This window comes from Notolabrus celidotus, chromosome 14 (assembly GCF_009762535.1).
Source record: "Notolabrus celidotus isolate fNotCel1 chromosome 14, fNotCel1.pri, whole genome shotgun sequence".
Taxonomy (NCBI): domain Eukaryota; kingdom Metazoa; phylum Chordata; class Actinopteri; order Labriformes; family Labridae; genus Notolabrus; species Notolabrus celidotus.
Genome location: NC_048285.1, coordinates 17,225,428 through 17,297,516, shown reverse-complemented (window position 1 = coordinate 17,297,516; position 72,089 = coordinate 17,225,428). Strand labels below are relative to the sequence as shown.

Genomic DNA, 72,089 nt, shown 5'->3' with positions numbered 1-72,089 from the left:
ATACTCTCTGTAAATATACATGTAGATATACAATGCAACAATTCTCAAGCAGAATTCCATATTTCTATTTTTTGTTTTATTTAACTTCTATTTTATAATGTAAAACTACCTCTGCAACTCACCACTGCACTTTATCATATTATTTTAGCCTGTACATATTAGTCAAGCTATTTGTTGTTTCTTTGTATTTATAGCTAAGGTTATTGTTATTATATTTTCATTTTATTTTTTATTGTAGTTCTTATTCTTATTCCTATTCTTATGCCTTGTACAAAGAGAGCACAGTTTACCAAAGTCAAATTCCTTGTGTGTTCAAGCATACTTGGCGAATAAAGCTGATTCTGAGATGTGGTTACAGCAGTTGCACAGGGTTCCTTTGGCCTTTGGTGATGGGGCCCAATGTGATATTTCTTCATGGGGCCCAAAATCCCTGGCTGCGTCCCTGAATACAAATAAACAAAATCTCTTCAAATAAACAAGCTCAAGCTTACGTGTGTTCCTAGTTTGGGATTTACATGTTTTTTTTAAGGAAGATCAGCATGTCAACATTCTCAGGCAGAAACTGAGATCTCTGCACATTCACAATGTCCCCTGCGGTTGAAAAAACCCTTTCACTAGGGACAGAGGGGGCTGGTATGATGAGGTAGGCTTTTGCTAGAGGGAAAGCAGTGGGTACATCTTAGCATTCTTCTTCCACCACTTGAGTGGACAGATATTTGAGGGAAATGGATTTTTCACTTTTGTACTTATCCATTTCTGCCTGAATCCCACCCATGTGATTGGACTGTGCTGCTCCTGCTGGTTTAGTGAAAGTCGAGATAGTGTTCAATCATATCTAGACTGCTATTCCAGCGCGTTGCAAAATCCATAACACTTGATGTGCAGTGCAAGCCCGACCTTCCTCACCGCAACGGCCATATTCCCTGCATTGTCTGTAACAACAGCAATTCTATGTTTAGCCTTTTCCAGCTCCCATTCTCCTTTTCATTTTTGAACACAGGGAAGCCATAATGCTGCCACACCTCCGATTTGAAACTGGCCGGTACATCCAAGATTTCAAAATCCCTTGCGACCACCGCCATGTCTCTCGTTCCGTCTGAACCAATACCTGACAGTGACGTACAACGTCAAACACGTAATGACGTATGACGTCGAACAAGTGAAATCAAAGGTAGATTACGCCCTCTGCTGTTTAAAAAGGGCATCGCGATTCATATTTCATCTCAGTTGATTTGAATTGTCACACATTTGTATTGATTTTTAATTGTGTCACTACACACCGTTACATCCCTAGAATACAATCTTATTGTAACAGGCATCTCATTAACAAAATCAGTGCAAAGAACAAGACCAGTTTGAAATTCAATACCATTATGTTTAGTCCAAGTTGTGACAGACATATCAAGTTGAAAATGCTCTGAAATCAAGTCTCCATTTTGAAACATCAGCCAGAACTTTGAATTTTACAGGCCCACACTCAATACCGTTAGCCTATAATGACTCCCAATGATAGGCAACAGCTATTTAGGGTTTTTTCGCAAAGGATTTAGTTATGTTCCTCATAGGGCATACACCAAACATGTACCAAAGGCCCATTTAGGCATATACACTCATGGTAGTGGATCATGAAGTGGTGTTTTGGTTTTAAATTATTTTGGGGATATAGATCTTTAAATAACTTGCGATACTCTTGAATGAGATGTTTTAAAAATACAGTTATGCCATCTGTAATACAAGGGGAAATACAATATTGACATTATGCAACAAAAGTAATAACAACTGCCAGTGTCTGTCACCTTCTGGGACAACATCACCAAAGATTAAAAGGAGATTCCGAATCAGGCATAATGTTTGACTTGCATTAAGTCCTAAACCACCTCCAGTACAAAGCATGTTTATGTGTGCCGATTCTTTATATCCATGAATCCATAGTCAAATGCATAGACTCTTTGGAGTATGCTTTTGTTTGAAATGAAGCTCCAGTTCATATATTCAAACGACAATCTCATTCCATATTGTGCTACACCTTCTAAAATATTGTGCATAATATCAAAGACAAAGTTGTCAGACACATTAAAGTATGACAAGGAATTGAGTATACTGTTGCGTTTGAGGCGTTTCCCTTGGATTCTCAATTTGGTGCGTAACATCACACATGGATCATTTTCGCTAAACACTGTGAGCAGTTGCTTTGACAATGAGACACATTCTGCAGCAGCGATTTGCAGAGAAGGATTCAACGAAACCAAGAATTGAGTTCAAACCTAAATTGTCACCTGTTACTTGTGCGATGGTTCCATAGAGCGATTGCTCAGCAAATGACACTTTCATTCCACTCTGCTCTGGTATTTTTATGTCCTCTACAAAATGAGCAAGTATCCGATCAATGCCATATTTTTATTGCATTTTGGGAGTGAAACAAAGAAATGAGATGGATATTCATTAAGGATGAGTTTAGACATGGTGATAAGTTGCGAAGTGTAAAATATAAACATCCAAGCTTAGGGATGCCTTGTTTTGACCCTAGGGGATTTGATGTTTCAAAATCATTATAATTAACTTGAACTTGCAATGCATTTTCAGATTCTGAAAACAATGGGTGATTTTTGTAATATTTTCCATCACAGAAATCTTTGTACTAGTTGCTGAGAACAGCAGATTTCTTAATTTGACAACACACTTCTTCATTCTTAAATATGAATTATAGTGTCTTTAACAAGGTATATAGATGTGTGATTTACTGGTACCTGCTCATATACTCCAGTAGTTGTATTTCTCTTTGTGTCATATCTCACTCCTAAATTAATTTCTACTGGTTGAACAACACCCCATTTCTCAGAAAAAATATTTTTCCATTTGGTGTTTGTATTTAAATCACTAAAGGGATTGAACGTATTGCTGAAGACTTCTTCTACTGGGATTATCAGTGGGCACTACATTTAACACTTGTTTTTTTCAGATCTGCATGAACTTCATTGACATACTCCTCCATGCTTTCAACAACAGACAACACAACATCGTTGGCTACACCAATGCTCTGTAACTTTACTATAATTGAAGCACACATATCTTTTTCCTGGTCTTCTGATGTATGAGATGTGGAAGGCTGATTTAAGACATCCAAGTCCATGTCAGAGTCATCTCTTTGTGAGTCTTGGCCAGGACTCCCTTGAAAAAGAGACTTTGTATCTCAATGGGACTATTCCTGGTAAAATAAAGGTTAAATTAAAAAAAATGGCAGCATAGGACCGCTGTACTGGGATGTCATCCTTCAGGGTTATGCTCATATGAAGGCTTGGAACACACCCTATATCATTTTCGTCCCTGGAGAATGCATTTGACTCCTCGAAGAGCATTTTCTTCAATGTCACCTGCTGTTCATCACTCAAATGGCTTAGGTCAACAGTGTGTCCAATCTGTTTGAAAGAATTTACAGAGGATGAGATCACAGTCCATGCCAACCAATGTGGAGAGAGGTAATCTATTTTTTACAATAAGTATTACTTTAGAAAATTAATGTCTCCCCTTAAAATAAATTATTGTTTCCACAGACCTTTGAATGTGGATCCACGGCTGCAGCAGATGAGCACAGCGCAAGTACACCTGCTCAAACCCCAGTATTCAAACCTAAAAGGTAAGATTTTATTCTAATGACACTTGCATTAGTTAATATCAGATACATTTTTAATCATTTATTTCTGTTGTTCTCTTCTCAAAGTATGGAAGATGTATTAGGCCTCCTTCAAAACCAAGTTGACACCACGACAGAATTTAAATTGTGTGTGGACAGACGGCCTCCTTCCCAAGAGTGGCATCATTCAGTGGAAAAGGAAAAAATCTGCATCTCCTGTCAGTGCTCTTGAGGTGGTGTATATTGGAGAGGTAGGCATTGATACAGGAGCGCTGAGAAGAGTTTTTAACCAGTATGTTTGGTATTTAACTGTTTTGTTTTGATATAGAACACCCAAACGAATTTCCTTAAATTGTAATCTGCTTTTATGTTTGAGATATGATTTCAGGTTTTGAAAACAGATTCTTTAAAGGAAGACAGTGGAAAAAATCCCAAGTACTCTTTGACGGACCTTGATAATGAAAATTTCAGGTTGATATCACACTGTTTTTTTTTTTTAATTTTGTTTACACATTAGAGCCTTTATGTAGGTCTTAAAGAGAATTCCTATCTTCCACACAGAACTGTTGGTGAAATAATGGCAGTCAGCCTTGCTCAAGGTGGTCCACCACCTGCTTTCATGAGGGAGTGGTGCTACAACTTCCCAGTCTCTAATGTTATTAGCAGATGGCATCTTGAGCTGTGGATACACAAGCCAGCTCAAACTGGACAACAAAGACAGAATGATTTACTGTGTTTTAAAACAGTGACTACTACTACTACTTGAGTATGTATTTTCTTTGTAATAAATGTCAACTTTCCAACCAGTTTTTCTCTTGTGTTTTTTTTTTTTTTCTCAAGAGCAATTGTCTTACATTCTACAACAAGACTGATGCCAATGCTGCAGCAAATTATAAAGGGCTTGGAACTGTTTGGCCTGCTGGACCAGATGTCTGGAAACACAGAAGCTTGCTGCTCCCTGTTTGTTCCTGGAAAGATCATCAAAGTATTAATTCTAACAGCCACATATTTTATTCTTGCATTGTCCATCTGTTCAGTTGTGCATTTTTTTCCTGCGTTTCATTAGTCTGAGTTCAAAATTCTAAACTAAATCTGCACTCTTTTTGTGGCCTGATGCTGATTTCATCATGATAAACTGCCAACCACATTTTATTGAAAAAGGGACATCTAAGAAGAGAATTCAGAGGAAGATAATCAACTTTCTCCAAGATTTCTTATAGGAGATGGCAATGTCAGGTACATTACACACTCTACAGTATCAATACTTGATCCACCATTTAGATTTTTTGATGATATTTATTGACTAAGCCGAAATAACAGGTTATTTCTTTAAATACATTTGTTTAGCTTTTTTCCCTACTTTGGTTATCTGAAACATATTATTACAGATGAGGAGACAAACAATGCAGCTGGTGAGGTGGCACCTCTGTCAGTCCATCATGTGCTCCAGTGGATGACAGGTCAATCCCACATCCCCATCCTCCCTGATGAGAAAAAAAAAACTTTGACCACAAATGCTCAGAGCGGGTAGGCTATCACTCAGTTTGTTACCCAACTGTGATTGCATGCACTCAGACTGTGACTTTTCCAGTACAGCATCTCAGCACTTTCACTGATTTTAGAAGAATCATGAGTGAAGCCATAAGATATGGTGGGTGATTCCACAGAGTTTAACACAGCTCTTTGCTTGTTCTTCAGTAAACTTGGTGCTTATTTAAAACAGCAGTCAGTTCACATGTTCACATTTAAATGTCACTGTTGGTTTAACAAAAAGTGCAAGACTCGTATGTACAAGTCATGGCAGTGGGACTCAGAATGTTCAAGAGGGTTAACAGTTCTTTGAAGTTGTTGCAGGGCTTCACCCTCAAGTGGGCACAAGATTTCAGGGACCACAATTGTACCGTTAAGGCCTGGTCTACTAAGATCTGAAATAACCAGTGCTATATTGCGCGTGCAAACTAAAACATTGCACATGCTATTTCTGGGCGTGTTGCGGGTCATCTACTATGATTGCGTGCACAAATGATAACAAGTGCAAAAGTGGAACGGATTTTGCGTGTTCTAGCAGCGGTCCCCATGGATAGTTTTAGAGAGCAGAGTGACCGTAAACGAAAAATAAAGTTTGAAGCCATGGAGTTGGAGGTTTTAGTGAGGACGCAAATAAACACATCGGTGAATTTCAGCATTAGAAATGCGATTTTGGGAGGCCATATGTGAAAAGGTGAATGCTGTGAGAAAAAACAGAAGATCTGCCGATGAAATAAAAAGAAGATGGCAAGATATCCACAGAAGAAAAAAGTAAAAACTTTCCCTTAGTAAAATCTCTAATATTGGACACATTTAAGTAGTTCAAAAGTCTGCCACTCCTGCTCTAGCTACTAAATTGGGAAGTCAATTGCAGTTTGAAACAACCAGGGCCAGAAAAGTTAGGCGTCACTTTGATGAAGACAGTCGCCTCACTGACGCAGAGGGCAACTTTCGGGTGAGCGTTTTTAATGCCTGTCTTGATATCATCATCCAGCAACTGTCCCAAAGATTCACCAGCTTAAATGGAACTGTGAACATGTTCGAGGCACTTCACCCCAACACACTGCTGCAAGCACGAGATGAGGAGTTACACCAAGCTGCCTGGCGGCTTAGTGAGCACTTCAGTCGGGACATCGCCCTCAGCTTCGCTGGCCAGCTGCTTTATTTTATTTTATTTTTTTATTACAAGAAAATGCAGTGTTGCAAGGAGTTTCTCCATAGGAGATTTCGCATGGCTCCTTTTTGTGACTGGTTCCAAATCAGCCCTTAGGTCATCCAGTAGCTAAAAGATGGCATTGCTGGATATACGATATGTCTCTACTATTTTTATTTCTGACAGTCCAAATATGTTGACACGCGCACAGAGGATTCTTTCTCTCCGTCGTCTATCATTGCATTTATGCCTCCTTCTCGCCACAGTGACCGCAGCCATTTGTGCGTAACACTCTGCCAGTTTGCACCTGACTTTCCAACGTGCTAAATATAGACGCAAAAACAATGCGCGCTATCTGTTTCAGGTTTGATAAATCACATTGCCTGTGCTAAATTATTACATTTGCATCTCCTCCTCCCAGTATTTTGCTAATTCTGATAATCTGCATGTATTCTGCATATTCACAAAGGCAAACATGCTAAATGGATAGCGAGTGCTATTTAGCTCATTTGACAGACGCAATCCTCGGTGCTCCCGGTTAGTATGTCAGCTTTGCTCGTGTTTTTATAAACGCAAATCTTTAGTAGATCAGGCCCTTAGATGCTAAAGTATTACTACATATCAGAACAAAGATCTAATTTCTAGGTGTGAAAGCATCTGCAGAAATCACTTTTGTGTACTTTGGGCTACACTCATTACAGAAGACAGGCGTCTCAAGTATCCCATGAGGTAGCACAGTACAAAGAGGTGAGAGAATCATGATCCAAGTGATCCTGCCATCTGTTTCACTGGGATTGATTTCTGCAGCATTTGGCTGACTGCTAGTCTACATTTCAATGACCTGCATTCACTCCCTGCATCTTGGTTTATGTCTCAATACCCACACACACACACACACACACACACACACACACACACACACACACACACACATACACACACACACACACACACACACACAGTTTCTTGTATTTATATTCTTTTGAAGACCCTGTATTAACTATACATGCATGTGCTCCCACATACAGAGCTCCCTAAATTCCCATTACTTTTGTACAAGTCAACACTGCACAGGCCTGGCATTTAGAAATCCATAAACTTTCGCATTAATCCTCCTCGTCAACAGCCTCATGACAACAAGGAAAAATTACATTTAATGTATAGACATATTTTCTCCTCCACAAATTCTGTGTGGATCTATGTTTAATGACAGATGCTTGGTATCTGTTAAACAAGAGTTATTATTAATATAAGATCAAGCTGCAGATAGGCTTGACACAGCATGGACTGAGTCACATTTAATAATGATGGTTGAATTAAAGCCAGAATAAGTAGTTAATGCTGATGCAAAGGTTACTGCTCTTCCACACTTGGACAAAAATATTTTGACCAAATAATATAAAGTGTTCAGGGCATAACATCACTGTAATTCCACTTAGACATCGTAATGCTGCTCATGAACTGTACCAGGGCATGGTGCTGTCTCTTTAAGTCAAGGTGTGTATATGTCAATATGTAAGAGCTAGAGCGCTGCAGCAATATAAGTGTTCATTTTCACGCATGTATTAGATTACCTGTTACTAACCTGCATCTAAACTGACATCTTTAATTAGCTGATGATACCCTCATATAACTTTGTAGCTGGGTATGAAAATGCTATTGCTAGAGATAATACAGCTACAACATACTATGTTCTTATACAAACAGAGCTTTTCAATGTTTGATTACTCAGTGATGTACAGCAGTATGTGCACAGAATACATGCCAACAGCCTGAAATGGTCGGGTATAATTTACATGGTTGTATTAACATCTTAAATGGTTTTATCATTAGAGAAAAGATTGCACAGGACTTAAGGCACTTTTACAATTAAATAAAGATTTTATCACTAAAAGGCCACAAAGATGCAATACAATTGCTCATTTTGTCATCCTCTCTTTATTATAATAACAGCTGTGTAGTTGTGTGCACAAAAAAAATATCTGCTCTGTAATACATCAGTGCTTTCTTCATCAAAACAACAAACTAATAATTATTGATGTAAAAAACAGGCTATCAGTTCCAGTAATGGAACAAGCAATACAAAATAAAGGTTTAGATTTTTCCAATTTCTTAAAGTCATATATTTCTGTCTTAATTACTGAGCTATATGATTATGCCAATTATTAGTAGGGAGACCAGGGACAGTTGTAACATTTCACTCCTTGTATTTGAGATTAAGCCATGCATTTTCTGTTTGTGTTGCACAGGCATTTTCTAGGCTGTTTATTAGCAGACACTTGAAGCTAGTTTGTATAGTAGTTTGAACACACTGGGTTAAAAGAGCTCAAAGATATACAGAGAAATGTCAAAAATGTCACAACTGTCCCCGGTCTCCCCTACCATTGCATTTATGCCATTTATTTTAACCTCACTAAAATCAAGGATCTGATTGAACATAGACAACAAGGGTGCATGCCTCTCATCTGGTTCAGAGAGATGAGTCCTTTTTTTCTGCGCTCTGTTCTCCTTCTCCTTCCTGCGCTGTGCGCCTGCATCACTTCTCGTGCACGCTGCTTTGTTCCCACATCCAAGTAATGATCTTTATAACATAGATCTCAGTGAAACATGTGCTGACAGACTCTAAGAGTGTACTTTTCATTGTTTTCACTCCATGGTCTGTGCACGTGTTGTTTCGGTGATAAAAGTCTTTCACTGAAAATTTTTGGCCAAAAATGGGTTTGGGTTTTCAGCCGAAATTCTTCAGTGGATGAATTTTTGTTGCATCCCTATTAATAATGATGGTCAAAGTCTTGCGAGAATGTGAAACTTGAAAAAAACATGCACCAGGAAATGTGTATGATAGTTTAACACTTTTGACTCATGCATAGATATGTTAGGTTATTGCACAGAGAAAATTATAAAACCACAATAGATACAGCTGGTGCCATTGAACTCCCAAACCAATGCTGCTTTTACACAAATCCTGGCTAAAAACAAAGACCCTCTCGTAAAATGCTTCACATTACTTGACCCCTGACAGGTAGACAAACCAGTTTATTAAACTGCGTCTCCATCCTATGATTTGCACCATCTACCCTTTTGTTTCACTGGGCTTGAGAAAAGAGCTCTTAGGTTGTGGAACTTTATTCTTTGATGTATCCATTCAAATGCAGCTGTGAACTCTAGCTAATAAAAGGAAACAGGACAACAGCAAAACTACGTAACAGCATCATAAAGTAAGTGAGAGGAGCATGAATGATGGAACACTCATTTCCTCGAACCGCCTTGGTCTAGCTGCTAGGTCTCTGATGAACTGGTTTCTGCCAGGTGGCATGGAAATCAGTTTGGGATGTTGGTACAGACTTGGATGGAAAATGCATGAATGCATGTCACTGACTATATAAATTAGTTGCATTGGAGCTGTAAAGTAGTTCTGTCAGAGAGAAAGATAAAGTATAGAACCAAAAGGTAGAGAAATGGACTACAGTAATGGCATAGTGCTGGCTGGTCTCACCCCAGGAGACATTCAGACTGATGCTATACATTTTGTAAAGTCTTAGCTAGACTTGGTAGCTGGTCTGTCTCACAAATAACTTTCTCGGGCAAAGAGACAAGCTATTGTATCACACTGCAGAAGTAAAGCTAGAGTACTGGTATTATACCAATAATATCCTACATCCCAACATCTATTACAACAAACCAGAGATAATTTTGTATGCAGTGTGCACTCGTTGTCAATGGCTCTATAGTATTGTCAGGCTACTAGATACCCAAAGTGCTAACTGTGAAGCATGACTGGGTCCTGTCAAAAGTTGCTTCTCCATCATTTCCCTCAAAACTTCAACAGAATCACAGTAGAAAACATGTAAACTGCAGGAACCAGCACAACCCCAGATGCCAAAACCCCTGAACATGAGACACCAGCCATACATCAACCCTTATCAGTCTCAGGGAACTCTTTACAACTTTGCCACATCCTCCAACAGCTTCAGTCCAAACTGCAGCCTTCAGAATCAGAATCAGAAATACTTCATTTATCCCAGGGGGGGATTCAGTCATTACAGTTGCTCAATACAGTTGCTCAATACACAATAAGTTTGATACCATCTAGAAAACAGCCACTCAATTCATAATAGTCCAATCTAATCCTACACATCCCCCCTGCTCCGGCCCCCTAAAATCCCCAGATCTGCCTTCCACTTCTCTCTTATATGATCTCTGGCAAAACACACAACAAGTAGCAGTGTAGGTGTGTCTGTGAGCATGTTAACATCTTTTTCTATCTGTGTGTAGGATGTGAGATAGCTTGGTGGACTGTAAGTATCAAACTGATGGGGGTAAGAGCCATGTCAGGAGCAGCAAGAGATATTCATGGGAAGTGCTGCAAGGGTGGGACTTGCCACTGAGATAAATCTGGCTTGCGTGAATAAGAGGCAGGGATGCAATTACAAAGAGACTGAGGGACAAAGAGATGGTAGTTTGTTTGCAACAGCATGGACAGAACCGCTCAGCGAGACGCAGAATGGAATTATTTACCACAGAGGAAAGAGACTGATTTTTATTATTTTATTTTGCGTCTCAATATGTCTCTTCTTCTTCTTCTTCAGTGTGTTGTTTTGGCCTTGTTTCATCCAAGACAAAAAAGTGAAAGCCTGGCTGAAACAAAAGACAGTGGCATTATTGATTTAACTGCATTAAATCTGAAGCTACTGGCCAAGAGATGTTCATGTAACATGTTAACTCCATGTATACCATCATTTAGGTTCTCTACATGTATCCCAAAGTGCATGATTTAATCTAATCATAGACCTTTCTGGAGTCCCTGAGCTCCATTGTTTCGTAGGTTCCTCTGGATCTCTGCTGTAGACGGCCTGATGCTGTGGACAGTCCGGACTCCAGTAGCAACAGCTACTACTACCCTCCTGAGACCTGGCAATTCATTTTTGTCCTCTGTGAAGGACATGCATTTTAGCCATCTAGGTTAAACACCATATATGCAGTCTGTAAAAACCCCACTGTCCTGTGAAGAGGACATCCTGGGGTTTTTAATGATGTCTCACTTGTGGAGGTGTGGCCAAAGAAGGTGAGGGATCATTTCTTTGCAGATATCGTGTTTCCCTTCAAATAATCAAATTGTTTCTTCAATGTAAGAGTCTTAACCTCAATTTAGTAAGATTTCACAAATGTACAGTCATTTTAACCCTTTCAAAACACAACTTTTATTCAGTGTCCTTTGAAGTGGACAGCAGGACTAAATACATCTGTGTTTAACCAATTTCCATACTCTAGGAAGTAGAGAGCTGAGTGAGGCTGAGAGGATTTTACATGCACACACACACTCACACATGTACACACACACAACAAACATACTGTACATGCACACACACACATGCCCATATATGCACAGATGTGCACACACTGACACATCAAATCAGTAAATAATTTGATTTAGGTGACTTTCAAGGGTTGAGTATGCATTTTAAAATTCCATGTTAATGTTCTGATGTGTTCCCACTATTCAAGTGTTTTAATGTTCATGAAATGACACGAAATCTTAACAGAAATACAGAAATCCATGAAATAATATAATTACATTCTGTGACTTATCAAGACCTAATGTCCACAACAAGGGACAGATGATAAAAATTAAATTAACAACATTATTGATTTTTTTTTTTTTCCTGTAATATGTTTCTTTCAACCCCAATACTTATAAAAAAAATCAAAACTATTTTTCTTCTGGGTCTCAGGAGGCTACTACCATTACTACTACTACTACTACTATCCATCTCATCACTATCAACTCTCTCTCACTCTTAATCTCCTCTATCCCTCTTTCCAACCCAACCCAACTTGGTCGAGGCAGATGGCTGATAAGACTGAGCCCTGCCTGTAATTGGGGTCTGGATCTTATCCTGTCTTGATGTTGGGTCTTTGTAATAATTTAACATGGAGCATGATCTAGACCTGCTAGGTTTGTAAAACCATCTTCATTGATAATTTATCATGCATTCATTTTTTTATCAGGTGTTTTTTTTTTTTTTTTTTAAAAGAGCTGATGTTTCTATTTGAAAAACTGACAAAAAATATGGGAGGAGAAGAAATGCATTTACATTTTTAATGTATTGAAAAATTGAATTCAAAATATATTTAAAGACATTTCACTTTCTCCATTAGCAGCTTGTCTTATCCTTTGCACACACAAGGAAAAACTTAACTGATTAATAGATTTTCTGTGAACTTTGGACCCAGTAGCAAGCTAAAATTAACAGAAAGATATTCACTTTCAGAGGCTCTTTGCTACTGATTAAAGGCTAGACCTCTATTGTACCACACAAGTCAGAAAAAACCTTTTATGACTGCACAATGGTGAAGAAACAGTTTGGAAGCACAAACTCTATAAATAGCTCCAGGATCTGAAACAAAACAATGTGTCTCTGTGTTTGCATATGAGAGAAAGAAAAACAGAGACCTGATGTCACATAGAGAAATGAGAGAAACAAGAGTCAGACAGAGAGTGAAGAGGGGATTCAAAGGCTAATGTATCACAGACATCTCTCCCGTCTTTGTTCCCCTGAGAAACTTTGGAGCTCACGGACATGCATCTGTGTTGATCGGCACAAAACGTACTGAATGAAACGAAAAGCTACTTTTAAGAGGTTCCTTGTCTCACTGCTGAAACCACTCAAATCTAAGAAAAATGCAAAAACAGGTTTCAGCACTAATCTGTCACCACAAAGAATGTAAGAGTGACTCATTCAGTTTCATAATGGAACAAAGGGCACTTGTCATTTATTATGTACAAAAAAATGTTCAATTTATATACGTGTTGGAAACTGGTAGAATATAAATTGTATTGTTGTTTCTTTGGACAGCAATGTTTACTAAACCAATCCAAATAAATGACAGAATTTGAATTTTGATGATGGCTCTTGGTAAAAAGATCTAAAGTTAGTGACTGTGAATAGTCAAAAAGTAATTCCCCTTGAAGAAAATATGTGTACCAAATTTAATGGTACTTCATCCTTTATTGAGACTAGGGGTGGGAATTGCAAGGTAATTGCAAGGGTGGTAACTGCAAGGTTTCTGCCTGTTAAAAGGACAAGGGTGTTGTCAGAGGGACATATTCAAACCTGACAAAAGAGACTGAGATGCCCATGGTGGATTAAGATGAGATAAGAGTCCTGTCAGTAAGAGGGGACTGGATTGTATCCTATCTTGATGTTTGGTCTCTGTTAATAATAATAATCTAACATAGAGTATGGTCAAGACCTTCTATGTCTGTAAAAGCGTTTTGAGATAACGTTTGTTGTGATTTGGTGCTCTGCAAATAAAGATTGATTCATTGATGAAACAGCAATCCTGTGATATTTGATAAATTGCAAGACAATAATACATTTAAACATCTGGGGCTTCACAGCGATGAGGTGGTTAGCACTGTTGTTAACAGCTAGACTCAAAGGTGGCTTTCTGTGCGTTCTCTCCACAAAAGGTACTCTAGCTTCCTCCCACAGTCAATAAACATTCTCACCAGGTTGCTTGGTCACTCTAAATTACCCATCGGTGAGTGTGTCCATAAATGGTTGTCTGTCTCTAAATGTTAGCCCTGTGATAGGCTGGCGACCTGTCCAGAGGGTACCCTGTCTTGTGCCCAATGGCAGCTGGGATAGGCTCCACCTGCAAGCCAAACAGGAAAAGTGGTAAAGACAATGGATGGACTGATTATGTGAAAGGGAACCACTGGAGAGTAGATCCTGGGATACCAAGCTCAGACAGTATGGGGAGGAAGATTTGTTGTTCACAGGAGTGAAGGCAGCTGACAGATCCAGCCTGAGGACTGACCAGCTCAAGCCGATCGCAGTGATTCTGTTACTGACAGAAGTGCTGTTTCAGTAGAGTGGCCTCACTTAAAGCAAGACTGATTTGGGTCAAATAGGTTGTTGTGCAGGAATTCAGAGACCTGATTAAAGTATTTTTGACAGGAAAGGCAGAGGTGAAACCATTCTTTAAGTTTTTAACCTGGGCTTGTTTAACAGTGTGTTGTTGTTTTTTGGCAGTAGGGTGACCTGTGCTTGTTTGAATGCTGCAGGGAAAACACCAGTTGTTAGCGAGGAGTTGATGATGTAAGTGGCTGCAGGAATGCTCTGCAGGAGGCTGAAGGTATTTGGTCTAGTGGACAGGATTTGGTCCAGGAGTCCAGCAATAGCCTGGGGACTCTTGGTCTGAGGCAAGAACAAGGTGATTGAAGTAAATGAGGATCTATTAGCTGGTGGCTGCAGGCTGAGTTGGTCAGAGAATTTTGCATAATATAAAGGTCAACCCTCAGTGCAATATACAGTATGTTGCTAATGGGAGTACTTCCAAAAACATCACAAGAGTTATGGGTTGAAAGTTGATGCTTACTGTTAATTTTGCATTATTGCATACATTACATAAAGTTTGGGAATTTCTTTGTGAATGCTGGCACTATAATACCCTACAGTCATTTAATATGAGCTCTGAGGGAACAGTATCATGTTGTAATGAGTAGCTTTTGTTTAGATTTGTGTTTGGTCTTCATTGCCTGTTTTATTTTGTAATTCATATGTTGTCTTATGTTCTTGTCTTCTACAGCCATTAGCAGTTTTAGTTTTCCTAGTTCTCTTCAGTTGTTGTTTCCTGTTTTGTTTTTTTGTAGTATTCTCCCGGTGTGTCCAGTCTAGTTTTACTTCCTGTGTTTTTCCCTTGATTGCTCCTGATTTGTTTCACCTGTGTCTTGTTGTCACACCTGTGTTTTATTGCCCCTTCTTCTAACAACTCCTCACAGCTTAATTTCACATATGCCCAATGTATGGTCAGTTTGCACTCTTGACAGGCATCACAAACACCTGCTCCTCCTATCTTTCCCCATGTGGCAGGTATAGATTCAGATCAAAGATGATGTTTGGCACATGATGTCATAGGTCATTCATATAAAATTTTACTCTGCACACTGCCCATGGTTGTGTCAAGCCCTGTGAAAGGGATACACAACTTAAATAAAACCCAACTGGAGTGTGATGGTTTGGTGTTCTGTCATTGTTTAGCCTTCAGCTGCTCATCCTATCATTCAAGAATTATAATCCTGTAATATTATGGGCACAATCCCAAAAATACTTACTACTCTCCGCTGGTTATCTTGTAAACCTAGTCCATCGTGTAATCAGTTCTAAAAATTAAGGATGAACTGAAATCAAAATAGTGATTAAGAAATCTCTGTCTGCATGCACTCGCTGTATCGGATCAGTACTTCTTCTGCTGCAATCTGCTAGCTTTATGACTCCATGGGTTGTCTCTTGTGAGCTATAAAAAATCTGGTGAATTTACCTCCAGGAGCTTTCCCCTCACATCACTGCTGACCTGAGAGGAGATCAACCAGAGTCTGATTAATGGGTCTCTAAGCTTCTTTTGGATGCAGCCCCATTCAGAAGGATGGGCTGAACAATAACTAATGGGTCATTCAGCAGACATCCTTTATTGCATCAATAACCTCAGTTATTGATTGATCAGCATTAAAGTTTTAAAGGAGAGACAGGCCTTGATTGTTGGTATGTGACATGTCTTTACTGCACATCTAAAATGTTCTGCTTGCACTTTCAGAAAAGGCTCCTTAGACATCAAGGTTAAGAGAGTGAAGATCAATACGCTCACTACCCCAATACTGTGTGGTAACATTGAGTTGCCATAGTAATTGGCACATACTGTACCAAGGCTACTGTAACTGACAGCATTAAGAAATGGAACTTTTATTGTGAGCAGAATAATATAGAAACTACTCTCATTTTTGGGGGTGGTTGTTTGGTGTATATCAATATCAATCAATCTTTATTGAAATCACAACAAACATAGTCTCAAGTTGCTTTTACAACATAGCAGGTCTAGACCGTACTCTGTTAACTTATTAACAAAGACCCAACATCAAGACAGGATAAGATCCAGTCCCCTCTTACTGACAGGACTCAGTCTTATCTATTTAGCTAGTTACAGATGCAAAGAAAAACGTCCTTTTAATAGGCAGAAACCTCGAGCAGAACCAGACTCATGTTAGACTGCCATCTGCCTTGACTGAGTTGGGGTTGGAAAGAGGGATAGAGAGAGAATGAGAGAGAGAGAGAGAGAGAGAGAGAGAGAGAGAGAGAGAGAGAGAGAGAGAGAGAGAGAGAGAGAGACAGAGACAGAGACAGGGACAGAGACAGAGACAGAGAGAGAGAGACAGACCACACACACACTACTGACCCCAGAGTCTCTGTTCTCTAACAGGCTGTGAAAATGGGAGGTTTGAAAAAAGGCCATGCCACAGGGACAAAGTGCGAACAGGCTGAGACCAGAAAAGACCTTTTATGGTTGTTCTATTACAGCTTTGCTTCTATGTCTTGGGTCTGGATTTATCTATCTACATTACCAAACATTCACCAAAGTCCAGCCAAAAAGGTTTGCTTCAATCAACATTTGTCTATCCACTAACACACAAGTGAGACTTCTGGACCAGGATATCACAGAACACACCACTGATAGTTTTCTTAGACAGAGAGAAACTGTTAAATTATATTTCCTCTTATTAGATGAACCTGCAGGATATCACACCTTTAGACTTTTGCTCGCTTCCCCCACATATGAGCTGGAGGAGAAAAATGAAATGAGTGCTGGCATGCTCCCTGGACATTTTAATTAGCTAGTCTTTAATTCAGCCTGACCCCCTTTCAACTTTGATCAGCTAGTGAGAGCACTGATAAGGACCTGTCACTCATGGTTAAACACTGAGGTTATTCACCAGCAAATTGTCTCTCTGTCATTCCCAGATGCTACCAACCTGTGCCATCGTGAGAGAGCTGTTCATGGCTCAGTGAAGACTAAAAGCCCATCAAGAACAGAAGTATGAGCATGAGCTGTGCCAATTCATGCCAGCTCCCCATACACTACAGAACAGAAAGTGACAGGGTGGAATACAAATGCATTTCTTTTATTAATGGGATTCATAAGATTTCTGAAGGTAATATTAATGAGCAACAGCAGTTTGTACATCCAAAGGAAAGCACTGCATTTAATTTAATCCTGAAATGAAATGAGCTTTGAGGTTTATGAGAGCTGAGTAAAAGGAAAAGCAAAGATAAAAGTACAGACTCAAACATTTAGGTAATTAAGGGGAAGTAATTTAACAAACATTTGTCAAAAAATACCTACTTACTTTGGTTGAGTATGCTCTATCAAAGTGAATCAATATTTGAAGTTACAATGTCAGGGATTTTGTTCTTCCTTTTTTGGGGGGCGTTGATGGACTGCACTACTCAGGGATAAAAGTATGCCCCAGAGTGGTGTCAGTTTTAAGGCACATCACCAATTTGAATTTATTTGATTATTTTGCAGGAGGGACTGGATAAAATACAATGCTTCCCATACAAGTCAGTTTAAAAGTAACTCTGTTAGAGGGAACAATGCCAGTAGTGAAAGAAAACATACAAGTTACAGTATATCACTTAAGTTGCATGGTTCCTTCTTTTTTCCATTCTGTTCCTTAAACTGCCCAAACTACGACCCAAAACTATTGGTTTCTGTTCTTTGTTACACCCTGTTGCCAAAAAGTGACTCAGGAGAAATCTTCAATCATATGAAACTCTCTGGCACATTTCTGATACTTCCTGCATCATATTACAACAGACTAAGAATATATTTGAGAACTTGTTTGCTAAAACACTAGAGGAATCAGACGTACAGCACTAGATCAGCCCTAGTTTCAACAGGCGTCAGGCATCTCTGGCATTCGCAGACTGAGACAGAATCAAAGCTGCAAGACGAATCCTCTCTGTGCTCTGTGTGCACAAAGCTCTGTCTGGCTACTCTGTGTGCATGCTTCATTTCTCTTATGGTGAGCACACAGCCGAATAAAAACCCACTGTATTGGAGAAAACAGACTGTTTCAAATTGTACTTCTGCCACAATATGTTATGTAGACAATGTATCATTCAAATATTATGCAGATTGTGTTGTGCTGCTGACCAGTAGAGACGATATTATCAGGGCAGCAGTTTTCTGGCCAGAAATTGATTTACTTTATTCGAATATAGATAAGGCATTATCACTTTCCACACACAATGTGTTCTAAGTGTATCTTTTAGAATAGACTTTACAGAATAGATCTGAACTCAGACTGTATCCAGCCTGAGCTGTTAACCTCCAAGCAGCCAGATCCAGTCAATTATCAGCAGAATCAAATGAAATACAAGGTTTTATCAACTAGACAGAGCACTGTCAGCACTACAGTCTTTATGCCACCAGACACTCACAATGCAACCCTGATCATTTTATCTGCCAAGCAAAGTGGTTCCATCCATCAGACAGCTTACCCAGTGATAGTAGACAGTTTCCGTGTCACTGTGACTAGTGGTCTCTCCAATTTGTAATAGGGATTGGCTACAAAGGCTGAAACAATACCACCCCTCGCCGCACACCGCTGAAGCCAGCTGTCGTGTCCAGCCTCTCTGCCCACCGCCACCCTTCATTCCCACGCTCATCACATGTGGAGATGCTGCTGTGACTTTGCCCACTGCACCAATTCATCCAAACTCCTTCTCTGCTTCTCACACTGTTTCTGAGGTATCATGTCTCTATCCCTGCCTCAGATCTTCGTGTTACATCCTCTGGCAGTCTCTTCTTCCCTTTTTCTCTGAAACCCTTTCTCTACCACTTATTATCTCTGAGTCTTGACTGATGCATCTTATACCTACTGCCTTTCACTTTTTTTCTTGGTTGAACTCTCTCTCTAGCCTCTTATTTTATAACTCATTTAAACTCCTCCATCTCTCACTGACATTCTCTCTATATATCTGACCTCGGAGAGAGCACCTGTCGAGGATATTAACTTTCTTTCTTTCAACAGGCAGGAGGCTATTCACTTAAATTCAAAACATGGCCATTGAGGACCAGATATAAAAAAAAAAAACAGAACCAATATAACAAAACCAGTGATTTATAGCAGAATTGCTACACCATACAGTTTATCTGCAAATCTTTTATATTCTTTCAAGACATTAAAAGAGACATTTCAGTGTGCATTACACATATCAATACTCACTTTTTGCAGTATATGCAGTGTAACACTGTTGTTTCATTCTGTTGATAGTGTGGTCCTTGCTAGTGAAGTTTTAGCCACGGGGTTGCAAATGCTAAGTTAAATGGGTTCTTCCAGAAAATGTGCTCAGTTCAAGTTCAACTGATCTAAACCATTGGTTAGAAATGATTGGCTCATTGCTGATCCAGGATCAGTTGAAAAATGCCCGTCAGCTCCAGTCAGATAGTTAAGAAAAGGATCGGGACAGTCCTAATCAAAGCTATCAAAAAAAAATATCTCTGACTGCTTTTTCAACTCAAAGCTTTATATCTAAAGAGACCACAACAGAGATCCAGATGGTTAGTGAAAGAAGAGAAGAGGGAGGGGTAATGATAAGCCCAATGGGATGAACCAGGACAAAAACATCTATGGATTGCTTCGTGGCAGCTACTTTCAAAGGCACATAGGCTCTTAAGGGTTGCACCTCCCAACATTTCTGCAGGAGATGGTTGAGTTTGTTTGCATGCTGCTGAAGCAATCTGTCCACTGTTTGTGCCTCTCTGCTCTGCCCTCAGGCATACCAGCAGCTCTCTATACATCAACTACATAGTAGACATTAAATTCCTGGGGCAGCAGTAACAAGGCTTTGTCACGTCCCTCTTGCATCTTGTAGAAGACACAGAAATTGCCCTTAAGCATTTTGACCGACAGAGGCTGAGTGCAGATGAAAGAAACCGAAACAGGTGGTGACACCTGGTTGCTATGTTTTTTCTGAGTCATGACATGTCTTCTGTGAACTGGGGGCTACACACCACTGCCAAAAGCAAAAGAAAACTCCTGAATATAGAAGTGATGAATTCAGGCCTGGTTACTGTTCTTTTTTAATCAATGTCGTACCATATGAGTGTGAAAAAGTGAGTTTGACTTAAATTATAAAGGCTGGAAGCATCAAATGTAGTAGGAAATGTATATATTTACACAAAACATTGATATATTGATGATCAATTAACTTATTGTGGTTGGACTGCCACCAATCTCAGCTCTGTGCATCTTACTGTTGTTGTTCCGTCATACTGACCATATGTTAAACAGATGCAAAGACCAAATTTATCACACAATAAACAATGTAAGACACCTTAAGTGTCTAACGACAAGATAGAACAGCATGTGGTCAGGTTCACTGGACGTTTCAGTCTACATGGTATGTTAAGTAGTGAGAGAGCTATACTACTTTTTCAGTGCTATTCTTGAATGAATCATTTTTCATTCTATTAATCTGTCAGTCAGTGATTCTCAGTAGCAGTTTCACTGTCTAATTCAGTCAGAGCTCCCTTCATAAGCTTTACTTTACTTTGTAAAAGTCTGCATCTTAACTCTTTCTAAACCCTCAGATCCCCTCGACACTTTCTCCCCCATGTTTATTCAACGGGCTACACAGCCAAGGCTTACTGTGTGTGAATCATGTATTATCCCTTGTCCTCTGTTCCTGCTCATACATCTCTCCTTTCCTCTAATTTCATTTTGCAGTAGAGCTGTCAGGGATGTGGGACCACATGAACAATTTATATTCTGCCAGCTGAGCTACAATCACACAGCATCTTCACAAATGGCGAAATGTATTAACTATTGAGACAGCTCTGATCAAACAGAGGCAACGGGCACTGAAAGGAAAATGTGTCCATATGAGATTCAGATGGCCATGTAAGACAGCAGAGATCGGAAAGCAGAGAAGTTTTAAATTACACAAACAGGGAGCTGATAAAAGGGACAGAGCGTGACAACAGTTTTGGATTTTATATATTACATTAAATAAAAATAAATAAATAAATCTATATTTATATGGCACAAAAAAAAAATTTGGGGGGCGGCAGTAGCTCAGTCCATAGGGACTTGGCTTGGGAACCGAAGGGTCGCCGGTTCGAGTCCCAGCATGGACGAAGTTTGGCAAGTGGACTGGTGGCTGGAGAGGTGCTGGTTCACCTGCCTGGGCACTGTCGAGGTGCCCTTGAGCAAGGCACCGAACCCCCAACTGCTCTGGGTGCGCTGGTTGACGGCAGTATCCTCACTCTGACATCTCTCCCTAAGCATGTTCACTGCATGTGTGTGCATTTGTATGTATATACCAAAAAAACTGTATGTGTAGCATGCCCAAAATAGCATGAGTGAAAAAATTGAATTTCCCCCCTGGGGATCAATAAAGTACCTTTCTCTTCTCTTCTCAAATATTGACCAAGACCCTTTACAAACATAGCAGTTTTAGAGCACACTCTATATGTTGAAATTAATAACAATGACCCCAGGGTGTGCTCTCCACAGAGGGACCCAGGAGCTGAGACAGAGACAAATTGAACAGTTCAATTTATTGTGGAAAAAACTGAAGAAAACCAAAAAACCAAGAAGCCGGCTCCAAGACGCCTGGTGAAGAACTGGTAAGCAGGAGGATCACTGCACACGGAGAGAAAAACACAGCGCATTAGATATGAGGGAAAAAACTCTGATCTTTAGACAGACTTGATGACAAAGTACTCGATGATATAATCACCCGTGGCGAAGGATCAATCCGGCACTGAGGTGGCAGGAGGACCAGGTATTAGTAATAGTGCTGATTGCTCACAGGTGTGTCTCCTGATCCACACCTACAGTACACCAAGCACACAGGAAGGAGGGGGCAAAGGCAGAGATGGGTTAAAACAACAGGGGAGAGAAAGCACTGCCACAGCAATGGCAGACCCAACATCAAGACAGGCTAAGATCCAGTCCCATCTTACAGACAGGACTCTGTCTTATCTCATCTGACTCCACCATGAGCATTGCACATTGCAGTATTTAGCTAGTTAACAGGCAGAAACCTTGAGGACAACCAGACTCATGTCAGACAGCCATCTGCCTCAATCAAGTTTGGGTTGGAATGAAGGCTAGAGGGAGATAAGGAAATAGAGATGATAGTGGTGGGATGGATGGTAGTAGTTGTAGAAGCTGGAGTCTGGCACGTTCACAGCAGCAGGCTGTCTACAGCAGCGACTCAGAGGAACATCTGAGACAAGGGAGCTCAGGGACTCCAGAAAGGTCTTTAGTTTGTAACTTTAATGGGACTGGGAGAGTTAAAGTAAGTGATCGGCTAAAATAATAGGTATATTAATAAATCTGATAAATTAAACTCAGGTGCTCAAAACTTTTATTTATTTAAATCCCTTCATCACAGATGTCATAGTGAGATGACCAATTGTTTTTCTGTTGACTCTGAATGCTAATGGCAAGGGGTGTTCCTTAACGAATAATTTCCTAGTTGTTCAATTTGTTTTTAAATCAAACCCATTCTGTATGATGTTACTGACCCATGAATTTGCTGTAATGTTAAGTTCACACTTCTAGACATTTACCACACTAACTCTCTCCCTGAACAGTAATAAGCTTTGCAGAAACAGCAGATATAAAAGAGTCCAGATGGACGTCAAGCCGGATTGGGGTTGTGGTCGGCTGAGGCATCCCAAACAAGTTCTTCTTTGGCCCCCAGTATACTGTGGCTGTCTGCCAGAGTCCTTGTACCTGTCTGCCTCAGTAATCTGCCAGGGAGCAGACAAATATCAGCGGGTCTTATCTCCACTTCTCAGGAGCAGTCAGAAAGGAAGGTGCGAAAAAAGGCAGGGGGCCCACAGACACAACAAGAGTAGACTGATGAATTCAGTCAACATTCAAACTGCTCATTAAACACATGCATGCACACAGAAAAACTACACACACCAAATCCCATAGAACTTATTCTGGAAAGAGGGAACTGGTTCATGCTGTGTTCCTGCAGCAGTGAGAGCATCAGTAAACAGAACAGCGTCAAAGATGATATTATTTTCTTGACATACCAGAACCATTACAACATTTCCAGTGGAGCTGTGGAAAGAATTTGCCCAGTGGCACCACAGTGAAAAATACTGGGGGGGGTAATAAAACACCATCTGCAAAGAAATTATATTCAATCAAGCATCTCATGCAAGATTTCACATGTCGGCAATGAAATTCTCCTCAAACCAGTTTCTCTGAGCCCAAATAAGTCAAAATTCAAATTCTGTCAGTGTTAGATTTCGCAGGGCACTGGTGCCTATGAGAATTTCAATGTCTCTACAACAAACTGTGTGTTCTGGCATTTGTATCCACAGTCTACTTGAGCAGCCAGTTGGGAATGTGGTATCTTAAAAGTAGATGAAAAGTGTGTTATTCTCATACATTAGGAATCAGGGTTTCATGTCATCATGTATTCACAATGGCCCCCATTTATCAAATGTGCGTATGACTGAAAACTAGGTGTACGATCATTGCCACGCAAAGGTCAGGCATAGGATATGCTCAAATCCCATGCCAGGTCTCGGCTTGTGTACACAAGTTTTCATGTCAGTTTGAGGCACGGTGTCATGGGTTCATCATTCTAGTTTTTTGCTTGTGTTTCATGCCTTGGTTTTTCTTGTTTATTCAGTATCAGTTATCCTTTGTTTCCCTTGTGTGTTCTGTGGTCCATGTCTCTTGTTATATTTTCTGGTGTTTCATAGGCTGTTTCCGAAACGGCTTGCTACATACTACTTACTAATGTAGTAGGCCGTAGGTATTGCATTTAGTATGTAGTATGACTGTTCTGTCCGATCTGTCATGCAGCATGCTGAGCTAGACGTCGCTGGATATCCGGTTTCGGAAAGCGGAAGTAAACAATGATAAATAAAAAGCTTATTTAGCATCCATTTATGATTTTAAAAAGTTAGGAAGTAGTTTATATGTAATTTGATAACTTTCACAGCACCCAAAAATGGATCCCCCCCGTCAAAAAATGAGGAAAAAGAAAAAGCAGAACGAGCGCTATGCATTATGGGAAACAGTATGCGAGGCAGACTGGTCCGATGCATGCTGAGATATTTTCCCGAATCAGTAGACATCCGGGGAGTTTTGGCTTACTGCAGATTTTGCTCTTGTTCACTTACTACTTACTACATACTGAATTTTGGACAAATCAGTACGTACTGCTAGTATAGTAGGCGGTTTCGGAAACAGCCTTAGTCTTGTCTTGTGTACTCTGTTTTTTTGTTCTGAATCCTCTGTGTTTCCAGGTTAGCTACTTTCTGCCCTTGTGTTTCCCTCCTTGTTGATTACCCTCATCAATTTCACCTGTCCTGTGCTCCACACCTGTGTTAATTACTCTGTGTATTTAGTTCCTCTGTTTCCCCTGTCTCTTGTCAGATGATTGTATGTCAAACCCTCCTACATGTACCTATTGTTTCCCTGTGCCAGTGTCTCCAGTGTTTGCCTTGTTCACAGTAAATTTTTGTTATTAAATTCTTTATTTGTTTGTATCTGCATTTTGGGTGCATTTGTACTTTCCTACAATTGTGACAGTCATGACACACGGTGCATCAAAGTAGATCTGTCTGTTGCGGTGAATTAGATCATATTATCGTATATTATACAATGCGTTTTCAGGCAGACAAACAGAGGTTTCCAAATTAAGATTTAGATATTTAAATTAGTACCTCTATCAATCCCTGTAAAATACATAGCTTTTGAAATGATGTTGATTTCTTCGTATAACAAATGCATGTTTTCTTTATCGATTTACTAGAGATTGCTTTCAGGAATTATGAACACTCCCATGTGCACAGTAAAATCTCTGCAGAAAAATGTTGGTGATATAAATAGAAAAATGAAAAAAATTAAATTCCCTAGAGGAAACTGAATTGAACCTTTAGCGTTTCAAATACGTAGGATTTTTTTTTAAGACAGCTGTAATTGATCACAGGATTTACCCAGAAGATGATTGTTTTACTCCTGACTATTTTATTGAATAAATGGACTGTGTGTGTGACCGCTGACCATTTAAGAACAAAGAAAATTAATTCTCATGAGATAAAAACCTGTTGGCACCTCGTGTGTAATTGCGCAAAGCGATACATTTCTTGTTAAGGCTACATGTGACAAAATGACCACAGTTGGAGTTAAAAAAACTATTCGTAGGTTAACCATTGGGCAGTCTACAATATTGAATATTTGCCATCTTCTGCATCGGCCACAGGTGAAGGTACGTTTGTGCTCCTGCCCACTGACGCAGACCTGCTAAGTGCTGCCGCTCGCTTTTAAGCCCGCCCTGAACCCTAAGCCCTGAGTCCTTCATGACTTAATTGACATCACCTGGAAAGTGATTGAGGGCAGGAGGCTGTAAGGGCTCAAAACTGTAGAACTGGGAATAGAACAGTACTTTGCGACTTCTCGTGTAACCTGCATGACGTCATGTAGCTTACCTTAGCGGCATTAGAAATTTTTATTGCACAATTTCTACTTTCCTCAAATTCAAGGCGCTTAAAGTTAGGGTTGGTAGTCTCGGAAAACTAGCATGAGTTTGAATGTAGCATTTCCTCAGGACTCCGTCTAACCCCTCCCCTCCTCCCTCGGAGCTCCTCCAAAACGATGCCCCCGCTCACCTGCATGAGCGCCGCTGATTCATGACCGCATGATCGTGACTGATTCAAAACCGGTCCTCACCAAAACATTATCATAGTTAAAGTTAAAAACACAAACAAACATGGCTGCTGTTAGTACTCACAACTGTCATGCTAGCATTATCCAGTTGATCTGGTGACATGATATCAGGAGAAAAGTTATAACACATGTAATACTGTAGCAGCTCTACTGTTTATTAAACGTGTTCAGTGTAGATGTTCTTAATTCCTACAGTGTTGACGGTTAGTGAAGGCATCAGGAGAAGTGTAGAGTGTGCGAGCGGGAGAGAGGAGAGACAAGAGGAGAAGTTCTTCATTGAAACATTGATTGTTGCTTTGTTGGTTGGCGTGATCACGGCCGACAGTGACCGGTTAGTAAAGATCAACGTGTTCACGAATCGGCTCGTCATCACTACAGCGTCTGGACGGACGCTACAAAACATATATATTTTCTGTAGGACTTACTAAATGTCATTAATTATTTTGCTTGTCAGAGCCCCTGTGGTGAGAGCTTTTTAGACTCTGATCCGGACTACAGTCCTGAGCAAAGCACCTCATCGGGTCAGGCCCGAGGTGGAACGAGAGGGGCAGTAAATAGAGGCAGGGGAAGCACAGGCAGGGGAAGTGGAGTGCATGCCTGGTAAATATACGCGCAGGAGGCGGGCAGAACAGGATTTGATTGGTTTAAAATTTTGGACCCCAAAATCAGTGATTGGTTGGTGTTTTCCCAGGTTTATTCCGGCTGTAGATAGCAGCTTTTTTTCACTCTTTTTTAAGAACACATTATGTATTGATTGCCATCAGAACATAAAGATACTTTTAACCAGAATAACAAAAAATGTATCTAAATCTGACTACCAACCCCAGCTTTAAGGGAAAGACTGCCATGTGATCCAGGCTCTTAAAGTTATTGAAAAGTTTCTGTTAGAGACACACTGTCCACTTTTGAATGGTGCCTCTAAGTTTAAAATATTAAAAGCTAACTGTGACCATATCTGCCATGTTACAATGCTTTGCATGCCAATATTAGCTTCTAATATTGACTCGATTGCGTAGAAGCATGCTAATACATTGTTGATGGCTAATGAAAATTCAGATAATCCCAGCGATCACCTCTCAGCCTCCAGTTATTCCTCAACAATTTAGGGAGTTAAGCATCCAGACAACAATGTATCATATCTTTTTGAAAAAGGAGAAAATCAGACACACACAATGAATTTTTCATACCTTTACCTTCATCCAAAAATACAATTTTCTGCAGCTTTTGTGATTTAGGTTTGCTTGAATGCAAGGTCAAAGGGAAAGTACAGAGAAGCAGAGAAGACAGCAAGCCATTGCATGCCAAAATGTTGCTGTTTTTACTGTTGTCAGAATGTAAGCCAAAAAGTAAGCAGCAACCACATGAGGAGCTTTTCTTACAGACACTGCACTGAGGTGCATTGAATAACACGTCTGAAATAAATCTCAAGATGACTGAGCCACACTTGAAAGTATTTTTTCATATCTGAATTGAATTTTTAACCACAAACATTAATGATTTCAGATCTGTTTTCATGTGCTTGAGCACTTTTTTTATTTAGCACATACCATGTAGAGACATATTTTAACTAGTCATCTGACTTGTTTGTGACAAGTCATATGAAAGGTGTCAGCAGGGTTGGTGCAGAGGCCATTAGAAAGAGCAGAATTGGACACATTGGACAAAAAAAGGAGGAGGAAGGGTGGTTTAAAGATAAAAGCTTGAGGTCAGAAACATACAACCTTGCTTCACATATACACATATACGCTCTGCAGCTTTCCTGTCCAACTAATAAAGGCAAAACTGTGAAAAAATAGAAATAAGTCAACAAGAAAAAAAAACATCTGAAAAGAAAATAAGGTAACTGGAGGTATATAGTTCATCTGCAAGACAGATCCAGACCCTGTAGGAGGGGATCCCATAACAAATTTGAGAAAATGCATTTTTATGGCTCTATTACATTGATGTACAAAAACCCTCCAGCTGCAGAAATCTCAATAAAATAATCCACTTTCACACAAACGGTGCTGAATTATAGTCAAATAAGCAGCTTTTATTCTCACAAGTAAATTCTGTAAAAACATTTCATAGAAAATAACCGATAATGTGCCTCTCTTAAGTCAGTGTGTGTTGGGGTTTTTTTTCCATTCGATATTCTTCTATTCCAACAAGGGCTGAAGACCCAGTTTGACCCTGCAGAAAATATATTTTTATTTAATTATCTGCCTGTAATGTTCGGTGTGGTCAGGGGATTGTTTACAAAATTATAATCCAACACCTTCAGCCTAAATCCTGATCTGCATCTGCTGGAACTTATTTTAACACTTGTCTGGGCTTGTTGCACTGATTTCTTTTATGGTGGGTTGTTTCATGTTTTTCTAGTTACCCTTTCTTTGTATATAGCACATACATTTTACATAGTGTCACTGTGCAAGCCTATAAACAGCTTCTGAAACTCATCAGCATTCAAAACAAGTCCCAGCGCACAATATTTTGAGTCAAATGAGAAAGTCAATGTCACTTACAAGATGATCATTATAGTGATATTTCAGTTTTTTTAAGTGGGGTTGAATGAGTTGCATGTCACTAGTAATTGTACCAACAATGGATGTCAGCCAGCTAAGCCACTTCAATGATAAAGTGCCTGTAAAAGTCTAAGCCTATAGCAGCATAACTAAGAGCTGGTCCAAGCCTGAGCCAGCTCTAACTATAAGCTTTATCAAAAAGGAACATTTTAAGCCTAATCTTAAAAGTAGAGAGGGTGTCTGCCTCCTGGACCTTGACTGGTAGATGAAGGGGCCTGATAACTGAAGGTTCTACCTCCCATACTAGAGACTTTAGTTACAACCAGAAGGCCTGCATGTTGGGAATGTAGCGTTCTAGAGGGGTAATAGGGCACTATAAGCTCTTTAAGATACAAAGGTGCCTAATCATTAAGAGCTTTGTAGGTCAGAAGAAGGATATTAAATTATATTCTAGATTTGTTGGGGAGCCAGTGTAGAGAAGCTAACACTGGAGAGATATGCTCTCTCTTCCTAGTTCTAGTCAGTACTTGAGCTGCAGCGTTTTGAACTAGCTGAAGAGTTTTTAGAGACGTATTAGGGCAACCTGATAAAAGGGAATTACAGTAATCTAACCTGGAGGTAACAAAATGCACAGACTAGTTTTTCTGTGTTGCAATGAGACAGGATGTGTCTAATTTTGGAAATTTTGGAAAAGTGGAAAAAGGCTGACCTTGAAATTATATAACAAACTCTACACACATGACTGTCTGCTGGGTAATCATAGGCCTTTTATGCTTAACATTATGCAAAAAATTGACAATATATCAATGATGTACATCATAGCTCCGAACAGCTGATCGGTGCACTGCAGGTAGAAGAGCACAACTGTGTTCAATCTGCAAACAGTGCAAAAATGAATTGGCTTTCTGGTGGCAAAGTGAAGAGCTTAAAGAATTCCCGGTGGAGCGTACACCTAAACCGAGGTGAGTGCTTGGGTTGGAGTCTCTCAAAATTAGCGAAATTGCGTGGCAGAGATGGCCCCTCTCTGCAAAGAACAAGCCTAGCTTTTAGTGTTGTTTCTCCCAGCATTTCTTTCTCATTAAAGGGATCAGGTTGAGCAACGTCTGTTCTGGCTAGTACAAATTCTAGTGGCAGACGACTCATCCAACCCCACTTCCAAAAAACTGAAATAAACCTTTTAATCTCATGGAAATTCATTTTAATGACACCCTACTCAGAGGGGGATGTGACTTGTTTGCCTTTTCCCTCAGCACCATGGTGAGAGTTTGCTACATCACAAGTTGTTGTCATAAACTAAACATGCACTAAATATTTCCATGAACACACACGCATGCATGAAAATGTTAAACATAGGTTTGAGTTTTTGGTACAGCTTAAAAACATTTATTATTTTAACTGTTATATTTTATCACCAATAAGTTTTCTTGTATCAAAAGAAAAAAAAGAGAGGGCATTACTCACCCACTTTGCACAGTAGTTATTTAGATACAGTATGTGGGGTGAAAAAGGAGTGCAGACTCCCTATAGGACGTTTTTTAAAAACACTTTTTAACAACTGTTTTGGAAACTTTTTAAAATCAATGAAACGCATACAAGAGGACAGTGTGCAGCGTTAGCCCAACATTATAATGATAACTTCTTTTCAGAATGGTAATGTGACACCTGCTCTTGTATTATAAACAAAATCAACACTTTCAGTTGAGTCTCCTTTGTGACTATACTCTCAAACAGGGTTTTACAAAGGCTGTAGCCTCCCTGAGTTCGGTAAACAGTATATTCATGAGGAATAACAAGGAACCAACCCTCCTTAAGTCCCAAAACACAAAGAATAAAAGAGACAAAGAACAATGCATGCTCTTATCTAGCAAGTGGAAGAACAACAAGAGGGACTACAACAACAGAAGTTTAAGAAGTGAAACTACTCACTTTTTCAGCAATTATCTTTGATTCAGTCATGAGGGTTATTTAGCTCAAGTGTTGACTTGCTATACGTTTCTGATACAGGTGACAAAGAAGTTCACAGTATTCAAGCACACAAGTTCACAGCATTATGTCTATGGGGATTCTTTAACTCTTTAGGAATGCAAAACAAATAATGAACTATTCCAAAGCAGAACATCTCAGTGACAGAATAAATGCTCTTTCATTGTCAATCATACTCACATTTCACCACCCAGTCAAACCTCCTGCTGATATATTGCCAGTATTGTTTAGTTATGGTACTTTGTCTTTCTAGTTATTATGCTTGTCTGACTCCAATCAACATATTACCATCAGTGATGTGTTTAAAAATGGAGATTCTCACTCAGGTGTGTCTTAAAAGTCCCACTGTAGCTGAGTAAAATGGTACATCAATAGACTAGAGAAAGTGCTATATAAACACAGTCCATTTACAATTAAAGAAATTCATATTTTCTTGCTTTAAAAGCACTCCTTTATTCAGTGGGGGAATCAACTGTTCTGTGATTACTAACAAAAAGTTAGGTTTCCAGCTTGAGACAATTTACAATCAGAAAAAAAGTTAAAATGAATATTCAAAGCTCTAGGAGGGGATGTAGGATAAATAATAATGGGTAAACTTTTGAAGTGCTGATATATGTGGTTTTATGGGGAAAGGCAATTATTGCTGAATGTTTCCTTATCCTTTTCTTCTCCCTCACCCTCCTCAACTCCCTCTCTTTCCTTTCTTCTAACTGCCTCCAAGCAACAGGCTGCTATATTACGAGCCAAAGGTGAAGATTCTATCACCAGATAGGCACTACCTAGAGGGATATAATCCCTATTGTATAGTCCCTCATGTGTAAAAACAAAAAACAACAACAAAAAAAACCTATCACATCATGAGATTGCATGGTAAGCCTACAGTACAGTCCAAACTTACTGGAAAGATTGTGCTATTGCTCGTAAATGTCATCATGCAGAGCTAAGATACAGCCTATTGACTCTGGAATTTTAGGATGGAGAATGCAACAAAGAGACTCATATTCTGAAGATTTCTGCTGTTTACACTACCGTTCAAAAGTTTGGGGTCACCCGGACAATTTTGTGTTTTCCATGAAAACTCATGGAATGAATGCAACCTTTGCAGCAATTACAGCATTGCAGACCTTTGGCATTCTAGCTGTTTATTTGTTGAGGGAGTCTGAAGAAATTCCACCCCACGCTTCCTGAAGCACCTCCCACAAGTTGGATTGGCTTGATGGGCACTTCTTGCGTACCATATGGTCAAGCTGCTCCCACAACAACTCAATGGGGTTGAGATCTGGTGACTGCGCTGTCCACTCCATTACAGACAGAATACCAGCTGCCTGCTTCTTCCCTAAATAGTTCTTGCATAATTTGGAGGTGTGCTTTGGGTCATTGTCCTGTTGTAGGAGGAAATCTGCTCCAATCAAGCGCTGTCCACAGGGTATGGCATGGTGTTGCAAAATTGAGTGATAGCCTTAATTATTCAAAATCCCTTTTATTTTTTTACAAATCTCCCACTTTACCTGTACCAAAGCATCCCCAGACCATCACATTCCCTCTACCATGCTTGACAGATGGCGTCAGGCACTCTTCCAGCATCTTTTCACTTGTTCTGTATCTCACTAATCTTCTTCTGTGTGATCCAAACACCTGAAACTTTGATTCGTCTGTCCATAACACTTTTTTCCAATCTTTCTCTGTCCAATGTCTGTGTTCTTTTACCCATATTAACCTTTTCCTTTTATTGGCCAGTCTCAGATATGGCTTTTTCTTTGCAACTCTGCCTAGAAGGCCAGCATCCCGGAGTCGCCTCTTCACTGTAGACGTTGACACTGGCGTTTTGCGGGTACCATTTAATGAAGCTGCCAGTTCAGCGCTGTAAATCACTTTGGGTTGCATTTTATTTGTATGAAAGGTGCTATATAAATAAAGCTTGATTGATTGATTGACTGTGAGGCATCTATTTCTCAAACTAGAGACTCTACTGTACTTGTCTTCTTGCTCAGTTGTGCACCGGGGCCTCCCACTTCTCTTTCTACTCTGGTTAGAGTCTGTTTGTGCTGTTCTCTGAAGGGAGTAGTACACATCGTTGTAGGAAATGTTCAGTTTCTTGGCAATTTATTGCATGGAATAGCCTTCATTTCTAAGAACAAGAATAGACTGTAGAGTTTCATAGGAAAGTTCTCTTTTTCTGGCCATTTTGAGAGTATAATCGAACCCACAAATGTGACGCTCCAGATACTCAACTAGCTCAAAGAAAGGCCAGTTTTACAGCTTCTCTAACCAGCAAAACCGTTTTCAGCTGTGCTAACGTAACTGCACAAGGGTTTTCAAGGTGTTTCTAATCATCCATTAGCTTTCTAACGCAATTAGCAAACACAATGTACAATTAGAACACTGGAGTGATGGTTGCTGGAAATGGGCCTCTATACACCTATGTAGATATCCCATTAATAATCAGACGTTTGCAGCTAGAATAGTCATTTACCACATTAACAATGTATAGAGTGTATTTCTGATTAATTTAATGTTATCTTCATTGAAAAAAAGAGTGCTTTTCTTTCAAAAATAAGGACATTTCTAAGTGACCCCAAACTTTTGAACGGTAGTGTATATATATACATATAAACTGAAGAGGACTCAAAACTCTTAATGATTAAGATCTATCAGCTCATGGACTGGATGGATATTTCTCTGACTTTCCAACTCAACTACTTCCTTGATAAAAAATGATGTCTTACTACAGCTGCTTTATGTTGATTTACTTGTAAACATGTTTTACTTTTGTGAGCGTGCAACAATACATGACATAGGCAGATTGATATTTCACCATGAAATCAATGTAAACTAGAAATAGGCAGCAGAGCAGTATGGATTTTTCAGTTTTTGCTTTGGCATGGCTATCAATCCCTATAGGTAATCTGGGAGAAGGGACAACCAGGGGAGAGAGAGTGAGACAGCTGCTGTAGCAGAAGTGACACGTAGGGAAGGTTTTGATTTATTTAGCCTTTATAACAAAGCATAGCAACCCTCTCCCCAATGCATTTTCCGAAAGATATACTTGCTATTACTGCAACTACATGAGGGAAATTTCATGGAATGATTTTAGGACTTGCTTACTCAGTTGATCTTCAACTGTCCTCCAAGGGAAAATGAATACACTGCCTCTGACAGGCACGCATCACCACTGATTCCAAAATTAGTGCCATGATGCTAACAATTTGAGCCTTCAAGCTACATAACATGCTGTGTGTCTACACTGTAAGGCACAAAAGTACATTGTTGTTTAATATGTAGCTATTAAAAGTACACAAACTTCTATGCACTACTTCAAGTAAGCTAAGTTAGGACAAATAAGTTCTTGCTGTTTGTTTCGTGTGAAGTACAATTAGAATCTTTGGATTTTGCTGAATAGAAAACAAAAACAGGAATATTTATAGACCTGGGCAGGAGAGAGAGGTCAGATATTTCTTCTCCTTTTATAGTGAAAATTGTCCTTGAGTTTGATTCAACAAAGTTACAATAACAGCCTTACAGCACTATGGCTGCCTGGTTCAGCAGCTAGCTGTTGGGGGGATTGCTGTGTTGCTTATAGTTAGAGCTGGATCAGGCTTGGACCAGCTTTTGTCATGCTGCTATAGGCCTAGACTGCCGGGGGAACTGGCACACTGACACACTGGGATCCTAGCTCACCCCCTTCCCCCCAACCCCCTCATCACTTACTTTAACTCTACCTGTCCCATTAAAGTTACTAACCATAGACCTTTCTGGAGTCCCTGAGCTCCATTGTCTCGTAGATTCCTCTGAGCTGCCGTAGACGTGCTCCTGCTGCGGACGTTCTGGACTCCAGCTGATACAGATGTGCTGGACTCCAGCGGCAACAGCTTCTACGACTCGTCTCATCACTATCACCTCTCTCTCTTACTCCCCTCTATCTGTCTTTCCAGACCCAACTCGGTCGAGGCAGATGGCTGTCTAACATGAGTCTGGTTCTGCCTGAGGTTTCTGCCTGTTAAAAGGAAGTTTGTCCTCACCACTGTAACTAGCTAAATACTGTGATGTGCAATGCTCATGATGGATTAAGGTGGTGTAAGACTGAGTCTTATCCTGTCTTTAAGTTGGGTCTCTGTTCATAATTTAACATAGAGACACTCAAAACACAATCAAAATGGAGGGAAAACAGACGAACACAGGGAATAAAACTAAACTGGACACATAGGGAGCAATAACCACAAAATAAAACAGGCAACACTATAGACAAGGAACACAAAAGGATCACTAAGAAACACAAGAAATGAAGAACACAAGACATGAAACACAGGGAAAAAGAACACAATTACCACAGAGGGAACAAAAAACACATCTCATCAAAAGCAACTCATGACAGTGTGACAATATTTATCCTTTTTTCTAAAAAAATTGTATCCATTCATCCATTATCTTGACCGCTTATCCTGTTAGGGGTCACGGGGGGCTAGAGCCTATCCCAGCTGGCTTCGGGCTGAAGCCCTGTTTTGAAGCCAATCGTCGGCAGGAGCCATATTGGAAATGATGAACACACCCTAACTTCTGTCGAGCTAGTGTGAGGTAAAGAAGCTCTGAGCCTCCTCGCTAACAGCTACAGTTTTGCCGCCTGTCAGTCAAGTCAGTCATGTCCTTAAATGGGCATAACTTTCAATCTTCATATCTTCTGAACTGTAGTGTTATAAAAAAAAAATTCACCCCCCGTACAGTGTGTGCTGATAGAGAAATTAGCTATTCAGACCGAAGTTGTTTGAACCAGGCTGTAAACATGTTTTTTATTGCTGCTAATGTCATCTTTTTTGAATGGGTGTGTATGTGGTTTACGGTCTTTCTGCAACCAACCTCAAGGGGACGCTTGATGAACTGCAGTTTATAATACTTCTGCAGGAGCTTCATATTTTGAGACTGGAGGTTGCCGCTTGGTTAAAAAGCTTGGTTGAGTTGAAAATGAGACCTTTTATTGCCCAAACAAAAACATTTGAAGTCTTCTTTAAAAAAAAAAAAGAAACATAAAAGCATCAGCTTTGCTGAGATTGAACTTTATTCACAAGAAAAGGCACTATTCCGAGTCTAATGCACTGAGATATACTTACAAAGGAAACAGTTTTGGGGAACAACTGATTTCCACTGGTATTCTTTGTTCGTGCAATGTAAGGTAGTCTCACAAGCTCTTAGGGATTGTATTAAGACCTGATACCTTTCTGCTACTGTCCTAAATGCTAAACTCTTTGCCCCTTGATATGATGGGTTTAGATTATTATCAGTGTGAGCAATGACCCTCATGAGACCCCTGTGATATAAGAGACATATTCACTGCAACACACAAGGGAATGACAGGCAGCAATGAGCTGCTCAGACTGGCTAAAGGGGACTGATAAAAGCTTTTAGAATTCATGAGCTACATCACATTGACCCTGATACTAACCTACCTTCTCCATCAACCCTCAGGTGGCAAAAGAAGACAATCCTCACTATTTTATTTACTAACCCACACAGAATTAATGAAAACAGATTTCATCAAAACAAAGCCCAAATTGTTTTATTGTTTACTGCCCAGCTGCAGAAACATTTAAACTCAACATTGTCAAATTGAGCTTTTGGAGCCAACCAATACTAAATAAAGATCGTCTTGCTAAAAACAGCTACAGCAATTTATTTTAGATACAAAATAAGTTGCATGGAGAGAAAACACAAAGTGGGGTCAAAAGTTAGGAAATTGAAAAACATAAATGCAGACAGCAATAGACTATAAATGAAAAGAGTGTGACAGACATGATGCAAAATTGAAATGGAAGTACTTTCAGATGGTCTGGTAAAAAAGTAGCAATCAGTTCTTGTTTGCTACTTTCATACCCTCAGCACTTTTATTTCAGAAAGGTAAACTAGTGACTCATATCATGGGTTCTGCACTTCAGTAGCTTGATAAGTCAGTGACAGAATACTATTATTCACAACTGTGAAAGTAAACATTAGAGCTACCATGCAAACCTGTTTTAAAGCTTGAGATAATCACAGCTACATTGCTGTATGAAAGTGAAGTGTACACAGGCCTTGGGACAGTTTTGAACATGTGAGTACAGTTTGACCTTAGATTACTGGCATGATGAATGTAAAAAGAAGGTGACGGAAAGATAAAATGCATGGGTAGATAATGATTGTGAGAGATTAAGGGAGACATACAGAAGTATTAGAAGGGAAGATGTGAGACTGATTGACAGAAAGATAAGATGAATTGGAAGAGAGAACCGAGAAGCAGCATCAAAAGGGGGGAGGGCATACTGGGAACAAGAGAAGTTGAGTAAATGGCGGACTTCCATGTTGGACCTTGCATTACAGAACTGACTCATTTAGGCGTCTACAGTTGACGCTTCTGAATAGCAATAGCGCTTCCTCTGTTGTGGTTTCAGAGACGTGCCTGGAAAGTAGAGCAGCCTTCTTCCTGTGGCCTGGGGCCTTGAATCAGTTCTGCACTAGACACACCAACGAGCAGCTGCACACACACTCTCCCACTGTCTCTCTCTCTCTCCTTCTCCTGGTCAACAGAGATGCCCCATCTGCACACTGAGACTCTAGGATGAGACTTAAGTACACAATATTGACCTTGAACTTGACAACATTTACATGGTAGGAAAGAATACTTGAAGAGATTTGGCAGTGAAGCAGTGTGGTGAGATGCCAGCCAGTTGAGTGCCATAAAAAGACATGCCGATGCAACAGTGCTGAAGATGGGTTAGAGGGGTTCTCACAAAAGTCTAACTAAGGACTGTTATGGACATTTGAGAAACTGATGAGGTCAACCTGAGGTGTGCTGCCCTGATAGGAGGGAAGGTATTTCAGATAGACTTCGGAGATCGAGGTGGCCTGCAAGTGATACCAGGCGAAGGCACTCATCCATACTGTTGTTGCGTCCTTGTATCGTCCCCTGGGAGGCCAGAATTACTAAAGCAACATGACTTTGAAATCCTACTGAGTGTTAACCTCACCTAAGGACACAAAGTGTTTGTGTATCCTACAGTTGTTGATGTTAATTTATAATGCATGACATAGAGTACAATATTCTTCCCTGAGGGTTGCAGACAAATGCATAATTTACTATTGATTCAATGAAGGCGGATGTAACATCACCTCCTCCAGAGGAATGTGGTTTGTATGGAAATGCTGCTGATGACAATAGTGCTGGTAACAAGCATTAAGACGTCAATACTTCAAAGTCAAGAACATCGGCAGCCGAGTTATAAACACAACATAAAATCAAACCAAATAATTCTCCCATCAACATTTCATGTCAGATTCTGACTCCGGTGCTTGTTTTTTTATATCTGAAATCTCTCCTGATACAACGTGTCTGCAGTACAAAACACCTTTGACAGCTATTTCATAGGATCCATGTCAAAAGGTATCCACAACATCGACATGCATTGAAGCCCTCTTTAAGGCTAATATGTAGGGAGATTGTTTCAAGGTCAACGTCAACAACTTTTAAAAATCAATTAAGGACATGTAATGAGGATTGCATTTAATAGACTTCTGCTTAAATGTTACCAGTTTCTGATTGTTGTGTGCCTAAGTGTTTATAAGCTCCATCACAAACAGAGCTGCCTTCCACACTTATGTAATCTTCTTTATTCGAACATGCCTGGCAATTTATTATCCGCCCTCTGATGATGGCTGGCAATTTATTATCCGCCCCTGAAGATGATTATGCTACATGTTAGCGGTTTGTGGATGTGTGTTTGCATTCTGGGCTTGATGATTAAGAGAAACTTCAAAAGTTTGGTGTCATTTTGCTTTAAGTTAATGAAAAAAAAAACCACAGTCTGACACGGACGTCAGCGCACTAATGGCTGTTTGATGAGTTGCCTATCATGAAGACGATCTGACATTGAGGAAGAGCCTGTTGTCGTACAGTGGCTGCAGTTAAATCTGTGTTTGATTTATAAATGCATAAAACGTTTTAATGACAACAGGCCTTTGCATTTGCCTGTGTTCAGGTTGTAAATCAAATCAACACAATTGTGAAAGCACACACACATTGGTACACAACACAACAATTACAAGGTTTAAGGACGCTCAAAGACAAGGCCAGAGCCAAAACGCTCTGGGACAAATCACAGGAATAATTTAAAGCCTCTGATAACCCAAATCAACAAAAACGTTCTAACTATGATATTCATACTCATATACATACTGTTATATATATACAGTATCTCACAAAAGTGAGTACACCCCTCACACTTCTGCAAATATTGAATTATATCTTTTCATGGGACAACACTGAAGAAATTACACTTTGATACAATGTAAAGTAGTCAGTGTACAGCTTGTTTAACAGTGTAAATTTACTGTCCCCTCAAAATAACTCAACACACAGCCATTAATGTCTAAATCACCGGCAACAAAAGTGAGTACACCCCGATTTGAAAATGTCCATATTGGGCCCAAAGTGTCAATGTTTTCTGTGGTCACCATTATTTTCCAGCACTGCCTTAACCCTCTTAGGCATGGAGTTCACCAGAGCTTCACAGGTTGCCACTGGAATCCTCTTCCACTCCTCCATGACGACATCACGGAGCAGGTGGATGTTAGAGACCTTGCGCTCCTCCACCTTCCATCTGAGGATGTCCCACAGATGCTCAATAGGGTTTAGGTCTGGAGACATGCTTGGCCACTCCATCACCTTTACCCTCAGCTTCTTTAGCAAGGCAGGGGCCATCTTGAAGGTGTGTTTGGGGTCATTATCATGTTGGAATACTGCCCTGTGGCCCAGTTTTTGAAGGGAGGGGATCATGCTCTGCTTCAGTATGTCACAGTACATGTTGGCATTCATGGTTCCCTCAATGAACTGTAGCTCCCCAGTGCCAGCAGCACTCATGCAGCCCTAGACCATGACACTCCCACCACCATGCTTGACTGTAGGCAAGACACACTTGTCTTTGTACTCCTCACCTGGTTGCCACCACACACGCTTAACATCTTCTGAACCAAATAAGTTTATCTTGGTCTCCTCAGACCACAAGACATGGTTCCAGTAATCCATTCCCTTAGTCTGCTTGTCTTTAGCAAATTGTTTGCAGACTTTCTTGTGCATCATCTTTAGAAGAAATGTGAGGGGTGTACTTACTTTTGTGAGATGCTGTATGTATATATATTAGAACTGAACTTTATTCTATTTTTTCAGACATTATCAGTCAAGTTTTTTATAACGTTTTGACACTAGGTTAAAATAGGCGGGGTTCAGTTTGATATTTATAATGAAATAAATATCTAACTCATCATGAAGAAAACACTAAATCACGCCTACATGTTTAATAAAACTCATTACATCTCCTAATGTCTGAGCGAACTCCTCTCTGTGTTGCCTCTGCTCTTAGCTTGTCTGCTAATCACGTACTGCCTGTAATCTGTCTGTATAGCTATCTCCCTGCTCTTTTTGCCACTGTGTTTAAGTGTTCTGTCCCTGGCTTCACATCCACAGGTGAAGATGACAGATTGTTGTCATTCTTCTATTTCTGAACTACGGTGGGGAAACAGCGAGCCGCGGTTTAGATGTTGGTTTAGTCCCGCATATGCTTCACTCATTTCCCCAGGACCGGTTCACTAACTATCCCCAAACAGCTCAGAGCTTAACCAAACGGCTCCGTCTGGCACCTGGAGCCATGCTCTGCCTCCCTACACTGCAGTTTCCACTGCTCTGGGCATTACATGTTCCTGATACCTCGATAATGGAGACTAAATAGTATTAAAAGTTAGATTCTATATATGTATTTTGTAAGTCAGCACTCAGAGACCACTTGAAATAAATAATTTTCAGATGCTTGAGTTTTTTTGTCTTCAGATTTGGGGTCAAACATGTAGGCTTTGAACACTCTCTCTGTGTGCTGCTCCATGTTGTGCTGTGAAAGTTGCCATGGATTATGATTGATGTGTCAATCAAAAAGTTAGCTGCCACAAAGATATTTGTTAAAGTTTTACATTTGCATCATGTCTTTAAGTTTAGTTTAAAATAGCTTTTGCATTTGTTACTACTTTCTGAGAGAATATCTAACTCTTATAAAACTAATATAGAACAACACACAGTTGCTGAAACATACTTATTTTGACCAAAGGTAATACTATTATTACCTTTAGTATTAAAGTGAGAAATCCATGATCATTTCAGAGACAATATCACAAAGGCTTAAGGAGGAACATTTCCATCAATTCATTTTGTTGCATTCATTTTTCATGAACCTTATCTTTTTGGTAAAATTGCCACCAGAAACCATCATCTTGATTATGCCTCACACCTGCAGGCTGTAATTTTATGGCCCATTCAGAGCAGCAAATTCAGCTGTTGATGAAAATACGTTTCTAAGTGCATTTTGCATCTGTTGTTTTTTTTCCACTGATAATACTATATGGATATTACATCTTTAATCACAATGATCCTGTGTTTATAGGGACAGAGAATCAATTTTTTTAATTTATTCAGGCTTTTAACAGTTGTGCAGCCTTGAGATCTTTCGATTCAAAGTGAAGAATGAATAAAACACACAACCCCTACTCCCAGCTTTACCAAGTGAACACAGAGCAACACAAAATAAATGAATGAATATATGAACATGTCAGACAATATTTTGGAAAGTGGGGCCAAGGCTGTTTGTCAGTGTAAACCCATTCCATCTCCAAGGTAGCACCAGTTTTTGTTGCATCAAATTGCTCCTGATCTTGGCCTTAAATCAGAAAAACCCAAACCATTTTGTCATCAACAAAGAATTTAGGATCAGAAATCTTTAAAACTGCTTCATATTGCATTTTTAGAGCCAATCAAAATTAGATCCAATCCAACCAAATAATCCTGTTTGATGGTTTGAAAGCACAACCAACTAAGCAACCAACCAACCAACCGACATAAAAACGTCCTTTTCACAGGTAGAAACCTTTAGTAGAACCAGACTCATGCTACACAGCCATCTGCCTTGACCAAGTTAGGGTTGGAAAGAGGGAAGAGAGAAGCTCTCAAGTGTCCCTTTTGCTTGTCCCTTTCCTACCTTCCCCCCCTTTTGCCTCCGATCTTCCCCAAGCCTCCCTACTAATCTGATCATCTCAGCTGCATATTGTCTGGCAGTAATTGATTTACCTCCAGCAAAATGAAGTCTGAAAACACAAGAGGGCCTGTGCTCTGCAACTCAAAATTGGCATAATGCAAGTTGTTGAAGAAACAAACAATGTGTATGTAAAAAGAAACAGCTGCTTTTCTGAGCTAATTTCCTGTATTGTCATCTTTCACCCAACATCCCTTTATTGCTGCTCAAGAAATACAAATGAGGACTATAAACCAGGAAATTATTTTTGCAAACAATGTACCAAGAGATTAGTGCTGGAGTAATGTAGAAACATAACACCACGTTAATGAATGTCTCATTTCACACTGCAAATACCTCTTAACACATCTTAAAGGCACGGCACTGATTCAGACTGTTGTGGCTGTGTTTTTATATCCACAGTCAAACAGACATAGGCTGACAGACAGAGATCTATAACACAGTCGCAGGTCTGAATGACGAAATCAATCAACAAGCTATAACAGATGTGCACTGACTTTTAAAGCTGATAGATAAGAGCATAGTACTGGATTTAAAATGATTGGATGTAGCTATAAGACACAATATAATTGGTTAAAAACACACTCCTTCTCTTTTTCTCTCCAAATATGCACTTGACCCATAGGTCAGTTTTCTAAGCCCTCAACTCCTGGAGGTTGGATTTTAACAAGGCTCCAACCCAGCTCAAGGGAGTGTTTGCACTAGGGGTGGGAATCGAGAACCGGGTCCGACTTAGAACTGTTCCAATTGATCAATTCCATCAGAATCGTGCACCTCAAATGTTATTGATTCTTCTTAATGGTTCATTTTCCAGCACGTCAGGTCACGTCACGTCACGTTGGATTATGTCACACTCTGCGATGCAGAAATCCTTTGACCAAGAGGAAATTCAAAGTATTTTCCTCCAGGCTCGAGGGTCTACGTCCCGACTCACGCGGCTGTAAATGAGGCACCGAGAGTGGGTAAATTACTTCCGCGATGACCCCCGGAGGAAAAGCTTTTCCTCTCCAAATTCAAAGTCTTTTCATCCAGGCTCGAGGGGCCACGTCCGGACTCACGCGCCCGAGAATGAGGTCAACCTATTGTTCAGAATGTTCAAGTTGAAAATGTTCATGTTCACTCTTGTGCAGTCATAATTCTGGAAAAATTAAATGGTTTCTTTTGGTGCAGAAGACTGTGTAGAACTACTTTTTTTCCCCTCAAAAAAATACTCAGGAATCGTTAAGAGAATTGATAAGGAATTGGATTGATAAGCAGAATCGACAATTGCATTGACATTGATAAAATCTTATCAATTCCCACCCCTAGTTTGCACCATAGACTGTATAAAATATAGACGTACCCATCTGTTTCTGAAGCGCTGTTCTGAGGCCAATCGGCGGCGGCAGCCATATTGCTGCTGTGGAGCGATTCAAACGTAAAGAGGCGGGCTTTGAGCCTCCTAGCCAACAGCTACAGTGTTCCTGGCTGTCAATCAAGTCAGCTGTGCCTCTCATTGGAAGACCCGTAATCTAAATATCTTTGAAATTGCTGCGTAAGAAAAAAAAATCAACCCCCTACAGTGTGAGCCATTCGAGAAATGAGCTATCCAGACTACACTCTTCTTTTGTACCAGGCTGTAAACATGTTTATTTCTGCTGTGAAGATGGTCTTTTTTGAATAGGTGTGTATGTGGTTTCCAATAGTTGCGGAGCCAGCCCCAAGCGGATCCTCTATGAACTGCAGTTTTTAGCACTTCCGCATTGGACTCATATTTTTAGACCGGAGGTTGCTGCTTGGTTTGCGCTTGCATTCTAAGATCAACAAACTACTGGGCAATTACCCCTTGCTCTCCAACCCTTTTCTTGCATTTTTCAAGTTGTAAATAATCTGCAGGTAATAAGAGAGAGAGAGAAAGACAGAGAGAGAGAGATCTGCTGGCACTTTCCCTGTATAGCTGGTTACTGTTGATATTCCTTTGCATTACCTTGGTTAGGGTTACGATATACTATGCCTTTAAAACCAGCTCATCTCCCCGCAGCTCAACTGTTGTGAGAACTGAACAGCGAATGAAACTTGTTGTATCATCAGAACCTTATAAAAAGATCATGAATATTGATGAAAATTCAGACACTTACAGGCAGAGAGAAGCTGAAAGAAGTAGGGGAGGACAAGCTGCGGTGATTGGAGAGAGAAGAGGTGCGGGTGTGAGTGCTTGAGGAATAGAGAACTGCAGCAAAATGAGCAGATCATAGTCATTTATGAACAAACAAATGGCAGCTGTCAGGGGCTGAGTTTTCTGCTGTGCACCCTCAGTACAGCAGTAGGTCTAAAAAAAACACCTGTTCATACTGTAACACATGGCATGGGACACATGCCCAGCACAGAGCCTAAGGGCATCACTTTTCATCGAACAGCGATGATTTCCCCAGTCGCATTGTAAATAGCATACAAATTAAATTCACCGCACATGAATCAAATTTTTCCTCTGCTGGCTGAAACAGCAGTTTGCTTCTTCAGAGGCATATTTCAGTGATTAAAGGAGATGACACAGAAAGAGAGAGACAGCCATCAGAGTACAAGCCTGTCCTCCCAGCAGAGCCCCTCTTGTCTACTTTTCTCTTCTGTCTTTTCCTTCGTTACAGACGTTGCGACTAGTTGGTGCCTTGAGTTTAATCCGCTTTTATCCAAACAGGGAGGTCGCCTCAAGCAACAGCAGCTGGGTGGGGAATTTGTGAACTTGAAGCATGATCAGATTTTTTTATTACAAAAGCAAGGCCAGACTGAAAGTGCTAATACTGTTGTAATGATCCACCTCACCAGGATGTGTGGGTGTGAGAGAAAAAAAGAGAAGCAAGCGCTGACGAAGGAAGAAAATCAAAATCTCCCATTTAACAGACTATGATCTCATCCTCAGGCTGAAAAACAACTGCCCAGCATACGACCAAATCAGTGCAATATTCTCAATATTATTAAGTACTTTGAAGCATTCTGAACCACAGAGGTTCCTTCTTTCTCATGTCTTTCCATCAGCCTCTTAAGACATGATCATAATGGTAAAAGCAACATAACTATCTAATCAATCACAACTTACAACCACTGAGGACACATTCGTTAGATCGTCTTTTTTCTTCTCAACTTGTCTGCATACATGAGTTATCTGAACATGCAGGAAAAAAAGCAAACAGGTAAGGAGAGAATGACCTTTCAACCTTAAACAAACATGATAAAAGCAAATCATCTCTGAGAAAATTCACAGTCATCACACTGAGCTCTAGAATCTATGAAACATTTCCACCTCTGATGTGTAGGCGTTCTGCCAACTGCCCCACAAATAAAATGCATTGGAATCTCCACCTCTCCAAGTCTTTCACAGCCACTCCATCATGTTATTGTGATAAATGGCCCCACTTCCTAGAGCAAATAATTCTTTTTGCATGACATTTCCTATGTTTCATTTTCCTGAATTTGCATACGTTCAAGTAGATGGATGCCATTACTGAAATAGGTCCATCACTGCTGCAAGCTAACAAAACTGAGGAGGAGATTGCATGGTAGCTTTTATCTTTTGTTGGCAAACATTCACAGAGTTTGCTGTGAGCAGTCGCAATTGTGTCCAATGAGCTCCACGCAACCCCAAACTCTAAACACACTTGTTCTTGGCCAGCCCACAAGGGCGGGGTAATGTGTTTGAATTATAACTAAGTCTACATTCAACCACAATTTATTTGGCAAAGACGCCCTACTGTGTGCCAAATCCCTCTAAAGCAGGATAAGCTGTTATATTTACAACCACGGACATTTTAATTCTTATGGATAAAAAATATTCAACATGTTTCAGTGTTTGTGTTTGATTAGCGTATTTAGCCTCATCAATACAGTACTAGATCATCTATATTGAAGACATAATTTGCCTTATGATGGAGCATGTACAAGGTTAATTGTTCAGTTTGTGTGTGTGGGTGTGCATGTTTATGAGTGTTTGTACAAACATTTTATTATTTTGTGAAGGAAGAAAAAGATGGCAAACAAGTTGCATGTGGGCAAAGTTAATGCTTGAGTTTGTCCTTGCATTAATCAGCACAAACCTGTATTAGTTAGCCTCTAATTAAAACTGCACATGCTGTGTGAAGCCAAATATCCATTAGTGTAGCTCTAAATATAGAGCATGAAGTGCTTCAGTAATCACATGCAAAAGATGGCTATTTGACATCATCCTTTATTTTTATTTACATGCTGTCTGTACGTTAAGTGCCTCCATGTTCAGAGGCAGGTCAGATATTGCTTTCAAAGCAGTCATCACAACCGTCTGTCACACATTCTTAGGTTTCTCCTCAATTTCATTGCATCATTCATACCCTCTCAGTATTTAAAGTGCCCATTAATAGCTACAATTTTGGACACGGTCCAATCTGCTTCCACGGAAGCAGGATTGGGACTGCAGTAGCACTGCACTCCGAGAAGGAGCATGTTGTAATATTCTCCTTACTTGAGGGGAGGTAACTACAATTTTGAGTTAAAGTTTTGACATCATATAAAGGCCACAGTACATTATTGGATATTATCTTGGAGCTGTGGACGACTCCTTCAAGTTCATTTTATATCAAGCCTTGTATCTGTGGGACAGTTATGGTGGCATAAAGTTCAGTTTAAATGTTGGTAACTGTGTAATCCTGTCTGTGTAATGTTTACAAATAGTGTAGAAAGATATGGGGCACTGTTTGTAAAGTTGTGCACACTGGAAACAGTAACAATTCTCCACATTTAGCTCTAAAATGTCTTAAAAGTAGTGTGAATTTTTCATTCACTTTGTTTTTATCACATTGAGAGGAATATTTGTGATCATATTGACATTTGATTTTGTTGTTACAAATATATTTAAGTTAAAATCACTGTTAAATCCAAATGCTTAATCTAAATCTTGGCAGATAGCTTTTTCACTTTTGACTATACACCTACTAAAGTACATATGATGGGGAGAGGGGGCAAATGAGCTGGTGGACAAGCAATCCAGACTGAATTATCTCGTTCTGATATGGCATCTTGAAAATGTGTGCTGGTTTGGAGTGTCATACAGGTTCATTGTAACATTTTTGTACATTAAGGTGCAATTTTCCAAAGTTCCAGACTTGTGGGACTTGAACATTTTGTGTGTAAAACCACAATTTTGAACTGCAATTTAGGCCCTGGTGTGTCATCTGTAGAGTCAACGTTCTGTAATTTTATATTTCCTCCCCTTTCCAGGGTCCCATCTCAATGATTCAGTAACTAACCATCTGTCAATGTCATTGTTATTAATCTGGAGCTATTTAGAGGTTAATGAGATGCTGTTGTGAGCTCTGTCCAAGTTCACTTCCCAAACACTTGTTTCCCTTCTCCGATAAATCAAGGAGAAGAAGGAGAGGAGGGGGTGAAAGACAAAAGGTGCAATAGAGCTGCACAGCAGCATGGGGACAGTGGCTGCTGCTGCTGCTGCTGCTGCTGCTGCTGTTGGTGGTGGTGTACTGATGATAAGAAGATTTACTTACTAACATTCAACTGCTCTGAGAATGCTAACCAGATCCTACGCTCATGATAACAGTGCTCACAGCAATCCACCACAAAGAGGGTTTATGTCTTATGAGGCTCATACCTACTCGTCTTTTACCCAAATAGGAAATGTCAAATGTGAAAGGTGTGTAGATGGTTTCAAAATTTGAAGGGAGGCATGAAATGGAAATGTGCATGATTGTTTCGACTGTTCCATATTTACCAGTTTACTTGTATGAAAGGTGCCAATTCTACTGAAACTAATCTGACAGTGTGAGGACCAGGCGGCTCTCAGAAAATGTGTAAATTAAAGGCTGGACTGGAAGAACTGCTGCGGCTGGGGATGGATACTGCCCTGCCACATGTAATATCTCAGACTAAAGAATAGCTCTCAACATTCACATAATTTTCCTTTTTCACTATAAAAAGAATTCATGGTGGAGCTGTTATGCTGAAGATTAGGGGTGCAACGGATCAAAAAACTCACGGTTCAGATCGGATCACCGTTTTGAGTCACGGATCGGATCATTTTTCGGATCAGCAAAAAAAAAAAAAGAAAAAAAAAAAAAAGGAGACAAGACAAATATAACTTTGTCCCTCCATTTATTTTGTAAAACACTTTTGCCCATTAAATACAAACAACATTCAACTCAAAATGTACAGCATGTGCAAAGCACCCTATCTGTGGGCCCAGTCCTGCCTCATTCACTGCATTTCATGGCATGGCAAGTGAAGGAGCAGAGGAACTTCAAAAGTTTCACTCCATTCTTCTTTCAATCTCTGATTTTCACCATCCACTTTTCTTAGAGCTGCAAACTTGGAACACACGTTTTATTCTAGGGTCCTACATCTGGCAAAGTGCCAACATGGAACTGCTCCATAAACGAAAGTGAAAGTAAAAAATTGCACTCACAGCAGTGGACTCTAAGTGACCCAGTAACAGCCTGTCTGCGTATCGTTGACATGGAGACAAGTCCCGGTAAACACACGGTGACCCGACCAAAACACAGAGTGAAGGAATAACAGTTCGGGGGCCACAAATAGGCGGCCGGATGCGGCCAGTGGGCCGCGTATTGACCAAGCGGCAAACTCCGGTCTCAAACGATGAAGCCAATGCGGAAGTGATATAAACTGCAATACATTGAAAATCCGCTTGAGGCTGGCTGCAGAAACACCGGAAACCACATAGATATGAATGGGAAAAAGACGATCTTTGCAGCATTAATAAACATGTTTACAGCCTGGTTCAAAAAACGGCTTGGCCCTACAACGCTAATCTCTCTAATGGCACACACTGTACGGGGGGTGAATTTTTTTCTAACGTGACGGTTAAGAAGATATTAAGATTATGAGTTTCGCCCAAATAAGGACATGACTGACGTGACTCCCGGTCGGGAACACACAGCCATTGGCTAAGAGACTCACACTACGTCACACTCTGCCTAGTTGAGTTCCGCATTACCAATATGGCTGCTGCCGTCGATTTGCTTCAAAACAGCTCTCAGGAACAGATGGGTGACGTCACGGATACTACGTCCATATTTTTTACAGTCTATGGTATTGACGGCCTCTGGTCTAGTGGGTGCGCAACGGAATTTCATAACGTGGCTCAATCACATTCAGCATTCACTGTATTTTACAGGGAAACCAAAATGCTCCCATACATGTGACTTACAAGATGCAGGAGGTTTTTCAAGATCCACTGCGGTCAAGCCAGCCTCCACGTCTGACACGATAGTCAAGCCAGCCGCCACTGAATTCTGTTGTGCGCGTTTGGAACAGGCATTACGGTAAAAGCGAGGAAACACGGATTTGACATTTCTCTAAGTAAAGCAACTTGAAAGAGTAGAAAATTGCAATGGTTGCAGCTCATTTAACACAAATATAACAACAAAACAAGCCGAATCAATACACAACTGAACACCGAAAGGTGAACACACTAAATGTTGTCTGACTCGTCATCAGGACGATCTAAAATGGATTTTCAAAATAAAAGCTGACTGAAATATGAAAAAGTGCCTGGTATATATATATTTGGCATTACAATAAATCCCATTTTCAATTGATGTGTTTTGATTCAGACTGTGAGTATGAAACCTGTCATTGTGATGCTGCCTATTAAAGCTAGACATTATTTTACATTTCAAAATAAAAGATATTTGAATTGTAGCATATTAGCAAGTGAGATTATTTGAAAATCCTAGTTTCCACTGAATAATTTCAGTTCAGACTGATAGTAGACAATGCCATGGTTAAACCCTGCCCATCACAGGAAGATCTGATGTGTCATTCAAAATAAAAGACACTTTAATTTAAGCTAAATCGCAATAATTCTTCACCCATTCAAAGTGAGATTATTTGAAAAATCCTAGTTTCCACTGACTAATTTCACTTCAGACTGATAGTAGACAATCTCGTGATGTAATCGTGCCCATCACAGGAAGATCTGATGTGTCATTTCAAAATAAGACACTTTAATTTAAGCTAAATAGCAATAATTCTGGATATTTCAGAGGGAGATTATTTGAAAAATCCTAGTTTCCACTGACTAATTTCAGTTCAGACTGATAGTACACCACCTCGTGATGTAATCCTGCCAATCACAGAAAGATCTGATGTGTCATTTCAAAATAAAAGACACTTGAAATTAGGCATAGTAGCAATAATTCTGGATACTTTCAAAGTGAGATAATTTGAAAAATCCTAGTTTCCACTGATTAATTTCAGTTCAGACTGATAGTAGACCACCTCGTGATGTAATCGTGCCCATCACAGGAAGATCTGATGTGTCATTTCAAAATAAAAGACACTTTAATTTAAACTAAATTGCAATAATTGTGGATACTTTCAAAGTGAGATTATTTGAAAAATCCCAGTTTCCACTGACTAATTTCAGTTCAGACTGATAGTAGACAACGTCATGGATTAATCCTGCCAATCACAGAAAGATCTGATGTGTCATTTCAAAATAAAAGACACTTGAAATTAAGCATAACAGCAATAATTCTGGATACTTTCAAAGTGAGATTATTTGAAAAATCCTAGATTCCACTGACTAATTTAAGTTCAGACTGATAGTAGACAACGTCATGGATTAATCCTGCCAATCACAGAAAGATCTGATGTGTCATTTCAAAATAAAAGACACTTGGAGTTAGGCACAATAGCAATAATTCTGGATACTTTCAAAGTGAGATTATTTGAAAATTCCTAGTTTCCACTGATTTATTTCAGTTCAGACTGATAGTAGACCACCTCGTGATGTAATCCTGCCATCACAGGAAGATCCGATGTGTCATTTCAAAATAAATTACACTTTAATTTAAGTTTAAATGCAATAATTCTGGATACTTTCAAATTGAGATTATTTGAAAAATCCTAGTTTCCACTGACTAATTTCAATTCAGACTGATAATAGACAACTTCATGGATTAATCCTGCCATTCACAGGAAGATCTGATGTGTCATTTCAAAATAAAAAGACACTTGAAATTAGGCATAATTGCAATAATTCTGGATGCTTCCAAAGTGAGATTATTTGAAAAATCCTAGTTTCCACTGATTCATTTCAGTTCAGACTGATAGTAGACCACCTCGTGATGTAATCGTGCCAATCACAGGAAGATCTGATGTGTCATTTCAAAATAAAAGTCACTTAAAAATCGGCTTAATTGTAATAATTCTGGATACCGTCAAAGTGAGATTATTTGAAAAATCCTAGTTTCCACTGACTAATTTCAATTCAGACTGATAGTAGACAACGTCATGGATTAATCCTGCCAATCACAGAAAGATCTGATGTGTCATTTCAAAATAAAAGACACTATCAAAATCTGAATAAAGGGTTATGTTTAACTCCTGGGGAAGTTTTGGGAAGTGTGAAAGGTGTGAAAACCCTCAGTATGAGTCCCCTTTCATGTCTGCTGTTAGGGAAAGATCTGAGGGAATTTTTGCAGCCTTTCAAATCTTGTACATGTTTCACTGTTTGATTGTCATAGCACAGTGTAGAGTTGATGTAGGACTTTAAGATTTGACGAGGAAGCTGATCTGTGAGGAAATATTTATTTTCAGCTTTAAGTGAAGCTTAAATGCTACCTCAAGCTTTATTAGCATGCTAAAAGTGAAAATTCTATTAGGCTGATGTCTGTTTACTTGGTTTACCATCTTAGTTTATGCATGTTGGTATGATATTTTATCACTTGATACAAAGTACAGCCTTATGTTTGGAATATAATGAATAGTTAGCAGGTATTTGGCCATAAAGCAAACTATTGGAAACAAAATTGGATTATTATTTGGACCTTTAGCTATACAAGATAGGACAGCTAAATATTGAAACCATAGGGACTGATTTCTTAATGTTTGGTACTCACAGACAGAGAACAGTGGTGATGTGACGCTCCCTACAGAGCAGCTGATTGACTTCATCTCTCCCTTGGAGCAGTTGAAGAGAGCAGTACTGGAGATGTTGCTTGTCAAGGTGATAGGATCAGTCATTTCACTGCTGTTAACAACTTTCACCATCTCACTCCCATCTGTGTTCCAGATCATCGTAGAGGTCGGGTAGCCGCCATGAGATGAACACGTCACTAGCCAATGGGTTTCATCCTGGTGGAGCACTGTGTATGCCGGCACACTGAAGTTTGCTAGGAGTGAGAGAAAGAGGGAAGAAGCGCACTTTCAGAGAAACCTCCAGAATGTCAAGGTTTACCAAAGTAGCCCTGTTGAATGCAAGCACCATGAAGTGTGTATTTCCCAAAGAGTCCTCGGTAGTGAAAACACAAACTCACAAACAAGTAATTGAAACATATATAAACAAATATGCTGATGAGAGTGATGAGATGGTGGTTTTCAGCAAAGAGGGGTTTTTGATAGGGGTTAATGATACTTAGCATTATGATGGGCATGTAAACTTAGATTATCTTTCACACATGAACATGAGAGTGCTCTGAATGGATAACCTGCCAAGAGGCTTTCCCTGCCTGACTCTGAAAACACAGGAATTGAAAAGGGAGAGATTGATCTGGTACTTATTATTGCGATTTTAAACAACCCATCCCTGATAGAGTAAAAGTAGACCAGACTCAAAAATAAGATTCAATACATGACAAATAATTCCATGCTTACCCCACTGGATAATGTAGAATTACATAAATTGAAAACAGGGGCATTGACCTCTAATCAACGTCCCAATTATCCAACATTTTGAAAGTGTTTACTCACTATTAGCTTTTGATGATATAGTACTTACATTTTTTAAAGATTGAACAGGCAGGATTTCTATAATCTTTCAATTCCACAATATGTGACATCAATATCTGTGCGTTTAACCATCCCACCTTCTAAATCCATTTAATTTGCACTACTTCCAGATAGTAAAACCATTCCCCCTAAAAAGTCAGAAATGGGTAAGTTATAAAGGTGCTTTGAAATAACTTTATATTCACTATTATAACATGATGACTTAAAAACGCTTGAATTATCTACACCCTCCAACTAAAGCGTTCAAATGACATGAATTTGAATGAACTTTAAATGCAATGCTCATACCTGTGATACTGAGGTGTATAACTGTTGGAAGAGTTTCATGAGTGTCGGTGTATTCGATCAAACAGTCATAGTTCCCTTCGTGCGAAACGTTCAAACTGTTCATGTGCACAGTCATTGTTTCCTTATCCATCTTTGTGTTCGGCCATGTGCTAGGTAGGACTTTTTCTTTATAGTAGCCATTCACTAAAGAAAGGTCCTTCTGCAAGAACAGATGTTGAATATCCCTTCGTTCAACCGGGCAGCGAAAGATCACTTCTCCTCCAACCTCTCCTTTGAGCCTAATCACAGCAGCATCTACTGAAAAGATAGGTAAGCGGGTTTGAGAAGAAATAAATCAGAGACAATCAAATCTGATTGGTGCACAATCAGAAACATTTACATACAGTTTGAATGGTAAATGGACTTGTACTTGCGCTTTTCTAGTCTTTCTGATCACTCAAAGTGCTTTCACACTACTCGTCACATACACCCATTCACACCACATTCATACACTGATAGTAGAGGCTTCTATATATAGTGAGGGACCCATCAGTATTAGCTAATATCATTCATACACATTCACACACCTCTGAACAACAGAGGGAGCAATTTGGGGTTCAGTGTCTTGCCCAAAGACACTTAGTCATGTGACTGTTGGAGCTGGGATCAAACCGCCAACCTTCCGATTTAGAGAGGACAAACTGTACCCACTGAGCCACAGGAGCCCGAAGTTTAAAATAATGTTTTCTTAAGTCCTTTATTTTAGGAATACTGTGGTTCACGTGAAACCATTTTTTCAGTAATAAACATCATGAGCCCTAAAAAAAGGTAAAGGTAAAGTTAAAGGTAAGAAATCAAAATCATGGACCATGAACAGTGAGTTGCCAAAGTGGGAGCACTGACTGGAGAATTCAACAAGCCATGCAGTGTTATATTTTTTAAAGAGAGAAATAAAGACAGAAAAATTATTGGCTTTCAAATCTGTCTTGTCAAGACGTGTTTGTTATGTTACATAAAACCTTAAATGACACGGTTTGCTTTGTCTATGGTTAGAGTAGAAAGCAACCTAAGCTGAGTTCATTAAGCTAACAGCACTCACTTGAGGTTTGGGTGAGCCTGAAGGTCAGGGTTAAGGTTGAGGCTTTATTTAAAGCTCTCTTTAATGACGCAGGACACTTTTCTCGGTTCCCCTTTGGGTCTATGTTTGCTCTCTATATTACATAATAAATGACTGATAGTGTGCCTCTCTTTTTTTCGTAATCAAAACCTATCAAATTAAATGTTACGCTTAAGCGTTTTCCTGGTTTACTTTGAAAGGTCGGAAAACTAAAATTGATTCTGCATTTTACCTTTTATCTTCATCTTTGGTGATTTCAAGTTAATGGTTGTCTTAATGGGACCTTTGTCTCTGTTGTAATTGTCTACCAAGTTCTGGGTAAACAGTCCATATCTTTAGCTTTCAAGATGTGTAGCTTTCTTCCCTAGCTAGCCACTGTGTTAGTCTGTATGGGCAGGAAAGTAACAGTAACCTAATACTATCTTCTCTTGCTGAGAATGAAATTTAAAGATTGATACTACACTGACTTCTGTATGGTGCATAGAGGCCTGCAGCAAGTAGCCGGTTAGCGTAGTTAAGCACAAGCACTTTAAAAAATAGGAAACAGCTAGTTTGACTTTGGGTTCTAGTCTTTATGCTAAGCCGAGGTAACTGGTTGGTGGTTGTAACTCAATATTTGTTGCAGAGACATTTTACTTGTTTAAATATTAACATTCAACTTATCAGCAAGAGTGAGCTTTTCAACAAAAGCAACATAAAAGAGAATTTAAAAAATCCTATGTGCCTACTTTCTTGAAAGATTAACCACTAGTCTTAGTATTAACCAAGGTGAAGGCGTGTTGATGAACTGATAACACTGGTGTACTTACTCTTGGCAGCAAAGTGCCATAGCAGGGCCAGCAGACAGAATGTCAGCTTTTCATTTCTAAAAAGATAAAAAGAAAAACTGTTTACATTATTACCCGGTAACAAAAGAGCAACATCAGAAAAATGGCTATCTCTGGGCACGTAATGCTTAAAAAATCCCCTGGCCCCATAGCCACAGTTCCCATGAGTTTCACTCTCACATGTGCCCATATTGACTGATCATCACATCAGACATAGCTCATCCTGCTTCTGCTCCACACTGTCATCATTTTAAGGCTAAAATTACTTACAACAAAAACATACAAAAGGATATGATCAATATAAAGCCCACTAGACTCACTATACACCCACACAGTTTAGCTGTATGAATACTTTTGTAAGTGTCACAACCGTTTTAGATCCTTAAAGTGCAAAAGTTCAGTTGGTTCTAAACTGAGTATCCATGATGCTCACTTACAGTAAAAATGTTGTAGGTGACGAATCTGAAACTCTTAAAAGTGACCGTCACATGTTCAACGGTTTTACTCATTTCCATGACGACATCACCAGCTATTCTTAGGAAAGTCTCTTTCTCACCCAACCCCAAAAAATATGTGCTTATGGGGGCTTTATTAACAACGAGTTCCTGACTGATGATATCATTCTCTATCAGCAACATGATGTTAACTGTTGAAAAAACAACAACAGCAGTGATTACTCACAGAGAATGATTTAGGTTCCAGTGAAGTGCCTGTTGAAAAGACAAACAAGAATAGTCAATGTAAGTCAAATTAATCTCTGTAGCACATTTAAAACAGCATAAGCCTCACAGTCATGGTAGATTACACTATGTAAAGAGAAGACTGCATGGACTACAATGTGTATAGCAGACATATGTCAAGATGAAATACTAGAACTAATGATGACAATAAAAAACACAGGAAAGAGCAAGCCTCTGAGGCTGCTCATCAGATGACCTGAATATCCTTTAGAGAATCAAGAGGTCAAATGTAAACGTCTGAACCAATCAATATAGAGAGTTAAAAGTTCAAATTTAAAAGTGAATAGTCAAGTGAATAGCTTTCTTACAAGATCTTTCTACTTCACATGATGTATTTTTAATTAGTTCATTGAAGCATGGTGCCACCAGGAAACCATTAAAGTGGCAGGCTTAGTGGCGCACTCATCAACATTGAGGCCTGTGATGCAGAGGTTTTTCAACTTTTATCTTTGGGTATTTCTTATCTGTGGGTATCAGATAGGGGAAGTGGTTTTTGTTTTTTTTATCTCAGTGGGCAAATTATTTATTTCCTAACATGTTTTATAAATGTAACTCTTATGCTAATGAAGCCAGCAGAGAGGCTGGAGCTGCCTTTGGGTGGTTGCAATAAAAAACCCATCCTGCTAAGCCCTGCAAACCACTACTGATTTGTTTAACCACAGCATACTTTACAAACATCCTTGTTATGGAATCTATATTTGGGGGATAAAGCATACACTGTACAAATCTGTTGGCTTTACAAACAATAAGCAATCTTATCTGTAAAGGCCCTGTAGATGGCCCTTCCTGAAAGAATAACATACAAAAGTATTTTCTATGGGTATTGAGCAATTGGAAAGTCCCAGTGAAACATGCCAGTGTAAGCCTGTTTCTGCTGATGTGCTTGGGCGTTGTTGACCCATACCCACTGAGGGAATCTGCCCTCTTTCTTAAGAAATGGTCTATTTCTTTCTATTTTATTTGAATGCACTATCAAAGAAATGAAGTACTGATATTATCAGTTAATGCTATATTTGGTTTCAGGTTGTTTCATAATCTCAAATCTTGTGGATTCCTCAAGTAAATCAAAACAAAACAAAACAAACCAATATATATATATATATATATATATATATATATATATATATATATATATATATATATATATATATGTATCTATTTAAGGAAGGCTGTAGAGTAACAGGGGGAAAAAAGAAAACAGCAACTTTTGTGGAATGTCTCTCATGCTATGATCTTTCAGGCACCTGATTTCATATTGCTAATGCACAGTTTTGAAATAGTATTGACATCTTTTACTTAAATATGATTACTTTGCTCCAGGAAAAAAAACACTATATGAAGTTACATCAAAAATGGGGGACTTCCAGACAAATACACAATCTCTCTCAATCTTCTCTACACCAAATGGTCTTGAAGCGACAGTTTCTGTGCTCAACAGAAACTACATCTAAGGAAACTCCCAATAATAAATACCAAGAGAGTGTGTGATGCGTTTCAGGAAATGGACAACAGTGGATCATGATGATTCTATTGATAATAATCAGATCTATTTATGAGAAGCTGGTGCAACATGCCTTCTAAAGTGTTAATTTATTAGATTAAGCTCTAATTTCTGTGACTATAGTAAGCTAATACTTTAGTGAAATACTGATCTAATTATTGAGCCTTGTCTGTGAGTTATGGAGTATATGGAGTAGAGTGACTTTAATGCATTGTTGTGTACTATCTTAAAAGTATTTATATTTTTCATCCACCTTAATTTTGTAAAGGTGAAAGAGATCGTCCTTTGTTCTACAACTCTAAAGTCAATGTACTTCTTTGTTGAATGATTTACATATCTCTGGTTAGAATGAATGAAATCTACATGTATTCACAGATCACACCACAGAAAATACAATTTATGAAAGTAAGTGTGCTCAGGATTGTAATGTCGAAGTGGAGAGTCTTGTGTTTTGATTAGAAATCAGGCTTTATCAAAGCTATTATCAGTTATCTTTGTCATCAGATGTTTTAAGTATTACAGTCACTGGGAATTCCCATGTTGTGTAATATCACAACACGTTTCAACTTGTTTAATTTTAGCTGCAAGCTAGCAGACTTTTGTTCCTGTTATTGTTACTTTAAGGAAGTCAAACTAAAGAAGCCAAAAGAGGTTGCTTGCTGCTTTAAAAACTCACACAATTATCACAATGATCTAGCAGCGAAAGCAATATAAGGGCGATTGAAACCAAGCTTTTACTATGAGGGTTCAGATTTAGGCAAGCTTCCAGCACACACACACACACACACACACACACACACACACACACACACACACACACACACACACACACACACACACACACACACACACACAGTAACATGGCAACACACACACACACACACAATTCCATGGGCTGCTGCCCAATGGTATTTCAAGTATTTCTCTTAGACATAAGACATAAGAAACTATGTTCATGCACGAGAGGCAGTTAAGTACCGTGACATAAACATGATACATCACGAAAGCCTAAACCAATACATTCAAATGACATGTTTTCTGATAGAAACAAGAGAATACACAGAGAACCGAAAAGCTCTTACCATTTGCTCGGCTTCCTTTGGTTGTCTGACAACTCAGACGTGTGACTTCCTTCAAAGTAAGTTCCACTTTGGGGTGGAGCTTATTTTTAAGCCCTCTTTTTGTTTGTGTCAGCAACCTATGAGGAACAACTGACACTCATGAAGACATACTTGTTCAGCATGGCATTTTTATGAAACAACTTTCTGTAAAGCAGCTTAAAGAAGGTTTCCACAGAGCCCACAGGTGTTGGCTTGTGTTTGTGTGTGTGTGTGTGTGTGTGTGTGTGTGTGTGTGTGTGTGTGTGTGTGTGTGTGTGTGTGTGTGTGTGTGTGTGTGCATGCATGCAGGTAGGTGTGTGTGTATCATAAGTTGTTACTGTAAGCATGACACACTTCCTTGTTTGCTTACCTAGACAGTCCCACCTTCAAAATCAATCAACAACCAAAGTCATTTCCCACTACAGAAAAACTGTGAATACATAAAATCACATTATGTTATGCTACTATTGGTGTTTAGGGGTTGTGTTTCTTAACTCACAAAAGGTGCGAGTGAGGTCAAGTGTAATGATCCTTACAGCCATTTAACTTAACTCTCAGTTAAAAAAGCCACAAGGAAATAAATGATCCTACAGTTAAAGCTTGTAATTTCAGCTTGAAAGTGTTTTTCTGAGACAGGGTGTGTGAAGTAAAGCAACTCTGTGATGTGAAAGGAGAGAGTCTTATTGCAGCAATAAACTGATGTAAGGTGACAGTACACGTGATCAAGTCTGTTTCAGTGTAATAAATCAATATTATACCTTTGATTGAGTAGAAACACAAGAGCAACTTAACATGATGGACAAAAGCAGAAATGTGTGATTATCTGCTGTTTATTTGTATATTACAACTATAACTCTAATCCATGTATCCCTTGTTGTAGTGACTGGATTTACCAATACCTTTCATTTTGATCAGATTCTAACTTGAATGCATTCTAGCCTAAGTCTTCATGGAAGTTTCTGGTAAATAAGGTAAAGTGTTTGTTCAAGCTTAATAGATGAGACAATATTATAATTTTTACTTCCAGAAAATGTTAAACCACAAAAACATGTAAATCAACAGCATTCATAAAAATCAAAATCAAATGGCATAATAGACAATCTTATGTATACCTAATTTAATAAAACTCATTTAACACACACACTCACCCTGCATTGTTGAGCAAGCAAACAGGAATTAGGGGCAGTATGTGGGAGTAAAGGCTCTACAATCACAACCACGTCCCCATAAACAAATCATGTGTCATAGTTCAGGGAAATTTTGCAGCTTGAGTGTGATTTCAAGAACCATTGCCCACATTTTTAGCTAACTTCCCATCTGAAACTGCTCCCCTGAACTGTGGAGAAACGCCCACCACCTTAGTTTATTTTGACAGAACGTATTTTTTCTGTCTGTCAAATCTCTGCTTGTTATTTCCAATGCACTCTTTACTTGCTGTGGACAAGAAACACTAAGTATTCCTATGAAACACCACTTTATAAGGCAGATTGTTTGTCAGACTGGAAAATACATTTACACTCTCATAGGAGGAGGGTTTATTGCAAAAAAGTTTGGATTATAACCAAGAACAACAGTTCATGGGCTGATAGAAAAGACTTCACAGGCTGTTTAGAGAAATGTGTAAAAGGAGATATGGTCATGAGTGTTATAGTGAATCATGCTAGACAACGATACAGCTGAGGCCATCATATTGAAACCTCTATCACTGCAAACAGGCAATGGTTGTGAGCATACTGTGTGACTTCAGTGTTCCCCACATGGGAATTCCGGAATTGTTTATGAGCATTCATGTGAGACTTTGAATTTAAATAACAAATCATTCTGTGAGTCCTGTAGTACCTTGGCCTATTGCTTTTTAAATCCCCTGAAAAGCTTTCAGTTTGTGCTTTGTGTGTTAATCATGTAATTTCAAATGGAAATATTTATATACAAGGCCAACTATCAACCTACATGGTTTGGCCTCAGGGTCAGTCCACCTAATGTTGGATGTAAAACCTTGTCTTAAAGAGGGGGCCCTATGCCAAATTCTAAGGTAATTATACCCTGTAATTTGTATATTAACTATATGACTTAACAAGAGTATGTTACCATACTTTACCAGGTTAAATACAACAGTTTTTATTTTCTCATATCTGACTAGGCACATAATGTGAACAAGAAAGAAGCAGTATGTGAGATGAATGTGAAATGTAGCTAGAATTATGATATATTGTTTTTGTTTTTGTCTGAGCTGTAGACTTCATAAACCAAACAGCATATATTTCCATAAGAAAATAAAGAAGAATTATGCAATAAGTCATAGTTGTTTCAGTAATGAGTTTGTCTAAAAGAGCTACTTATATTGACGTGATTCTCTCATCATGTGTAACTACTGTTCTACTACAGAACTGCGCAGCCAGGATCCTGCTGAGAGTGCTTAAACATGAACTTATCACATCCATCCTACATTCACTCCACTGGCTCCCGGTTTCACACAGGATCGACTTCAGAATCACATCAGTGCATCCATGGAAACGCCCCCACATACTTGAAAGAACTGCTGAACCCACAGACCACTACAAGAACCCTCCGCTCCACCAACACCAACCGCCTCCACTGCCCTTGAACCAGACTCCACACTATGGGAGACCGGGCATTTTACTCTGCTGACCCATGACTGTGGAATGCCCTCCCTGACCACCTGAGAGCACCATAGACCAGGGGTTCCCAAACTTTTCAGCCCGTGACCCCCAAAATATAGGTGCCAAAGACTCGTGACCCCCACTGTCCCTCTAAGTGATTTAATGTAGCTTCATTTAGCTGGTCTGCAGAAAATTAACCCACCTAAATGAGCATGTAGCTGTGTTTCCTGTGCCTTTATGAATTAACCTACTGCTACTGATGCTTTTTGATAATTAACTGTTCACTAACCCTAAACTTATCATCTGACAAAAAGAAAGGCAGAAAACTCATTATATTTTCAATTTTAAAGGCTTTATTTCAAGGTTAGCTACTATTTTTGTTGATATTTGTTACTATAATGGGTAAAATGTACTGTTCTTAGATAACTTTTAAAAAAATAATAACTTAAAAACATTCTGGAAGACATCTCACGACCCCTCATTTGTGTCTTGCAACCTATTTTATACAGTCTATGCTTGCAACCCCCCAGGGGTTCCCGACCCCCACTTTGGGAACCTCTGACATAGACCACTGACTCCTTTAAAACGGGACTAAAAACTCTGCTGTTTCAGAGGGTATTTCCCTAGTTGTTACTTCCCTGGTTTTATCCATAGTTTTTATCTGACCTCCCCTGTTGTTTTTACTTGTTTTATTTAACCACAGTGTCCTTTAACAAGTGTGCATTTTACCGTCTGTTTTCAACCCTGTTTTTATTCTTACTGCCTTTTTAATATGTCCTGTAGCACTTTAAGATTTGTCCAGAATGTAAAGTGCGTGATACATAAAGTGCATTATTATTATTATTATTATTATTATTATTATTATTATTATTATTAATAAACATCGCTAAAGAAATTTGAAACAGACAACATGATTTTTTTAGTTGGTTAGATGGGCATATTTAGAAGATGAAGTCGATTGAACCAGCAGATACTGCCCAGCACTGCAGCTTCCCTACGTAAAGAACGTAAGGGACGTAAGAGGAAGCTGCGTCACGTGGTACAGAGAGCCCGTAGTTGCTATGTAGCAACCACGCAAGCATAATCCAGGAGCGCCTTCACACACGAGCAACAGATTGCTACACTTCCACTTCACGAATGAAGTTACCGAAAGCTCCGAGAGTAAAGCATTTGGTGGCAAAACGGTATGACACGAAGGTTTCTATTAGCTGGCTCTCATGCTGAGGTCTAGCCTGTTAGCTTAGGAGCTATTTTCTCTTCACATGAGATGCAGCCAACGTCAGTTAGCTAGTTAGCTTGTGTCAGTGTTTGCCCCCTTGATGAATACATTTTTACTCATTGATGGACAGGAGCTGTGAAATTTCACACATAAACAACATCGGTATAGGTGATCTATGATACAAGACAATGAGTTTTATGTTTTACCTGCTATAGGGTTTATTATTGTAATGTCACAGCTTGTATAACCCCTAACAACTGAGCAGTGAAATGATCACATATGGTATATATTAAACAAAGCAGAGAAGGCAGAGAGGAGCAATTTGATGGGAGTAAAATGTGATCTATCATTTTGCACTTAACTCTCCCCTTTTTAAGTACAACATAAAATCAATAAATGCTATTGAGAGACGAAGAGCGATGTAATGGCACCAACAGAGCCGTTAAATTAAAACGATGAAGGGAACACATGAAGTCTGACAGTCAAAGGAATGAAGTTATTAAACACAATTTGCTTTATTCAGCATGAACAGCAGCATCACATTACTTCTCCATCATATTAGCTGCTGACAGCCACACACAACCACTGTGATCCAATCAACTCGGAGGAAATGAGCTGAGGACATGACTAAGCAGAATCTGAGCATAATTTAAAAGGGGATGACTGAATGATCTTTGTGGGCCCTGCTGGCTTCTTCATTTTCCACTCATTTACTGTCAAGAGGTTCCATTACCTTTTGTTACCAAACTCATTTCAGAGATGAATCTCACAAACTCTTCCACTATTTGTTTACCTACAGCGAGGTGAGTAAGCTTACCCTCTGTCTGATAAAGAACCATTTCACACATGCAGGGAAATGAAACACAGACACTGAAATGAAGCATCAAATAAGGTATAATTTTACAAAAGAGCTATCTGATCCAGGGCGATGAGTAGAGGACTCAACAGTGTGTCTACTGTGCGGGAGTCAAGCATCATCAATGTGGCCAAGCATCCCGGGTATGTGGTTAATGGCAGTAAAAAGAGCAGTGTGCATGTGTGCCAGTTGCTCAATGAGGCTCTGTAATATGTTAGGGGAGAAAAAATAAATAAAAACAAGCAGTGATCACTTGTGAAGTGGTCGTCCAAAGTCATTCAAAGTATGCAAATACACCACTAAAACCTTTAAACCTAATTGAATTATATTAACAAGGATGGAATATTCCCATTAGTATGATATTAAAGTGTGCTGAGATTCTAAAGGGAATTCTAGTTGGTTGGGTTAGATTTTAATAGATAAGGACTGGTTCTCAAATTTCATGGCTACAGTGGTTGAGTCTGGTCATACTTGTCCCAGTCAGCGTTCTCATTACATCCCACTTGCAGCTCATCACCTCAATCTTGTGACAAAATTTGAAGGAGACCAAACACCTTCTGGGGACGCACCTCAGGCAAAGTTCTGTATTTCCCACATAAAAACCAGTTCAAATAAAGAGTAATTAAAGGAAAAGAAGGAGGTTTAACATACCTATCACTCCTAACAGTAAGTAACATTAAAACAGATTCATTATGCCTTCGATCATGGTGTACAATAACTTGTGAAAACGTGCCTATGAGTAGTAAAACCCTTAAAAAGTCAAACTAGATAACAATTTGATAAAGTGCTGATTCAGGTACTGATTATCCAGACACTGAGAAATCCAGATTTATTTTGTGAGCAAAATTCCCATGCTGTATTATGTAAAATAACACTCTGTAAGATAACAATGTAAATATTCTTCTCAGTGGGATTAGGCAGTGAGTTGTTTTGGGGTCAAACATGTCTATCACATTATCTGACATTTGTGAATCAGCTCACTTAGGGGCTACTCAGCTACTTGTATTGACTGCAGTCAACACAGGTAATCCCTACTTTCCATGTGCCATTCCCACACACCACCATGTGACATTTGTCACAGGGGTCCATAGTTTTGTTTTTCTTGCAGTTTCCCCACACTTAGCATTGCCTCCTCTTCTCCATCTGCTGCTCCTGGCTCTCAGCTGTGCAGCTTATGTGCTCAGAGCAAAGTTCATTTGCAAGTCACATTATGAAGATCCTCTGTGACATTTTCTTATTGGTGCAAGCCTGGAACAGGATGATAGTATTTATCACAGCCAGGTCAAGGATCTTATAAAACTCTGCCAATGGCCATCTCTGTGTGGGTGCTTTGACTAAATATTTACTCACCATTTGATCAAGTACAGCTACTCCTGCCTTGGTTCTGTTGAAGTATAACTTTCCCTGGTTTAGCCTTTGAGCCACTTTTGGTGACAACAATTGTGTGGACAGTGTTGAGAATCAAGACAATTTCCCATGCTTTACAGCATTGCATGGACAATTTTCAGCATATCTGTGCTGAGCAGCACTCACTGCACTTGTCTGCTCTGCTTAATACTGCACCAACTATGCTGGGTTTTCTTTTGGCCTGAAGAGCCTTGGCTGGCTCAAGGGAAGTAGTTGTTCGATCTCCCGTCATTTTATGTTCCAGCATGATTACTCAGGTCCTCGGATGCTTCCCTTTTGAATGTTCCTCATGTGTCCCTAACAAGCTCTTGCCACAGAGCTTTTTAGTTTTTATGCACCAAAACTGTGGAACTCTCTGCATTTGGACATCAAAACGGGGACCTCGCTGGGTGTTTTTAAAAGTAAACTTAACACTCACCTTTTTAATCTGGCATAACTTGTCAAAATGTATTTTATTTAATTCTATGTTATTATACTATATTTTATTTTTATATTATTGTATTTTTCTGGTATTTATCTGATTTTATTGTGATGATTTTATTTTATTTATTTTTTTAAGTATTTTATATCACTTTCCCTTCTACTTTTACATATTGCTATTGTTTTCTGTCTCTGTTCTTTTGTGAAGCACTTTGGGCTGCACGCTTGAATGTATGAATGGTGCTACAAATGAAAATTAGTTGAGTTGAGAGTTGAGTTACAGGTGATCAGTAAAAATGTATTCTTCAAAAGTGGAAATTAATACACATTTTAGTCATGTAGAAAAAAAATCAGACGGTCAAAAATAATTTATAATTACAATAATTCTTGTGTAGTTTGGCTGGTTCAGGCATTGTTAAATTTTCTGCTTGGGTAGAGATCCAGACTACAGTCACTATATTTACTTACATACTGAATTTCCCTTTGGGAATAATAAAGTAAATTCTATTCTATTCTACAAATCTTTAATCATTCCAAATTAAGTGTAACAATATCTCTGAAAAATGTATGTTCTGATAAACTTTACTATTAGGTACATATTTTTTTGTAAGTGGTTTGTCAGAATAAAGTCAAGGCCAAATAATTAAAAACTAAGAGATACAGGATTAAGTCAGTACACAAGGAAGTGATATTAGCTTTTTGTGAAAGATTTGTGTGAATTTTAATGCATTTTAAACTCTAAATCATAGGGGGCTTCAGACCAAACTGCATTTAAGAAGAAGAAGAACGTACCTTATTAATCCCTAGGGGGAAATTCAATTTTTTCACTCACGTTATTTTTCAGTCATGCTACACGCACAGTTTTTGGTATATACATACAATGCACAAACATGCAGTGGACATGCACTCAGGGAGAGATGTCTGAGTGAGGATGCTGCCATCAACCAACACATCCCAAGCAGTTTGGGGCAAGTGAACCAGCACCTCTCCAGCCACTAGTCCACTTGCCAAACTTCGTCCATACGGGGACTCAAACCTGCGACCCTTCAGTTCCCAAGTCAAGTCCCTATGGACTGAGCGACTGCCTCTCACTGCAGAGCAGTTACAACATGCAAACAAGAATTACTAGCTCAAATCCGCATATGGAGATAAGGAAAGCCAGTGTGGAAAATAGGATTTAGGAAGGAAATGTCAGGAGATAGTTGGGCGATAGAAGCACAGTGGAGTGGCTATTGAACAGAAAAACAGCTCTAATTATATAGGGGAGATGGATGAGGCAGTCATCTTTATTCATGGCCTTCCTTGTCAAACAAAACAAATGTTTGTGTAGCTTCCCATTGTGTTTCTAACCCCATGTCCCTCCCAAGCACACACGCTACACATTGTGAAAAAACAAGCAGCTACTCCATACTTTGTAATTAACAACAATGGTGTTTTCAAATTAAGGGCCATTCACCCCTCTTCTGTTTTTGGAATTTGAGCGATTATTCTGCCGTAATGAGTTTGCTCCATCGTCTGCACTTTGCTCTGCTCCCCAAACCCCAATGACACCTCAGCAATGTCTGATAATGAGGTTAGAGGGTGAAGTTGGTTCGAGGAATCAAAAAGTGTGAGGGAGATAGTGAGGCTGGTATAGGTTGAGTCTCCTCTACTGTGACATGGACGCAGCAGGGGGGCAGTATTAAGGTAAGACAAACCAAGGGAGGTGATGAGGTTGTGATGACACTGGACTGAGTGAGGAATGACACAGTTAAGTAATTAAGGTGAGGGCACAGGAGTGGGAAGAGCTGAACGGTCGTGTCGAAGACTGACATGAAAGAGAACATCAGATGGGTTGAGTCAGATGAGTGGGGACACATGCGGTGCCGAGGTATAAAGCAAGACAAAGAATGACACAACCCAAAAGGGTGAAAGGCTCTGATAAATAGGTGAAGGGAAAACACACAGGGATTTTTAGTTTTTATATTATGTTGCCAGTCAAAGCAGTTGAGACAAAGGGCCTGCTGACTGGGGACCTGCAAAAAACAGGCCAATCATGTTACCTGCTTACTGGTGCACAATTTCAAACTGAGCTCAGTTCTATTAGGAATCATTGCACACATCAATACATGATTAGTTAAAGATCAAGTGTCTGGGGCCTAATTACCCTTTCAGGCACAGACTCTTCTTGCTTACTGAATCTAAAAGCGAAAGCGGACATTATTGAGAGCAGTGATGAACAGTAACAGTTGACACATTTTATGGAAGTTTTTGTCTCAACAAGATTTAAGTCATTTACTGCCGGTGACAAGTTCACATTTTCCTACCACCTATAATGGTCAGTTTTGAAGGTCTTTCATATAAAATGTCATGGTCTTTACTACTGGTAGAGACTTTGACCACCTAGATGACACCATAGAAAGCATAAAGGCGTGGAAATGTAGGGCTATCCCCCTTTGATTCAGATATTCCACAACAGGTAACATAATTCATAAATGAGTGAAGTAACCTGCTCATGACTTTATAACTTTGAAATAAAAACTACCAAACCATGTTTGTCTGTCATTACTATGACAACCTGTGTTTAGAAATGGTGAATTTATCAAATAAATTTAACACACAAACAGACCCAGGATAGTACTGTGTATCATGTTATCTGGAGATGCAAATGGTTCTTATATCATTTAAACTAAACAAGCTAAGTTGTATTGATGAGATTAGTGTGGAAAAATTGTTACATAAATGACAAATACCACGGTCAAGTCCACACCAACTAATTTTTAAAAAATGGATAGCTCTCTAACATTTATTCTGATGTTCAAAATGCCTCTATTAAATGTATCTTCTACTAGTATATTTCCAAAAATAGATAGTTCAGAGCTACATAGCCAACTAGCCAGCTTTTGTTCACAATGGAGGCATTGAATGTCAACAGTAATGTATTATGAGCATTGTGTTTAACACACCTTTGAGGCATACTCATAGGCCTTATGGTCAATGACTACTCATTATGAAGAGGGAACTTCATGTTATACAAAGGGCGCACAATCATCAGTTCTGTGTGTGAGTGTGTGTTTATAAATTAAAAGAGTTTGTATTGTTATTCATTACCTTGAGTACTCAAGTTTGACGCTGACAGGCTTAAACCCAATCAACCTCCTGTCTGTGCCTTTTTTTAATAAGTGTGTATCTGATCACAAAACGTAATGAACTCCACCGTAATCATCAGGGCCAAGGATTAATGTGAGAGAAGACAATGAAAAGATCAGGTTAATGTGACTAATGATCTTGCTTTAAATATATTAGTGGCTTTGACTCTAATTCTGTAAAACACCATAAAAAACGGCCTGCAAAAAGGCCTCAGCATGCAATGTTCTCACCATTAATGCACTTTTATAGGGCAAACAATTAAAGCTCAAATGTTTTGACAACAATCCAAATGCACTTGATAAAATGTTTGAGCCAACAAAAACTGTCATGAGGATTTTTTTTAATGTGAAGGAAGATTTTCAGGAAAAAGAATAATTGTTGCAGTGTATGGCAAATGATTGCTATCTTGACCATTGAATGACCACTGGTTTATATGGAATTTATAATTTCCCCAGCAGCTAAAAACTGAGTGCCCCCGTCAAAAAAGAAGAAAAAAGAAAAGCATTGTGCATTGTGGGTACTGCATACTTCATACTGCATACTGCGTTTGAAGGTAGTATGTAGTATGGGGAGAACGGGGTTGGTTGTCACACGGGTTGGTTGGCACACTTGTTATATCTCGCCACCAGAGGACACTGTCTCTCAAATTGGGGTATGAACATTTCCAGAATTAGGATCAGAGCTCACCTACATAGTCTTCTCTGGAGTAAGACAGCTGAACTTGAGGTGAGAGGACTTTTTGTGGGTTTTAAACGATGGGTTTTTAACAAAACAAGTGTTACCCTTACAAAGTGTGAGGGGAAAGCTATAGTTTAGATTTTTATTAGCTAGCTAACTAGTTGTTAGATGGTTGTTAGCCTTGATGCTAGCAAAAAAAAATCCAGTTAGGGTTAGTCGTCACATTCTCTTTGGGTGTTGGTTGTCACATGTAACAACCAACCCCAATGTTGGCAAAATCATGCATGGTGAAATGAGTTGGAGTGCGCAGATCCTACATTTGCCATCACTGTAACTCAGACAGTGACTGCATGTATTCTAGTTGAGTAGGCCATTATTGTTAGGCCTGTTTGTTTTGTTCTTTATGTTGTTATATAGGCTGGTCTAAAGATGTGTTTCCTGTTCATGGTCCTTGCTCATTTTATGTTAAAATGCATTAAGTTATGTAGGCCTATCACTTGTCTTTGCAATTTAACTTTCAAATTTAGTATTGCCTTCTTGCCTTTTTAAAAAGATTTTTCCTATTAAAATACCATTGTGACATCCAACCCCATAGTGTGTGACAACCATCCCCATGATCGGGCTGGTTGTCACAATGTGTCAGAGTGTCTTTGATAGTTAATTGCCTCTTTGTTACAATGAGTTGGAAAATGAGAGGGATACACATTTCAAGCCAACACCTTAAGCTTCAACTTAATGTAGGAATGACTATTGATCATCAAAACAGTAAAAAGTGTGACAACCAACCCTGTTCTCCCCTAACTGTTCTGTTAGATCTGTTTTGCAGTATGCTGGACCAGGCGTCGCTAGATTTCCGGTTTCGGAAAAAAGAGAAGTAAACAGTGACCAAGCTGATAGCGGAAACTGCTTCTTTAGCATCCACTTATGATTTAAGTTAAGAACTGGTTTATATGGAATTTATCAGTACGTACTACTAGTACAGTAAGTGGTTTCGAAAACAGCCGTAGCCTTAGTGACATCAGCCATTAGTCTCTGATGTGGAGTTTTGAAATCTATCAATGGCTTTTTTTTTTACCAGGTTGTGAATGTGTTTATTTTTTCTGTAAAGATGTTTTTTTTTTTTTTTTTTTTGGAATGTGTGTGTCTTGCTTCTGAAGCTTATTGAGCCAGCTTCAAGTGGACACTCAAAGAACTGCAGTTTTAACACTGCCACATTGCCTTCATTTCTCAAGGCCAGAGGTTGCCAGTTGGTGATGACAAACAATACTGCTACAGAGCAATTTACATGTTGTAACATCAACTAAGAAAGGAATCAGCAGTTGGTTTAAATCTCTTTTTGAAAAACTGTCTGCAAAACAAGACATGTGAGAAACAAAGTCAAATAGGAAGGTGGGTAGTGACTGGGGCTCACACTCAAAAGTCTGACCTCTTTGTTATGTACTCCTGCAGCTTCAAATTAAACATTCTTAAACATCTGTCATGTCCCATTGAGCAGATTGCAACCCTGCAGTTTCCCTCTCGGTGTTCAAGACACGGGACATATACAATAAATATACTTGCGCAGAGTACTTGGAATTCTGCAAACAATATTATCAGAGAGAGAGATTAGTGGAAAGTGCGTGTGAGAAAGTAGGGAAGAGTAACTGGAGGTTCGGTGGAAACAGGAAATACTTTCCATGTTTTGCTGTCTGTGTTTCTGAATATGAGAAAAGATCATGGATTCATCAGGCTGAGTCATATACTCCTGTCTGGGCTAATATGGCCTGAGTAACATTTCAGTAACATTTTCTACAGGAACAGTCTTACTAATAGCAATATGAGAATTAGCTTACAATGCAGCCACTAGGTACAGATCATCAAGCACACATTGATAAACCAATGAGGTGGAAGTGTTAAATCCCAAAGCCTTGCTCTCCTTCCTCCCCGCCCTCAGACTTAAGTTTTGCTATCAGCTCTCCTAGTGCTCTGTAATTTCCAAATAAATGAATCATTGGGAGCTCCCATATGAGGATTAATTGGCACTGTCTTACAGGGACTGTACTGTCACTCCCGCTGTAGATTTATGTGGATTAGCAATACTTACTTTGGGGGAACAGAAGTGGAAGTATCCATATAATGCTCAATTGTGCTCTCCTTGTTATCATCTATAAGAAACTCTTTCCTACATGTTTTGATTATTTTGTCTCCCTTGAAATATTTCAAGCATTATTAATAAGCTAGTAGCAGAACCATACATTTACAGTATTCCCATGGGAGTGCTTTATCTATAATGACAATCTGGGATTTGTGAATAACTAACTTTCAGCATAGCTGTTTTTAAAAGCTTTTTTACTGAATCACTGGAGGTTGATAGAGTAAGGGATTGATGGGGTAAGAGGGGATTGATACAGTGACACAAAGTAGAAGGATGGAAGGAGGGAAGATAGATTGGTAAAGGAGGAAAAAAGTTCAAGATCCTAGGGCAGGGCTATTCAACTATATTGTTTCGGGGGCCAAATTTTCAGAAAGCTAAAGACCAGGCAGATTTTTTTTTTCTCTCAAACAGACTCTTTCAATAGAACTTGGCATTAAACAAATGAAGACATTTATATATAGAATGAACTTTGATTACTTGCTTTTGTCCACCTAGAAGTCAACAAAAAAACTGTAATTAAAGTCTGCATGGATGATCCATAAAACAGAAACAAACACTGGCTTGCCTTTTCACTTACAAGCTACTAATGAGAGAGATTGCACTTTTTTGAATGAACAATAGCAGAGAAGGACGGTTCATATGAAGTCAGGGCTATGCGCAAACAGTGATGCAATCTCTCGTCTGTCAAAGAGGAGCGAGCGTGTGTTTTTATGCCGTTCATGTGAGAGAAGCTTGATTCGCAGGTGTATGTAGATCCAAACATCGTAAACACATAGATGGCCAGTTTCTTCGCGTTTGGAAATATTTCCACATCAGTAAACACAGTCCAAAACTTTGTAAAGCCCTCTCTCTCATGTGCATGCTTCAGAACAGATGATGCCTGCATATCAATGATCTCCAGTTGCAGGGCACCTTCATCAACATCAAGTGTCGCTTGAAATTCAAGCACTTTAGAGGAAATATCTGCGTTGGCAAATGGGTCCCTTAAGAAATGCAACAACTCTTTGGGCGCGTCAAACACACACATTTGATATGCTGCAAGCACAGAGCCAAAGATGTTATATTAAACAGGAGCGCTTTGCTGTCTGTAATGCTTTACTCTGGCAACAATGACAGTCCACAACTTTGTTCTAAATCTGCCAACATATACACTTATAGCCATGCCGCCATGTCCAATGGTTAACATAATTTCTGATCAAGGGCAGTGATTTAAATGATTTAAAATGTTTGTTTTTTTAAAGTCACAATAAAACCTTCAAAAACACTCACGTTTCTTTCTTATATTCGATGTTGTTTGGGTACAGGCCACCAGGGAAACACATTCAGTCATCAAACAGTTGCACAAATTGCCGCACAATTCCCTAAAAGACATCAAACTATGTTCTTTCAAGCTCGCAGAATTCTGTTGTTAGTGACGAAGACATGTTCTGCATGCAGTGCTCTCTCCCCAGGGGAGAGGTGAGCATTCATGTGGACGACCACCCCATTACAGGTGTGAGATGGGGCTAAATGGAGAAAAATGATGTCCAGTCAGGCGGACAGGACCTTGTCCCCAAGCAGTTGTTCAGCAGTTTAATCTACAGCACAGGTCACCTTCTCCACCCACTTACAACACAGTTACAGCACACCCAAACCAAATTAACAAAACATAAGGGGACAGGAAGACGAATTGTTAGGTTGATATAATTGGGCTGCCCCCTCTTACTTCTGTGAAACATTTTATCACACTTAACCTACTACTTAGAAAAAAATGTTGTGAAATGCCCCATAAGGCACTAAAGACATATGCCAAAATGCTATATTCATCTGTTCCTTGTTACAACATTTATTTCCATCTACTAAGTCAGCACAGGCAGC

General features: G+C 39.3%; 1 protein-coding gene and 2 long non-coding RNA genes across 4 annotated transcripts; 2 read left to right on the top strand and 1 right to left on the bottom strand.

Moving 5' to 3' along the window:
* The first annotated feature begins 3,520 nt into the window (after positions 1-3,520).
* Positions 3,521-4,400, top strand: LOC117825730. The gene is made up of 4 exons (XR_004633888.1): positions 3,521-3,634; positions 3,719-3,882; positions 4,008-4,102; positions 4,193-4,400. It is a non-coding gene; the product is annotated as an uncharacterized LOC117825730 (long non-coding RNA).
* A 17,297-nt stretch (positions 4,401-21,697) lies between these two features.
* Positions 21,698-57,849, bottom strand: LOC117824936. Of its 2 annotated transcripts, none has more exons than XM_034700452.1 (7): positions 57,751-57,849; positions 55,109-55,137; positions 54,410-54,465; positions 52,505-52,801; positions 51,328-51,600; positions 21,899-21,992; positions 21,698-21,801 (listed from the first exon to the last, which is right to left on the bottom strand). In XM_034700452.1, exons 1-6 carry the CDS (start codon positions 57,751-57,753, stop codon positions 21,967-21,969), a joined length of 684 nt encoding a protein of 227 aa, XP_034556343.1. In that variant the 5' UTR covers positions 57,754-57,849; the 3' UTR covers positions 21,698-21,801; positions 21,899-21,966. The 2 variants fall into 2 exon arrangements, with proteins under 2 accessions (XP_034556343.1, XP_034556344.1); XM_034700453.1 differs by having other exon boundaries at positions 52,505-52,798.
* A 1,836-nt stretch (positions 57,850-59,685) lies between these two features.
* Positions 59,686-60,525, top strand: LOC117825729. The gene is made up of 2 exons (XR_004633887.1): positions 59,686-59,800; positions 60,154-60,525. It is a non-coding gene; the product is annotated as an uncharacterized LOC117825729 (long non-coding RNA).
* The last annotated feature ends 11,564 nt before the right edge of the window (positions 60,526-72,089 follow it).

Coding starts and splice junctions, on each gene's coding strand:
- LOC117824936 (XM_034700452.1), bottom strand. Junction 54,466..55,108: donor TGGAACCTAAATCATTCTCT/GTGAGTAATCAC, acceptor TTATCTTTTTAG/AAATGAAAAGCTGACATTCT. Junction 52,802..54,409: donor ATGGCACTTTGCTGCCAAGA/GTAAGTACACCA, acceptor CTATCTTTTCAG/TAGATGCTGCTGTGATTAGG.